Genomic DNA, 69,065 nt, shown 5'->3' on the forward strand with positions numbered 1-69,065 from the left:
ATGTTTCATTTCCTGCCTCAATTTCACACAGAGACACAATTTCCTTTGCACAGATCCATGAACAGCAAAATCTTCCTGTGTCTCTGGTCTGAGCCAGGGCATTTGATTTCAGTGAACCCTTCACTCCTGCACTGGCGATAGTCAGACAGCGGGATCATGGCACCTGCATCCCTGCCAGGGAGATATTGGCTCGGCTCTTTCTTTCTGCTGCTGTTGTTAGTCCATGAAACATCAAGGGTGGAATGCAAGGCTAAGTTCATGCACCAGCCCCCTGAAAAAATTTCAGTGCCCCAGAGAAATCCTGCCCCCAGCTATTGGAATGATGTGCTGGAGATTTGACTAGGAAAGGGACTGTCTGAATTGTCAGAGTGGGGAATGAACAACAATCTTCAGCAATGTCATTCACACAAACACACTCTCGTCCTGCTCCAGCTGGAAGGGAAATGGGCAGGAATTCTCGCTGTTCACCCAAGGACACAAGTACACTAATGCACAGCCGTGAGTGTGCTGGGGAAGCTGGTCTGAGCAATTTGAAGTGACAATTCAGTGAGAACAGAATCATCATGTAATAGAACAGCTACATATCAAGTAGTTGTGGCCAAGTCATTAAGGGACTGGGTTAGGCATCTATTGGGGTCACCCTGCACAAGTTCAAATCCTGCCAACTATGCAGGCACTGCACTGTTGTTATTATTACTCTAGTCTTAGTGCCTGAGCATCCAGAGTGCAAAGTTGAACCAGATCTACTTTCACTCTGTCTACACTTAAATCGCTGCTGTGGCACTGCTATAGCACTTTGGAGTAGACAGTGACTGGAGGGGTTTTCCCATCCCTGTAAGAGCTCCATGGGCAGAACAATTCTTCCTTTTATTTAGCACTATTGTTAGGTAAAAAGCAAGTCCTTACTCACCTCTCCAGCACCCGAGTTCGTGCGGAGTTGGTATGGGGCTCACAAGTCTGTCAGAGACCAGACAACAATTCGTTGATCAACGGGCTCACACCATCCTTAGCTTACAGAAAAGCTTCGGAGTAAGTGTGGCAAGTTTATTAGGGTTGAGCATTAATATTTATACACAGAAGTAAACAAAGTGATTAACAGATTATAATGGTCATGCATAATCAATCAAGATTCTACAGGATAAAACAGGTTAAAATGTAAATTAGAAAAAACAAAGGGGAGATGGCTACTTAAGGGGAGGGGGGTGTCATGAGTAGTTCGCAGGTCAGAGCTTTGATTAAAAGTTTCAGACAGAGACATCAAGTCTGAGTTAAGTTTCAGTTCATCAAAAGTTCAGACCCAACATTCCTCCATTTGTAGCTTTGGGATAACTATTTACCAAAAGCTACACCCCATTTTAAGGAGCCAAGGGCCGCTTGGCAATTTCAGCCTGGGCCAACTCGAAGAGAGTAAGGCCTTTGGCTGAAGTAGAAAAAGAATAAACTGACCCACATGAGTTTATGAGGGAGGGGACACACTGAATACAGCAACACAGTATTATAAGGATTACTATGGCCCCAACAATACCCACCAAGAGTTTTTTAACCCACCCAAATCCAGGCAGCCAATTCCATAAGGCTCCCCACCAATCATAAGGTGGCTGGCCAGAGGAGTAGTTCTTAGCCATTTCCCTTAGATGTTTGGTACGTTGAAAAGTGTCAGGGTAGGTGTCGTTTACAAAAACACAGCATTCTTCATGTATGAGGGCGCAAGTTCCTTCTTGGGCTGCTAACATTATGTCTAAAGTCATTCGGTTTTGCAAAGCTAACTGGCGCAGCTGGGACATTTTCCCAAATCCAGGTGCTCCCTCCAGGAACACTGCAGTCTGGGTTGTTAAAAGAACCTGGTGGGGTCCAGTAAACCTCGGCTGGAGGGCGTCGCCACGAACGAACTTTTTGGCCCAGACGAAGTCCCCTGGTTGGAACGGGTGGATCTGTTCTTCTAGTGGCACGGTCTGGGAAAACTGTGAGGCTTTCCAAAGGGTATGGAGGCGAGCCTGTAGGGAGAGAAACTGGCACGCAGTCATATGATCCCCTCCCAATAGTGAAACATCAGCACGTGGTAGCGCCCCGCCTTTGAAAGGGGGGTGTCCATAGAGCAGTTCAAAGGGGGATAATCCCAATACACGGGTTGGGCGAGTACGAAGGTGAAACAGGACCAAGGGAAGTACCTGAGGCCACTTTAACCCTGTTTCCTGACAGTATTTAGCCAATGTAAGCTTAAGCTCCCTATTCATACGCTCAACTTTCCCGCTAGACTGGGGTTGGTAGGGTGTATGAAAGGAGTGTGAAATGCCCAGTCCTTGTTCTAAACGGCCAAGGACATTACCAGTAAAGTGGGGTCCGCGATCTGAATCAAGTATGAGAGGGATGCCAAAACGGGGTACAATGTCTCTAAGGAGGATCTTCGCCACTGTGGCAGCAGTACAATTAGCAGTAGGAAAAGCTTCGACCCATGAAGTCAGAGGGCAAACCAAAACAAGGAGGTGCTTTTTCCCAAAAGCCTTTGGCATATCTGCAAAGTCAATTTGAAGATGTTGAAATGGAGCAGCAGGCGGAGGTCTTTTACCCTTAATTTTGTTAAGAGGCGGAGCAGGCCCATTACGCTGACATGTGCTGCATGCTTTCACTATTGACAGGCAGTAGGGTTGAATGCCTGGAGCATACCAAAAGCGAGCGATGGTGTCCACAAGGGCGTGCGTGCCGTAGTGACCCCCCTTATCATGGTGCCAGCGAACTGCCACGGGGTATGTGGAGCGAGGGAGGCAGGCTCGGCCATCCGGCATAAGCCAGGTCCCTTTGACCAGAGTGGCTCCGAGGCTCTCCCACGACTGTAGTTCAGCAGCGGGTACTGGTACGGGGTAAAAGCATACTTGCTATCAGTAAAAATGGTAACGGTCTTACCAGCGGCCAACTGGCAAGCTCGGGCCAGGGCGTAGAGTTCGGCGGCTTGGGCTCCCCAGTTGCCTGGCAGTGAGGCGGCCTCTTGAATGTCCCATTCAGAGGTGACTGCATAACCGGTGAAACGCTTGCCATCAACATAGAAGGAGCTTCCGTCCGAGAAGAGGATGCAATCAGGGTTGTCCAGTGGCACGTCAAACAGGTTGTTCCTTATCTGTAAGATGCTATGAACTACTTCCACACAGTCGTGCTGATCCTGGAGGACTGGCAGGTCAGGAAGCAAGGTAGCTGGATTAAGGGGCCCACACCTTTTAAAAATTAGGTTAGTGTCTTCTAAGAGTTCGGCCTTTAGCTGCTGCTGACGATGGGCCGAAAAGACTTGGGTCGTGCCCTTACGCAGAAGGGCTGACAAGGCATGAGAGGTCCAGACCGTGGTAAAATGACCCAGGGTCAGGCTCTTTGCCTTTGTGATCAGCAGGGCAGCTGCTGCCAGAGTCCGGGTGCAGGATGGGGTTCCCTGAGCGACAGGGTCGATCTGCTGGGAGTAAAAAGCAAGCGGGAAATGGTGGGGCCCGCTCAGCTGGGTAAGGACGCCACTAGCAATTCCGCCCCTCTCGTGGACAAAAAGGTGAAAGGGTTTGCTATAATTGGGGGGGCGGAGAGACATGGAGGAGGCCACACTGTCCTTGAGTAACTGAAAGGCTTGGATCGTGTCTGGGGACCACTGCAAAGGGTCAGGAGCAAGGTTAGCAGTGAGTCGGTGGAGCGGTTCGCTTAACTCCCCGCAGGACGTCAACCAGGGGTGACAGAAGCCAATTAATCCTAAGAAACCTCGAAGTTGTTTCTTGGTGTTTGGCAGAGGGCAGTTTTGGATAGTCTTTATGCGGACTGGGTCCATTTGTCTCCCCTCTGCGGTTAACAGGAAGCCCAGATATCGGACCTTCTGTGAGACCCACTGAATCTTGTTAGGGTCTACCTTGTGGCCTCTGGTGTGTAGGTATAATAAAAGTGCCTTACCATCGATGCGGAGGGCGGCTTCTTCGTGGTTACCTAGTAGGATGTCATCTACGTATAGGACTAACGTGGATCCCTGCGGACTGGTGAAGCCTTCCAAGTCGTGGCGGAGGCATTGGCTGAAAATCATGGGGCTGTCTCTGTAGCCTTGAGGAAGTCGTTGCCAGACATAACTTTGTCCCTCCCAGGTGAAACCAAAGAGATATTGAGAGTCTGGGTGCACAGGAATGCTGAAAAAGGCTGATTTTAAGTCAATAACAGTGAACCACTCAGCATCCCAGGGGATTTGGCTGATGATAGTAGCTGGATCAGGAACTACTGCATGAAGAGGGACCACATAGTTATTAATAACCCGTAGATCCTGTACAAAGCACCAACGAATAGGGTCTCCGTCCTTTTTAGGAGGCTTTTTGACAGGCAGTATAGGGGTATTACAGGGAGTGCACTGAGGGCGGACTAGCTTTTGTGCAATGAATCCCTCGACAATGGGGCGGATGCCTTCCCGGGCTTCCAGCGACAGGGGGTATTGGGGGACTGACGGGGGGGCTAAGGAGGGCTTCACTTGAATCCTTACTGGCTCTGCCGAAAGGAGCAGGCCAACATCAGTGTCAGAAATTCCCCAGAGGGTTGAAGGCAAGTCAGTGAGGTCAGGGGAGAGAGGGGGGGGGGTTCCCAATTACCCTGAGCTGGGGCCGAATCTCCTAACACTGTCATCAATAATCCTACCCCTTCAGGAGTGCAGGTTAAAGTAGCCTCAAGCTTACAGAGTAAATCCCGGCCCATCAAAGGGATCGGACAAGCTGGGGAAAAAAGAAAACGGTGAGAAAAACATTTATCAGCATAAATAACATTTAGAGGCAAAGTGAGTCCCAGAGACTGTGGGTTGCCTTCCACCCCAGTTGCAGTTTTAACCTCAGAGGATAGCCAGGGAGAGGGGGCATGATTTAAAAGAGAGAAAGTAGCTCCAGTATCAATGAGGAAAGAGACAGGCAGTCCCTGGACTGAAAGGGTTAGATGAGGCTCTTTGCTGGGAGGGGAGAAAGTGAGGAAGGAGCCAGCTAAAGACATTAAGGACATAAGACCATCACATTGTTTGCCTTCGCCCCCGGGGTACCGTCATTGAGAAGGCTGAGCTTGCTGCAGCTGCTGCTGTTGCCCGTAGTTGATCCAGGCCTGAGGAACGGGCTGGGCTGGTGGTGCAGGGGTGTATTCGTCCCTGGTGTAAGTATCTGCGGATGCGACCGGACCCTCTGGGCGTCCCCAGGGGCATTCACGTTTAAAGTGACCGGGCTGTCCGCACTGAAAACAATTTCCTGGTGGCTGGGGTTGCCAGGACCCTCTTCCCCGAGCACCCTGAAATCCCCGGCCACGGCTTCTGCCTCGAATACCACCGCGAAAAGCTAAAGCCATCAACTTATATTCTTCCTTTTTCTTCCCATGCAAAATCAGCTACGTCCAACACTGAAGTGACTGAATCACCTCCCCAAGCAGGGCGAAACTTTAAGAAATAATCCCTTACAGGGGGTACTGACTGATTCACAAAAAACGAAATAAGAGTAGTATGCATCCTGCTGCATCTGCTTGATCTTTTGCCTAGTAATTACTCCTCCCGAGGTGTGTCCCTCCATTTCCTCCTTATCACTCTGCAGAGATTCCAATTTGGAGTCCTGCAGATTCCCCTCTGCACTCTGGAGAGAGTCCCCTTGCGGAGGAATAGGGGCAGGTGCAGTGGGGACCAACTGACGAGTTAAAACACGCCGTGGTTTACACCCTTCATCGAAATAACATGGAGGGGGTTCACTCTCGGAAGAATACCTGACTGCCATAATTTTTAAAGATTTCCACAGCTCTGCTGCTGTGTCCCAACAAAACCAGTAACATAACTGTCCCGGATGGTCTTTTTCGATCTGGCTCCTTACTCCTCTTAAGGCAGCCTGTTCGAAAGAGCCATACGAAGGCCACCTCATCTCCGGGTCGGCCAATACCGCGGTATACCCAGTCCAATTCCTTACACACAGTGTGTACAACTTCCTCCTAGACATTCCTGTCTGTACTGGGAGTTTCCCTTCATTCCATAACTTATTTACAATCCCCAGCGAACTCTCAAGAGGCACGCTAGTCCCTTGACCCATGGTGTCTGACAGGAGCCCTCCAACTGGCGTTTATCCTGCTGTCCAGTACACGACCCCTCAATATTGAATTGGCTGGGAGAAATCTCCCGTGGCGCCTGCCAATTCGTATATGAGTGGTCTGACCACTGGACAGAGGCACCGCACCAGAAGGAATCCCGGACGAGCCCCCAAATTGTTAGGTAAAAAGCAAGTCCTTACTCACCTCTCCAGCACCCGAGTTCGTGCGGAGTTGGTATGGGGCTCACAAGTCTGTCAGAGACCAGACAACAATTCGTTGATCAATGGGCTCACACCATCCTTAGCTTACAGAAAAGCTTCGGAGTAAGTGTGGCAAGTTTATTAGGGTTGAGCATTAATATTTATACACAGAAGTAAACAAAGTGATTAACAGATTATAATGGTCATGCATAATCAATCAAGATTCTACAGGATAAAACAGGTTAAAATGCAAATTAGAAAAAACAAAGGGGAGATGGCTACTTAAGGGGAGGGGGGTGTCATGAGTAGTTCGCAGGTCAGAGCTTTGATTAAAAGTTTCAGACAGAGACATCAAGTCTGAGTTAAGTTTCAGTTCATCAAAAGTTCAGACCCAACACTATCTAACCAGGGCTTAGGTCACCTTAACTATATGGGTTGGGGGGGTCACACCCTGAGAGACGTCGCTCTGCCAGTTCAGTGCCCAGCGTACACCAGCCCTTAGATCCCTCTGGGTATTTCAATGCAGGCACTGACCTGTGAGAGGAAAACATCAGCTCACAAACACAGAGACTGAATTCCCCACATTTAATTTCGCTGCACTTTCCAGAAAGTCACAAAATTCAATTCATTCTTGCTAGGCCAGAGAAAAAATAAGGGGTCATTCAGTCCTTTGTAGAGAGCTTCAGTTTGTAGCAAAGTCCATCCAGAGGTATGAAGCAGGACTGAAGACAAGATGGAGGCGAGGCATCAGCCTTTTATAGTCTCTTGCCATGTAGTCTTTGTCCCAAGGACACTCTATACAGCACCTGGCATAGAAAACCTTAAAGTTCTGTCCATAGGCAGGTCCCTGCAGACCTTGCTGAGTCACAAGGCATATCTGCCTTCTCTCAATGGGTCGATTGTACAGCTGATGGTCCTTAATGAGCCATCAAACAGGCTAGACAGAACTGACACCAACTTGTCTGGGGTGTTCCCCGGAAGCAGAGCACAAGTTTGAAATATGGGCAGCATAGAGCCAATATTCATAACATCAACTACAAAAATGATACACATCTAGAGACAGCATCATTATAATCAGCCAATCAGAACCTCTCCATAGACCCCTTACACAACAACCTTTCTACCATATTGGCTGAAAATATAGAACAGTGGTCGCAACAATGATCTATACAGTTATAGATTATGTCAATAACGTCACAGGAAGTGACACGGCATCAGTGAGACTGATACTGTAATGCTGCCTCCAGTTCTGGTGTCCTCATTTGAAAAATATGTTGTGAAATTGGAGCTGGGGCAGCAAAGAGCCACCAAATGTTCTGAGGGCTGGAGAAAAATGCCTTCTAGTGAGCTATTGAATGAGCTCAACCTGTTTAGCTTATCAAAAGAAGATTGAAAGGTGACTTCATGGAAGTGTTGAAGTGCCTTAATGGAGAGAAAATATTGGGTATTAAAGGGCTCTTTAATCGAGCAGAGAAAGGCATAACAAGACCCAATGGCTGGAAGGTGAAAAGAGACAAATTCATATTACAACTAAGGCACAAATATTCAACGGAGAGGATGATTCACCACAGGAACAAGCTACCAAGGAATGTGGTGGATTCTCCATCTCTTGATGTCAGTCAATGAAGACTAGATGCCTTTCTGGAATGTGTTGCCCCCAAAAGTAGCTCTTGTATCATACAGGAGGCCTGTGATATGCAGGGGGTCAGATTAGATGCTCTAATGGTCTCTTCTGGCCATAAAGTCGACTAATTTCTGAAAAACTTGAGTGTAGCATTGGGAGCAGCATCTGATGTTTTCCTGTCTAGCCGGCTTGCTTCCTAGAACGAACGCTCCTTGAGTGGGGTGATCCACAGGGAGTAGCTCAAACCTCCAAAGTGCCTGGCCAGGGGCAGGACATTAGCACAGCAAGGGAGGGGTGTGGCAGTGACATCACAAAGGCTTTTGCAGGACCTCAGACTATTGGTCAAAGGTGGTGGGGAGGTGGTGACCTCACAGAGAGATGCTGACATCAGCCAGGCAGGACAGGGGCGAGGGGCCAGGGAAACCTCAGAGACCCCTGTGGCTTTGCTTCAGCAAGTCTCCTTCTCCAGGTCTCTCTTTGAGGACTGAGAGAGTATTCGGCTTCACGGACGTGAGCGCCAGGAGGAACCTCTTTCGAGTTTTCTCCTTCCCTTTCAGTAATTTTACAAGAAAACAGCCAACCTTGTTTAGAAGGTAAGAGCCTCCTCGAGGGAAGGGGTGTCATGGTGGCGTCACAGTTCGGATGCCAGTGCCCCCCCCAATGTATGGAAGTTCCCGCCACCCTGCTCTGTGTTCGCAGGGCGGGAGAGAGCAGCATCCATGGCAGTGATTTGCTCCTGGCTGCCGCAGCAGAGCTGCAGGCTCAGCTGTGAGAACTTCCCGGAGCTATGAAAGGGGAGGGGCCCATGGCTCTGTAGCAGGAATGCAGGGCAGGCGAGTTCACGGCAGGCATTGTGGGATACTGGAGGAGGCCAGTTATGGTGCTATAATGAACAGCAGCGTCTACTCTGTCACTTTAAGTTTGCTGCAAAAAGCTCTAGACCTCTCATCAAAGTCATTTTATTTTGTCAGCAAAACAGGGCAGTTTTGTCACCAGACGTGGCATTGCAGTGTGTACACCAGCCACAAGCTGCTGACTGAGGGAGCTTAGTGTGTTTTTCACACACCTGAGCAATATAATTCTGCTGAAACAACTTTGTAGTGCAGACCTGGCCAAAGATTGACTCACACACAGCTTGCAAGGAAAACCTCACCTGCTCCTCTGCTTTGCAGAATCCAAACACAAGCAAAGCTTGTCAGGTCCCGGTAGAGATGGCAGGGAGTCAGGTGTGGGCAGGGCCGGCTCTGGCTTTTTTGCCGCCCCAAGCAACAAAACAGTGGGGGAAAAAACGGCACGGCTGGAGCGGCAAAGCGGGGGTGTGGGGGGGCGGATACGGTGCAGCTGGAGCGGCAAAGTTGGGGGACAACACAAAAATGGGGGCTGGAGCAACAAAGCAGGGGTGGGGAAAAACAACGGCGCGGCCGGCAAAGCAGGGGAAAAACAAAACAAAAAACCCTCCATGGCGGCCAGAGCCAGTGGACTCCTGTGCTGCACAGTGCGCACCCGGTCTAGCGGGGGGGAAGGGGAGGGAGTGGGGGGAGAGAGAAGGGGGGCGGCCAGCGCTTCAGCGGGGCACTCACCACGTGGCCCCGACCGCCACACTGCCTTGTACCCTCACTCCTTCTCTAGACTAACCAGTCCTAATATACTGTAACATGGTTATATTCCACCTCCTTCACTGGTCACACCCAACAAAATTAATTATACAGCAGACAGAAACAATCACAGAACCAGACAGAGACCATGCAAATAAACATACAAAACAATACAGAAGGGAGGATTTCACAACTACATCTATACAGACATAAGGGTTTTCCAGCTGTGTCTATTGATAAGTGAGTTCTTGCCAGACAGGATGCTACCAAACTAAGTTTCCCTTTCTCTGGAGGTGATAGGAATATCAGGACAGGATTGTATTCCTCACAGCCCAATAGCACCTTATTTCAATGTGACTAGTTGGGAATGTGTGAATGTGACCAGACACTTCCCAGCTTATGGCTGCCTTTGCTGCTTAGCCGAAGAACCAGGCCTCAGACTGTCACAGTAAGAGAAGGCCATTACACAGACAGACAGTGATTTTTTATTCTCTCTTTTATATCTTTATAACTAGCTAAGTGATAAAAATACACCTAAATTCTTAAAGTACAGGCCTCTGCAGACAGGCCTGAATATCTGTATCCTAACAGTCCTCGAGGTCAGGCAGCCTCTGGGTAAGGGGGTGGGGACTCAGATCCTTCCACAGGCCAATTCCACCAGGGTCATGTATAAACCAGGGAAGTTTGCCACAATAGCCAGACCAGATGCCCCCTTTACACTTGTGCTCTGTTCTCATTGCTTCTCTGTCTCTCTTCCCCTCATCTCTGCTGCTCCCCCTCTGGGCTTTCTCAGCACCTGGCCCCACAGCACTTCCTGGCAGCCAGAGACTGTGCTTTCTACAGCTGCGGATTTGGCCTCTCTCCTGCTTGCTAAGGAAAGGAACCTTTCCAGGAAATGGCCACAGCTTCTGGGAATCCCTGTGTGGCTGTGAACAGCGTTTGGCTCCTGGCACACAAGGCAACTTAAAAGCTGAGCACCCAGACAGGGGCTTGAACCCTGGACCCTCAGATTAAGAGCCTGATGCTCTACCACCTGAGCTACCTGGGCTTGTTAGGAAAGAGCTTCACCATTCACCACAACAGTGATTATCCCAGTGTGCAGGCAAGAGTGAGCACGCAGGCAAAAGAGAGGCAAAAAAAGTCCCAGGAACCCCTCCTCTTTTTCTGCACAGCCACTGCCTGTCAGAAGGATTCCTCCTCCTCCTCAGGGAGACTAAATCTCTGTGCCTAGACAGCCGGTCCATCCGCTGCACCTCAATCCCCGATGCCCGAGCCTCCCTGCCAAAGCCCTGCACCTGGCCCCATACAGTTAAGTCTCACGTGTCGCTGGGAACTTAACTTCTTGTGCCCAGAGAGTCTCGGCCCCCTCAGCAGATGACCTGAGAAACACAGTGTCCGGCTTTTCCAAAGAAGTGTTTAGACCCCCTCATCATGTGGCCTAAAGGATAAGGCATCTCCCTGTGGATCGGATGATTCAGGATTTGAGTCCCCTCGTGGTTGTGCTCACTTTGTGCTGCAAGTCCTGCTCCCTTCAGGGCTGGAACCTCTTCTTGGCCGCTCAGGCCAATGCTCCGGCTTCAGCTAGAGCCCCAGGAAGGAGTTGGGGGGTGGGCGTCACAAAGGCTGGGGCATGAGCCCCATGTGCTTCCAGTCTCACCTTTGCCCTTCCTGACTTGCCAAAGAAAATGGGCGGCTGCCCGGGCTAGCGTGTGGAGCAGTTTCCCTCTTCCAAGTGTGCGCCTGTCCCTGTGTTTGAGGGGGGTTGCTACATAGCACCTTGGGAGCCTGGGTGTTTCTCTGCTTCTCACCACCTGGGGAAAAGCCTCTTGGGGTAAAATCTCCTGCCCCACTGCAAAAGTGAGCACCTGGAGTGGGAACGGTAAGAGGCCCCACCATGGGGGCTGGCCCTGCTTTCCTACCGTCTTCTGGTGTTGGCCACAGAGCATCAGCAGCCGCCCCACATGCTGGTGACCTTCAGTGGGTGTTTGGCATGGCAGGGAGCAGCCTGGCTGGGTGTTTTTGTGCCTGTCTGAAGGCCACACGTAGGCATGGTCCTGCCCTCCTCTAGCGCTGACCTCAGTTGCTCTGTGGCTTTTAACCCTTCCCTTGGAGCTGTCAGCACCAGCTGCCTCTGCTCTAGGTGCCCAGAGGAGGAGAGGTGTTGCTGGGTCACTTTTACAGATGCCCCTTCCCTGGTACTGCCCTTGCTCAGCTGCACAGAGGAGCTTCCATCCCCAATCACTGCCTGTCACTGCCCAGCAGCCCTCTGGTGCCACTCCTGAGGGTCACCCTGCCTCACTCTCTTCCTGCTGTGTTGGGAAAGACAGCTCCCATCTCGCCTTGTTAAAGGTCAGGTGGGCCAACTAGGGGCAGAAGCCCCTTCTATGTTTTCCTACTGCAGAGCCCAAGCTCAGGGACTCACCTTGGGTGCAGGCACTGCTGTGCTCCCACAAAACAAGCCACCCCTGCACAAAGAGAGAGGAAAGGACCTGCCAAAGCCTGGGATTGAAACAGGGCCCTTTAGATCTTCAATCTAATGCTCTCCCAACTGAGCTACTCTGGCACCATCAAAATAGTATTTTCGCCTGTTGCTTCTCTATCTGGGATGTTTTTGTCAGATGTTGCACACAAAAAGGACAGGAAAACAAACGGCTGCTCCACACCCCCACCGGAGGAACCCGGCGCCCTTAGCTGTGGGGAGTAAGAAGTGGCTGTTGGCTGACAGGGCCTGTCCCCGAGGAGCTGGAACAGCAGCTGCCGCCTCCCCCTCGGCTCCAGGCTGTGGGAAATGCTCATTGCCTGGCTGCATGGGCGGCTGCTGCTCCCTGCTCTGGAGAGCGTCTGTATTGCTCTGCCAACCCCCCATCTTCACTGAGCCAGTCTGGTAAGGTCCCAAGTGCCCTCTCCGGCCTGGCAGCTGAGAGTCTGTGCAGACATCAGCCCCCCTGCCAGCCCCACAGGCAGCAGCAGCGCCAGCCCCCCAGCACCACAGGGGCACTCAATGCACTTCCTGAGGGGAAATGGCTCCTTGGTGTCCAGCTGCTAGAGTGAGAGCCAGGGGCAGGGGCGGCCGTTCCCGGGGGGGCGGCATTTGGCTCCGGTTGAGCTCCCGCCGGCATGCCTGCGGCAGGTCCACCGGAGCCCGGAACGAGCGGACCTGCCGCAGGCATGACTGCGGCAGGTCCGTCTTCCGCGGCTCGGTTGAGCTCCGCAGGCATGACTGGCAGGTCCGCTCGTCCCGGGCTCCGGTGGACCTGCCGCAGGCATGCCAGCAGGAGCTCAACCGGAGCCGCGGGAAGAGGGGACCCGCCGCGGGACCGGGGAAGGGCGGCGCAGCGCTCCGCGCTGCTTGGGGCAGCCTACTTTCTAGAGCTGCCCCTGGCCAGGAGAGCAGTGTCTGGCTCACCGTGGGGAGAGAAGAGACCTGGTGAGTGCAGATCTCCCTCAGCCACCCCCGCAATGCTGGTCAGTTGTATTGTCACTGTGAGAGTTGGTGCTTCCCTGCAGGGCCGGCCCTAGAGGGGTGCAGGGCCCAGGACAAACCCCCCCCCCTTTCTGTACCAGGCCCTGCACTCACTCCACCCCTTCCCCCAAGCCCCCACCCCTGTCCCATCTCTTCCTGGCCTGCACCTTCCTGCCCCATTCCTCTCCCTCCCCCACCTCTTACTGTCCCTTCTCCTCCCCCTCCCCGCCCAGCGCGTCCTGCACCCCACTGAACAGCTGATCACTGGCAGGTGGGAGGGGCTGAAGGGGAAGAGGAGGAGCTTGTCAGCAAGGCCTGTAGTGTGGGGCGGGAGCTGGCTGCCAGTGGGCGCTGAGCACCTATTTTTTCTCTGCTGGTTCTGCAGCCCCGTAGCTCCCATGGAGTCGCTGACTCAGCTCCTTTCACAAGCTAGAGAGAGGAGCCAGAACCAGGGCTAATCTTTGGGGCACCAGGTGAGTGGCAGAGGCTTCAGGTGCTGAGAGTTTGCCTGACCCCTCAGGGACACAGGGTGAGGGGGTGTCCCAGGGATCTCTATGAAAGGAGCAGAACAGGATTTCCTTGGGGTGGGGAGAGAATTGAGAGTGTCTCAGGGGGTTGGACAGAATTGCCCGGGTGAGGGACTGGCTAAAACACAGACCTCGCTGTGAGCAGGATTTGAACCTGCGCAGGGGAACCCTATTGGATTTCGACTCCAATGCCTTAACCACTCGGCCATCACAGCTCTGAGCCTAAAACTGCCCCAATGCCAGAGAAACTGGTAAAGAATCCCAATGCCCAGGTGTGAAGTTATCTAACTACAGAATTCCCACCACAAACCTGGCCCCCAAAGCACAGGTGGGATTGGGGGTTTGTTCTCTTTGCTTAGCCACGTGCAGTCGCACAGAGAGCGCATTTAAAAGTCTCCCCTCCCACAGAGCGGGAAGAGGAAATGATTCTCAACTTGGAGCCTGATGTAGGGTGACCAGACGTCCTGATTGTATCGGGACTGTCCCGATATTTGCTTGTTTGTCCCACGTCCCGACTGATGTTTGGTCGGGACACTGGACAAACAAATAATTTTGCCCTCTGCTCCGGCACACAGGCAGATCCTGGAGGGACACTCACCCCCCGACCCCGACCCCTCCTTCCCCCATTGGATCCCTCCCCAAATCCTCACCCTGGCCCTGCCCCCAGCCCCTCACTGCCCCATTGGATCCCACCCCAAATCCTCGCCCTGGCCCTGCCTCTTCCCCAAGCAGGCAGCATCCTCCTCCCTCCCAGGTTTGCACACGGGCCATGGCCTGGCCGGGAGCGCAGCATGGAGGCTGCTCCAGCCCTGGAGCCTGGAGGGCAGCGCAGTGGGGCTATGGGCTGTGCTGAGCAGGCAGGACCCATGTGGGTGGGGGGCGGGGAGACACGTGAGGCAGACACACTCCTCAGACCTGTCTGTCCTCAGCTCTGCAGGCAGAGGGGAAGGGGCATGATGGGAACACACACGCCCCATTCCAGACACCACGCAGCATCCACAGGGCTACCAAAGCACGTCACCTTCGGCCAAAACCACCCCCCACCCCGAGGGAGCAAAAACCCTTTGTGAGCTCAGCACACACAAGACAGGAAAAGATTAACACCCACACCCAGCCCAGCCACAGTGGGAGCTTCCCCCACTTCCCGGCCACAGGCCCACGGGGCTCATGGATGGAGGAGTTTGGGGGGCTGTGGGGGCCCCTGAAGGACTAGCTCAGCGTGTGACGAGTGACTGGGATGTATGTGGGGGCCGGACTGTGGGTTGGGGTGTCCAGGGGGACCCCAGGGAAGGGACTAGGGGGATTAGGGATAGAGGAAGGTGGGGTTACCAAGGGGCATTGTGGGAATGTGGGATTTAGAGCCCAGAGTGGATGGGTGGGGGCGGGTTGGAGGACCCCACGGTGGCTGAAAAGGGGAACCCGGCAGGTTGGGGGGCAGCAGAGATTGGAGATGAGGAACCCCCCACCCTGGGGATGGACTGGGGCAGTGGGGGGATGGGAAAGTGGGGCCCAGCCATGGGGAAATGGGCTGGATGCAATTAGGGGGCAGGGCGCTGAGGACAGGGATGGGGAGGAGGAGGAGGAAGGGGGCAGGGTGCTGAGGAGGATGTCGGGGTGGGGCTAGAGGAGGAGTATGGGGTCGGGGCACTGAGGACGGGGAGGAGGAGGAGGAGGAGGGCAGGGGGGTGAAGGGAAAGGCCGGGCCGATCGGACAGGGTGGGGGAGGGGACGCTGGGGGCCGAGGGATCCCCACAGATGGGGGTGGGGCTGGCGTGAGGGTCACAACAGAGGACGGAGGGACATGGGGGGGCAGGTTGGGGGGGCTTGAAGGGGCTGTTGGGGCCCTACAGAGGGGGAGGAGGAGGGCGGGGCTGAGCCCTCTCCCCCGCTGCTGCCCCCCAGGCCCAGCTGGGGGGGGGGGGTGAAGCCCTTTCACTCTGCGCTGCCTCTGCCCTGTGCCCCCCCCAGCCCGGATCCCACGCGGGATTCGAATCCCAACGGCCGCAGCGCGCGCCCGGAGGGGGGGGGCAGCGAAGCATGGGGGGGGGGGGAACCGGGGCCTCTCCCCACGCGCCGAGTCTCTGTCCCGCGCTCTCTCCGCCAATCAGGGAGGGGCGCGGCGAAGTGACGAGTTACGGCCCCTCCTCCAATAGAGGCCGCGTGTGTGAAAGGGAGAACTACGCTTCCCAGAGTGCACCGGGAGGGGGCGTTGTCTGAGCAACTTTCCGTCACTTCCGCTCTGAGACGAGCCAGGAACTACAACTCCCAGCCTGCCCTGGGGCGCCTCCGTCTCCCCAGCCCAGGTGAGGGCGGGTCCCTGGGTCAACCTGACACCTCCCCCAACGCAACTCATCATCCCCGCCCCGCCCCAGAGACCCGGCCCCGCCCCCCCGTGCAGGGTGTGACGCTGCCCCGCGCAGGAACGTGCTGCGCCGCTTCGCCCCTTCCCCCCCGGCACACAGCAGCGGGGGCGGGAGCGCGCAGGGGGGGCGACGCTCCCGCCGTCGAAACGCCTCCCCAGGCGGGCGGGGCGGGGCCGGGTCCGGCTCTGTGCGGGGCTGGATCCACGTGTCCGCCCGCGGGATGTTCCCGGCGCCCCTTGTAACCCCCTCCCGGCTGGGTGTGAGCGGGTCTGGGTGGGTCCGCTGGGCCCAGGCACCGGCGCGTGTCACCCCGACTCCCGCTGCCCCCGGCCCCGCCCCTCCCGGGAGCCCGGCTCCAAACACCCGCTGCAGGGACAGCGTCACCCCGGACAGACCCGCCCCTGGCCGGAATGAGTCCTTCCCCAGCCCCCGCCCGCTGTGCCCGCCCCAAAGCCCCGCCCCCGCTGTGCCCCTTTCCCCAAAGCCCCGCCCCTGCCCCCGCTGTGCCCGCCCCCAAAGCCCCGCCCCTGCACCCCCGCTGTGCCCGCCCCCAAAGCCCTGCCCCGGACCCCCTTTCCCCAAAGCCCCGCCCCCGCTGGTCCTGCCCTCACATCGCCTGTTCCCCTAATCCCCGCCCCTTTCCTGAAGTCCTGCCCGCCCCACCCCGTCCCGCAAGGCACCACCCTCGCATTGCCCCTTTTCCCCAGCACCCCACCCTCACTCTGCCCCTTCCCCGAGTCCCCACTCCCACATTGCCCCCAATATACCCCTCCCTGCACCTTTTCCCCAAGGACCCACCCCACATGGCCCCTTCCCCGAGTTCCCACCCTTGAGCTTCCCTTCCCCTGAGACCCCGCCCCTTCCCCTGAAACCCCGCCCTGCCCCACCCCTGAGACCCCGCCCTGCACTGCCCCTTCCCCTGGGACCCCGCCCCTGCACCGCCCCTTCCCCTGAGACCCCGACCCTGCACCGCCCCTTCCCCTGGGACCCCGCCCCTGCACCGCCCCTTCCCCTGAGACCCCGCCCCTGCCCCTGGGACCCCGCCCCTGCACCGCCCCTTCCCCTGGGACCCCGCCCCTGCACCGCCCCTTCCCCTGAGACCTCGCCCCTGCACCGCCCCTTCCCCTGAGATCCCGCCCCTGCCCCTGGGACCCCGCCCCTGCACCGCCCCTTCCCCTGAGACCCGACCCTGCCCCTTCCCCTGGGACCCCGCCCCTGCACCGCCCCTTCCCCTGGGACCCCGCCCCTGCATCGCCCCTGGGACCCCGCCCCTGCACCGCCCCTTCCCCTGGGACCCCGCCCTGCCCTGCCCCTTCCCCTGGAACCCCGCCCCTGCCCGCCCCTTCCCCTGGGACCCCGCCCCTGCCTCAAACCTTCCCCTGGGACCCCGCCCCTGCACCGCCCCTTCCCCTGAGACCCCGCCCCTGCCCCTGGGACCCCGCCCCTGCACCGCCCCTTCCCCTGGGACCTCGCCCCTGCACCGCCCCTTCCCCTGAGATCCCGCCCCTGCCCCTGGGACCCCGCCCCTGCACCGCCCCTTCCCCTGGGACCCCGCCCCTTCCCCTGGGACCCCGCCCCTGCCCCGCCCCTTCCCCTGGAACCCCGCCCCTGCCCGCCCCTTCCCCTGGGACCCCGCCCCTGCCCCAAACCTTCCCCTGGGACCCCGCCCCTGCACCGCCCCTTCCCCTGGGACCCCGCCCCTTCTCCCTGGGACCCCGCCCCTGCACCGCCCCTTCCCCTGGGACCCCGCCCCTTCCCCTGGGACCCCGCCCCTGCCCCGCACCTTCCCCTGGGACCCCGCCCCTGCACCGCCCCTTCCCCTGAGACCCGCCCCTGCCCCGCCCCTTCCCCTGGGACCCCGCCCTGCCCGCCGCTTCCCCTGGGACCCCGCCCCTGCCCCGCACCTTCCCCTGGGACCCCGCCCCTGCACCGCCCCTTCCCCTGAGACCCCGCCCCTGCACCGCCCCTTCCCCTGGGACCCCGCCCCTGCTCCGCCCCCCCCCCCTGTGACCCCGCCCCCGCACCGCCCCTTCCCCCCGGGACCCCGCCCCTGCACCGCCCCTTCCCACGGGGACCCCGCCCCTGCACCGCCCCTTCCCCCTGGGACCCCGCCCCTTCCCCCTGGGACCCCGCCCCTGCACCGCCCCTTCCCCCTGGGACCCTGCCCCTGCCCCGCCCCTTCCCCGTGGGGCCCTCAAGATTGCCCCAAGACCCCACCCCTGCACCACCTGTTCCCTCTAATCCCTGCCCCTGCACGCCCCTTCCCCCAAGACCCCGCCCCCCCGCAGCGCCACACCGCGCCCCCAGCGCCCCCTCCCCGCCTGCTTCTCCCTTGGCCTCCTCTCTCCCGACTAGGGGGTAGGGGGGGCTGTTGGATTGAGCCATATGGAAATACGGGGGAGGGGCAGGGCTGGGAGCCAGGACTCCTGGGTTCTCCCCCAGCTCTGGGAGGGGAGTGGGGGAGGTGCGGGGCTGGGAGCCAGGACTCCTGGGTTCTCCCCCGCTCTGGGAGGGGAGTGGGGCGAGGGGGGTGGAGTGGGGGAGGTGCGGGGCTGGGAGCCAGGACTCCTGGATTCTCCCCCAGCTCTGGGAGGGGAGTGGGGCGAGGGGGGTAGAGTGGGGGAGGGGCTGGGATGCCTGCTGCCCTAGTGGTGACCAGCAGAGCCCCCTGCAGCTTGCCCCCCAACCAGGCACTGGGTGTGCTGGTGCCTGGAGCCGCCCCTGGTTCTAGCCCCTCTGCCCAGGCAGCTCCCCCAGCCTGACACACACACACCCAGCCCCTGCACCCGTCCCACTCCAGGTCTCCTCAGCCCAGAGGGGAGCCCCCCTGCTGAGTGGAGAATCAGAACCCCCCGAAATTACCCTGGGACCAGCATGATCTGCCTCCGCCCTGCCCTGCTCCGCATGTATTTGGAGTGAGTCAGTTTCCCTGTCCCAACATGTGTCCTGCCCTGTGTCTCTTCTCCTCCCCAGTTCCCTCCAAACCACCCCATTTCCCCTGCACCCCGGGCTGGGTCTCTGCCAACCCCCCTTCTCCCCTCCTGCCCCCGCCCCTACAGGTCTATAGGGCTGGATCCTCCCTCTCCCCCTCTCCCCTCATTTCCGGCCTCGGGGGGTCTATGGAGATGGGTATCTCCTCTGCCATCCCCTCTCCTACCCCCCATCCGCTGCCTCTAGGGGTCTATGGGGCTGGGTCTCTCCCCCTCCATCCTCCCCTGCCCCAATATCCCTCTGGGGCTCTGTGGGGCTGGGGCTCTCTCCTGCCCCTGTGCTCCCCTGCACACGATGTCCTGGGAGTGACTCAGTTTCCCTGGACCAACATTTCACACCCCACACCCACCCGACATGTCTCCCTCCACCCCACCCCATTTCCCCTGCACCCCGGGCTGGGTCTCTGCCAATCCCCCTTCTCCCCTCCTGACCCCAAGATCCCCTGTCCCTGCAGGTCTATGGGGCTGGGTCTCTCTCTCCCCCCTTCTCCCCCCATCCCCTCATCCCTTCCCCCAATGTCTCCCGGCCCCAGGCTGTCTATGGGGCTGGGTCTCTCCCTGAAGCCCCGCCCCCAGCGCGGGGCTCACAGACAATCCCCGCCCGGCGGCTGTGACGTGCGCTGGGGCTGTGACGTGCGCTGACGGGCTCACTCTCTGCAGGCGACTCGTTCACTGGGGAGCAAAACGACAGAAGGTGTCACGTGTCCATGGGCGGGGCTATGCAGATGAGCAGTGTCTGGCGGCAGGACGGGGAGCAGCGAGAGGAACCGAAGGAGCCCGGCGGAGAGAATTCTCTGCGTGTGGACAGAATCCGGTGTGGGGAGTTCGTGCTGTGGGTGCCTGCGCCGGAGTCACTTCGGGGCAGTGATTGCCACTGAGCTGCATAGTGACCAAAGGGGTGTGAATGGGGTGTGGTGCCTGGCCGGGAGCAGCTCCTGGTGAAAAGAAAGCAGCAGATCCTGTCCTAGCGGTGGTTTGTGGGTGTGGGGTTTCTTTGCAACCATGAGTGGGATTGTTGTGGGTGCAACTAGACCCCCCCCTTCTCTGGGGGGGCGGGGCTTCTACTGTCTGCCTTGGGGAGGGAGGGGTCCATGATGTCACAGCCCATGGTGGAGGGGAGGTTGAATCATGTGGGGGAGTAACTTCCCCGGCTCCCACTCACTCTCCACTAGGGGGCGGGGCTGGGATCTCTAGGGAGGGAAGTACAGAAAAAAACAGTTTCCCCTATGGAACCCAGGAGTCCTGGCTCCCAGTCCCCCTGCTCTAGACCCCCTCCACTCCCTGGGCCAGGGATAGAACCCAGGGGTCCTGGTGCCCAGCCCCCTCCCTGCTCTGACCACTCGACCCCACTCCCCTCCCAGGGTGGTGCAGGGGTCACTGGGTCCGTGTCCCAGCTCTGCTAAGGGCCGTGACTGATTTTCCCAAAGTGCTTCCTTCTGAATCCAGCACATCTGCCCCCCCCCCGCCCGGTCGCTGCCCACCCCCGTGTGGGGGCACCAGCACTGTGCCGGGTCGTGATGGGAAATTGTCCAAGCTGGCCCAGGAGAGACGTGTGTGTCCCTGCTGCCCCCTGCTGGTGGGGCTGAGCCCCGCTCTGTGTGTGTGTGGGGTGGCTTTGCAGGATTTTGTATCCAGCAGCAAGTGACACACACACACACATTGACGCACAAAGGGACTCAGACAATCCCAAAAACACTCACACACAACACACCCAGAGAGGCATGCTAGCCCAACCCGCAAAGAGAGAAACGATCACACCCCCAGCCACACTCATAATCACACACACACCAGAATATTCACAACTGTGCTCAGAGACACAACCACACACAGTTCACGCCCACTGCTCCCAACACAAGGACTTCCTGCCCCACACAGCGTGTGCCGAGGCCTGTGGAACTCACTGCCACTGGACAGTTACCAAGGAGAATGGACCTTTCCAGGAGACCAATAGACATGGCCGTGGTGACAGAGGGGGCTGGCTCCCAGGGTCTGACCCGGGCTGAGACTGGTTCTGACCTAGAGGGGTCTATCTAGCAGGGGGCAGCATGACCCACACACAAACCCACCAGAAGTGCCTTTCTTAGTGGGTCTCCCAGGCCGTCCCCCACCCTGCCCCGGGTTGGGTAACAAAGGGGCAGTATGGGACTCTGGGCTGTGTCACAACCGGCCCCAGCCCCTCGCTCCCACACGCTGGTGAGTTGGGTAACTGCCGAGGGATTGCACAAGAGAGTCAGAGCCAGGGAGAGAACCCAGGAGTCCTGGCTCTCCCCCTGACACACTCTAACCACTGGACCCCACTCCCCTCCCAGGGCTGGAGATAGAACCCAGGAATTCTGACCACCAAACCCGCCCCCCCCCGCTCTGACCACCAGACCCCACACTCCCCTTTTAGATTTTAGTCTCGCTGCCTCTTCTATCCACCCACCCCACCTGTCCATCCCTTTGCTGCAGGTTTCTGGGGTGTCACCCCTGCTCTGCGCTCCCCCAGTGCAGCCCAAGGCTTTTCCTCCCCCCAGCCACATATCCTCTCCCCCCTCGTGCTGGATTGTCTGGCACAGGCTCCTTCAAGGGTTTGCATTTCTTGGTAGTTTTCACCTCATCACCACTTCCTGCCCAGCTCCCTCCTGCTGTGCAAGATGGTTTGGGGGTGTTAGCCAAAAGGGCTCGTTTTCCCCCCGGAGCTTACCTAATTACACCAAGGAGGCACGGAGACAGGAAGACGAGTACCACACCCTTTATTGATCGGTCAGCTGAGCGGGTGTTCCTCTCGGCTAGTGCCAGAGAAAGAGACACACCTTACATGGCCAGATGGGCCTACCTTTATACCCCGAAACAAACAACTTAGCCTACGTTTGTCTACGTCATTTGGTTGACCTATAGACCCTGTACATGTATCTATTAGGGGATAATTGGGTACGCAGGATACATATATCATTTTGTGGGGGCTACAAGATACATCTGTTGAGGATACATTTGTCATTCAGAAGGGGACACAAGATACATCCGTTGACCCTTTGTACTAGATACTTTGGATGCATACATGTGAACGCAGCTGCATACACTTGGGGAGCCAAACAAAACTGATAAGCGAAATAGCTGACTTAGGTAGATACACGGCCTTCAGTCTAATGAGTTCTGTAAGCTTTCCAACACAGTTTGGACAAGCATAACATAACTTTGGTTTACTCAGGCCTAATACGGAAAGGCTTCATTAGCACTATAATTTTCCAACAGTCCCAGGGTGTGAAAGCAGAATTAGGGGGCAGGGAAAGAAGGACTGTTTGGAAAGGTGGGTTTTTTGCGAGGGGGGAGGGTGATCCAGGGGGAGTCAGAAGAAGTTGGGCAGCAGAGGCTCAGAGAAATTGCGGGGAACCCCCTGGGTGTCCCAGTGTTGGCCAGGGTTTGTACAGCACCTAGCGCAATATGGGGTCCCGATCTCAGTCATGGTCTGTGAAGCACCTGGGAGCCCTGATGTCTGTTTCCTGATCACAGGCACTGGGAATGGAGAGAGGGAAACCTCAGCACCTGAAGGGTTAATCCATCCCTGTGTGCAACCCCCACTGGGTGGCGCTGCTGCTCTTCTGAGGGGTTGTTTTAACAGACAAACATCCCAATCCCAGTCCCATAGGGTCTAGTGGTCAGGATTCCTGGTTTTCACCAAAGCAGCCTGGGTTTAATTCCCAGTGTGGGAATAATGCAGAGTTTTTGCTCAGAGGGGAGGAAGGGAATGGAGAGGGATCCTGGAAACAGGGCATTAGACAGTCTTGGGAGGGGATCCCAGAAGTGGGAGTGGGGAGCAGAGCTCTGAGGGAAGGATCCCAGCAGTGTGGGAAGTGGGCAGCATGGAGAGTCCAGGCCTGGTATGCGGAGTGGGAAGAGGGAATGTGTCCCTCTAAACTCACCAAGGGCAGACTCGGCAGGACTGGAAGAATTACGTGTTTGTTGGTAAATGTCAATTTCTGTGGAAACACACAACCCAATGGCAAAATATTTCCATCAATAATAATCAAAATTTACAGATGGGAAAAGTAAGAAACATGCTGCTTGAGAACGTGTCCTGTTCTAATCCTATAGGGGTCCCTTCTGCCTTAGGCACCACCATGTGGGTGTTTCATTTCCCTCCCCATTTTCACACAGAGACACAATTTCCTTTGCATGGATCCATGAACAGCAAAACCTCCCTGTGTCTCTTGTCTGAGCCAGGGCATTCGATTCCATTGAAACCTTCTCTCCTGCAATGGCAATGGTCAAACAGAGGGGATGCGTCCACCTTCCTCACCCAGCAGTGAGATATTCCCTCTCCTCTTCATGCTGCTGTTGTTATTCCATGAGTCATCAAGGATGGAATAAAAAGCTGAGTTTACTCCAGGATGAGGAAAGAAAGGAGCCACCAACTCCCTGAAAAATCTCAGTGCCCAGAGAAAACCTGCCCTGCTATTGGACTCTCAGAGGTGCTGGCGATATGACGGGAAAAGGGACTGTCTGAATTGCCAAGGCAGGGAATGAACAATCTACAGCAGCATCATTAACCACAAACACACTCTAGCCATGCTCCAGCCAGTAGGGAAAAGGGCAGGAATTCTTGCTGTTCAGCCATGGCCACACGTACAGAGCTGCACAGCAGTGAGTGTGCTGGGGAAGCTGGTCTGAGCAATTGGAAATGACCCTTCAGTGAGAACAGAGCCATAGTGTAGAAAGGCCCCTGTGTTAAGTGGTGGTGACTGAGGGCTTAGGGAGCTGGGCTGACACCATAGGGGGTTTTCTGTGGAGGTTTGATTCTTGCCAGCTAGGCAAGGCTGATGTGTGGTTTCTTCATGGCTGTACTTTCAGTGATGCAGGTTTCTCTATCCCATTGTTCCATAATTATAATCAGCCAATCAGAACCTCTCCATAGACCCCTTACACGACAACCTTTCTACCATATTGGCTGCAAATATAGAACAGTGGTCGCAACGGTGATCTATACAGTTACAGATTATGTCAATAACGTCACAGGAGGTGACACAGCATCAGTGAGACTGACACTGGAATACTGCCTCCAGTTCTGGTGTCCTCATTTGAAAAAGATGTTGTGAAATTGGAGCTGGGGCAGCAAAGAGCCACCAAATGTTCTGAGGGCTGGAGAAAAATGCCTTCTAGTGAGCTATTGAAAGAGCTCAACCTGTTTAGCTTATCAAAAGAAGATTGGCAGGTGACTTCAATGAAGTGTTGAAGGGCCTTAATGGAGAGAAAAGATTGAGTATTAAAGGGCTCTTTAATCCAGCGGAAAAAGGCCTAACAAGACCCAATGGCTGGAAGGTGAAAAGAGACAAATTCATATTACAACTAAGGCACAAATATTCAACAGCGAGGATGATTCACCACAGGAACAAGCTACCAAGGAAAGTGGTGGATTCTCCATCTCCTGATGTCATTTTATGAAGGCTAGATGCCTTTCTGGAATGTGTTTGCCCCAAAAGTAGCTCTTGTGTCATACAGGAGGCCTGTGATATGCAGGGGGGCAGATTAGATGCTCTAATGGTCTCTTATGGCCATAAAGGCGACTAATTTCTAAAATATTGAGTGTAGCATTGGGAGCAGCAGCGTCTGATGTTTTCCTGTCTGGCCGGCTTGCTTCCTAGAACGAACGCTCCTTGAGTGGGGTGACCACAGGGAGTAGCTCAAACCTCCAAAGTGCCTGGCCAGGGGCAGGACATTAGCACAGCAAGGGAGGGGTGTGGCAGTGACATCACAAAGGCCTTTTGCAGGACCTCAGACTATTGGTCAAAGGTGGTGGGGAGGTGGTCACCTCACAGAGAGATGCTGACATCAGCCAGGCAGGACAGGGGCGAGGGGCCAGGGAAACCTCAGAGACCCCTGTGGCTTTGCTTCAGCAAGTCTCCTTCTCCAGGTCTCTCTTTGAGGACTGAGAGAGTATTCGGGTTCACGGACGTGAGCGCCAGGAGGAACCTCTTTCAAGTTTTCTCCTCCCCTTTTCCTGATTTTACTAGAAAACAGCCGTCCCTGTTTAGAAGGTAAGAGCCTCCTCGAGGTTTGAAACCTGTTCAGTCTGATCCATCTGGTGACCGTTGAATTCTAGGCATGGAAACCACGAACTTAAGGAGGCAGAATTTTATTCTGCACCTGGGATTTTGTCCCTTAGAATCACTGGGGACATTAGGGTTTGTCCTTTTTCTTTCACCTTTTCCTCCATCCATCCGTTCCTCCTTTCTCTTTGTCTCTTGCTTCTTTTGTCCTTTCACCTGTTCCCCTCCCAACACCAGGAGGGTGTGTGTGTGTGTGTGTGTGTGTGTGTGTGTGTGTGTTGCTGGGGAGCAGTGTGGTTTTTCCCCATGTAGCCAGCACCAGACCTGGCACCACCCGGCTCTGCCCCTTCCTGCCACTGCGATCCCATCTCACCTCCTGACCCTGGCTGGGCGCCCCTGGCCCCTCATAGCAGGGGGCTGTGCAGGAGGGTGCAGGGGGGTCTCCTTGCAACCATGAGTGGGTGTCTGGTGGGTGCTGTCACTTCTGCCAGAGACCCCCAAGAAACTCACTAGTTTCCTCCGCATGCGAGGAGGGGCTCCTACTTTCTGACTTGGGGGGGAGGAGGAGATTCTGTGATGTCAGAGCCCATGGGGGGAGGGGTTCAAATCACGAGTCTGGAGTGGCAGGGCATCCCCCCCCCCAGTCAAATTCCGGTAGGGGACTGGGCTGGGATCTGTAGGGAGGGAGACACAGGAAAAATCAGCCGCCACTATGGAACCCAGGAGTCCTGGCTCCCAGTCCCCTGCTCTCACCTCTAGACCCCCCTCCACTCCCAGAGCCAGGGATAGAACCCAGAGCTCCTGGCACCCAGCCCCCTCCCTGCTCTGACCACTAGACTCCACTGCCCTTTTAGGCTCACTGCCTCGTCTATCCACCCACCCCACCTGTCCATCCCTTTGCTGCAGGTTTCTGGGATGTCACCCCTGCTCTGCGCTCCCCCAGTGCAGCCCAAGGCCTTTCCTCCCCCCAACCACACATCCTCTCCCCCGTCGTGCTGGATCGTCTGCTTGGCCCCCTGCCCCCTCTCGGGGTGCGCTGTGCGGCGTGGCTGGGGATTGTGCACTGGCCCAGCACCAGGCAACCCAGAACGTAAACCACAGGCCCTGCCCTGCCCCACCGCACTGGAGCTGCCTTCCAAGTACATTGGAGCCCAACGCCCTGCACCTGTGCCCTCCTGCCCCACAAGGGGTGAGCTGCAGCCCCACCATGCTCTGCAGAGGGGAGAAGGGTCAAGCCAACCAGCCCATTTAGGATGGGGGAATCAACACCCTTTTTTCTGCACAGCCACTGACCATCAGCAGGATTCCTCCTCCCTCCTGTGCCTCAGTGTGACTAAATCTCCACACCTAGACAGCTGGTCCATCCGCTGCACCTCAATCCCCCATGCCTGAGCCTCCCTGGCAAAGCCCTGCACCTGGCTCCAGAGAATTAAGTCTCACGTCTCGCTGGGAACTCAACTTCTTGTGCCTAGAGAGTCTCGGCCCCCTCAGCAGATGACCTGAGAAACACAGTGTCGCCTTTTCCAAAGAAGAGCTTAGACCCCCTCATCATGTGGCCTAAAGGATGAGGCATCTCCCTGTGGATCGGATGATTCAGGATTTGAGTCCCCTCGTGGTTGTGCTCACTTTGTGCTGCAAGTCCTGCTCCCTTCAGGGCTGGAACCTCTTCTTGGCCGCTCAGGCCAATGCTCCGGCTTCAGCTCGAGCCCTGGGAAGGAGTTGGGGGTTGGGTGTTACAAAGGCTGGGGCATGAGCCCCAGGTGCTTCCAGTCTCGCCTTTGCCCTTCCTGACTTGCCAAAGAAAATGGGCGGCTGCCCGGGCTAGTGTGTGGAGCAGTTTCCCTCTTCCAAGTGTGCACCTGTCCCTGTGCTGGAGGGTACTTGCTACATAGCGTCTTCAGAGCCTGGGTGTTTCTCTGCTTCTCGCCAGCTGGGGAAAAGCCTCTTGGGGTAAAATCTCCTGCCCCACGGCCAAAGTGAGCACCTGGAGTGGGAACAGTAAGAGGCCACACCAGGGGGGCTGGCCCTGCTTTCCTACCATCTTCTGATGCTGGCCACAGAGTATCAGCAGCCGCCCCACATGCTGGGTGGCTGTTGGCCTTCACTGGGGATTCAGCATGCCAGGGAGCAGGCTAGCCCAGTGTCTTTCTGGCTGTCTGCTGGCCACGCATAGGCATGGTTCTCCCCTCCTCTTGCCCTGCGGCTTATAAGCCTTCCCTTGGAGCTGTCAGCACCAGCTGCTTCTGCTCTAAAGGTGCCCAGAGGAGGAGAGGTGCTGGGCTCCAGCCTGGGACTCTTCCCCCTCCTAACTATGAAGCCTGGCCCTGGCACTGCTTTCTTCAAGTGCCAGGCAGGCAAGAGGAACAGCACAGTGGCAAGTGCCAAACTTGTGAACATCAGGTGAAGCTGTGAGAATCCCAACCCTCAGGTGTCAGTAGCCAGTTCTAGAGCCCTGATCCACTGCAGCCGTCCCACCCAGAGCCTGGTTCTAGGAGGTGAGAGTCACCCAACAGGAGGGGAAAGACTGGTTCCTGCACAGCTGGAGACAGGGGAGTTGAGCACTGTGAACTCCAGGGCTTTACCACAAGCCAACACAAGGTCCCACTGAGATTTGAACTCAGATTGCTGTAGTCAGAGTCCTGAGTGCTGCCCATTACACCATGGGACCAGCTTGTGCTGTTTTCTCTGCACATCGGTGACTCTCACAGGGCTGGCTCGAGTAAGGGACTGTTGGCCCCTTACTAAAACTTAGTGGGGTTTTTGGTTGGCTAGTTCCCAGCACCAATAGAAGGGGGAAGGGCCAATGGGAAATCAGGACCCTGAGACTGACAGTCCCCTGGGGCAATGGGGAGAGGCCAAAGCTCCAAGTTAGCCGCACTGACAGGCCAGGCAGTGTAATGAGGGAGTCACCAGGCCAGGGGGTCCCATCCTCCGTGGGAGCTGGAACTGCCTGGGCCAGAGTGGGGCGGAGCTAAGGAGAGAGCAGGAGCCCAAGAAGAGCCGGGGAGTAGAGCTGCACAGGTGTAGTGCCAGAAACTGCTCCCTGTAGGACTTTGCTACCTGCAGCAGTTACTGAGCCCTGAGGTTGTTCTTATTTGCTGACTTGTCCAAATTGGCTCAAACTTGACAGTGGTGGGGGATGGAAGCATAAAGGCTTCGTCCTCCAAACGACCCTGCCTGGTGTCCATCTGTATCTATTACCTCTTAACACAGGATTGTAAACAATAGAGTGAGGTCATTTAAACATCATTTATTTTGCAGCTTCATTTACTGTGCTAACAATGTAGCATCCTGACACTGATACTTCTGCCCATGTGACCTGTGGGTTGGATTCATTTTAGTGGGACGTGGGACATGTGGAGGATAATTTAAACTCTTAATTTCCTTATGGTTTCCCTGCAATATCCTTCTCTGCTGGTGCGATTTCTGACCATTGCACGTCTATTGTATTTATTACAATAGCACAAGTAAGTCACACAAGTGACATAGTCTAGGGGCTTGGCTACACTTGCAAGTTAGAGCCCATTAAAGCAGCCCCGGGAGCCCTAACTCCTGAGGTGTCCACACTGGCAAGGCACATGGAGCACCTGGGCTCTGCAGCTGGAGCACTCTTGGTAATCCACCTCCATGAGAAGCATAAAGCTCGCTCAGCCCTGCTGAAATACCCGGGCATCAGTGTGGATGATGTGTTGCATCACTGCACTGTGTTTGGCCTCAGGAAATGTCCCATAATCCCCTGAAGTTAAGTGCCCACTCTGGTCATTGTTTTGAAATCGGCTGCAGGCATGCGGATATCCCCTTTCAAAGCTCCGTTTCTGACAGCCGGCTGCTTTTCTGCTCTGGGACAAAGCAACCATTAGTGTGGAATGCTGCCGCTGTTGTGAGTGTATGTGTGAGAGAGGGGGGTCTGCTGCTGTCTGAACACACAAGACAGCATGCTGACACACTCTCAGCCTCCCAAACACACTGTCACTCCTCCCACGTACACACAACACACTCCCTGTCACATTCCACCCTCACCCCCCATTTGAAAAGCACGTTGCAGCCACTTGCACACTGGGATAGCTACCACAGTGCACTGCTCTCTGTGGCATTGCCAGAGCTGCTAATGTGGCCACTCCAGTGCGCTTGCAGCTGTCAGTGTGAACACACGGCAGCGGTTTCCCTGCTGTGGTTTAACTCCCAGAGCTCTACCTCTCCAAGTGTAGCCAAGCCCTAAATTTCCCAAACCAACCGAACTCAGTAACTGCCCTCCACCACCACATGCAGGGAGTAGGGGCACCATGGAGCACACACCACACTTACTGGCTCAGCCTTGTGCATGCTGGGGTGGCCACTTCCCAATATTCCATAACATAGTTAAGGAAAATATTTCTCAATGAATTCTCAGTAAAAGATCAGAATCAGCCAGTGTCTGCATCAGTCTACGAGCATTGGTATTTTCTTGAAATTTGTCAGACCAACCTAACTAACACCTAACACACATTTGAACCTCTTTTCACACTGTTGCTCATTCTCAGGTTCTGCTTTGTCTCTAGACAGATCCAGTCTCTTTCAGAACGGCCTTGCTCTTTCTGTCTCTTTCGCTCATGGATGTTTTGGAGTTAACACTCCCCTTCCCTCTATTCTCAGCCAAACACTAGTATTAACTGTTTGCTGCTGATGGGTTTAGAAAGCATTTGTGGAGTGGAAGATGCCATTTCTGGGGGCTTGTTCCCAAGCTGCAGTACTTTGTGTTCCAACATCTCCCAGCTTCCTTGGTGAAAATAAGACCAAGATTTCTTTGCAATATACAAGAAGAAAGGAATTTTTCACCCTAGATGGGACTTGAACCCACAATCTCTGGCTTACGAAGCCAATGCCTTATCCATTAGGCCACTGGGTCCCTGAAGAGCAGTAGAAAGAAGGATGGAAATTCCCTCTCAGGATTGCACATTCCTCACATTCACTCAGAAGCCAAATACCCATTTAATGGCCTTACAGAAACGTCTGCATCCCCTGGCAGCGAGGCACCTGGGCAGGTGGCTGACAGAGCTGAGCACCACCTTTCTGCCAGCCACCTTTAGAGAAGAACCCCACCCTGGAGTCACCCCTCCCTCCTTCAGCACCTCCACGGCTGTGGCTCTGAGTGGCAGTAGGATGATTAGGGGTGAATCCGGGGCTGGAAGGGGGGTGAGGTCAGCCTGTAAGGAGTAACCAGGTGGGGCTGACCCAGGGGGAGGCTGTGGGCTGCTGGTCGGTTGTTGGGATCCGAGCTCTAGATCAAAGCTGCACAGCGACCTGACACCCAGGGTTATAAGGCCGACATAGTGACCCCCTTACTGGCCTCTGTGACCCCCAAACCCTTGTCACTAAGGGCATTGAGGAGTCTCTGTCCCTTAATAACTTCTGGGAGCTCCCAGCAGGCTGCGGGCGTCAGCCGCCTCCTGCCTGACAGGTTAGACTCTTGGCGCTGTGCCAGCCGCCCCCTCGCTTGCCTGCCCAGTGTAAGAAGCAGGAGGCCTGGTGCTGGCAGAAGAGGGTTTTGATTAATCGACCTCTGTGTGCTGGGCACAGGACGCTTCCACTCAGTAGCGTAGCTGCGGGGGAGCAGCTAAGGGCGTCGGGTTCCTCCGGTGGGGGTGTGGAGCAGCCGTTCGTTTTCCTGTTCGCACTCCTCTGCGGTGTGAAAATCGGGGAGGGGAGGCAGAAGCCCCACGTCCCTCCCGAAATGGCGCCCAGTGGGGGAAGCCAGGACAACAGGGTGGGGTGGCAAGTGGTGGCCAGACTCTCACTGCCAGGGTCTAGTCTAGTTCAGGGTCCAGCTCAACTTCCTCCCCGTGCCACTGGCCCCCAGTCCCCTTCCACCACCAGGTCATCCCGGGCACTAGGGCAGGAACAGGGTGAGGCAGCAAGTCAAGCTGAGCAAGGCAGGCAAAAGCGAGTCTTGTCTTCATGGGCACCTCCCAATGACGTCCTTTTTGTATGCAACTGCTGCAAAAACATCCCGGGCAGAGAAGCAACAGGCCAAAACACTGGCATACAGCTGCCAAAGTAGCTCAGTTGGGAGAGCGTTAGACTGAAGATCTAAAGGTCCCTGGTTCAATCCCAGGCTTTGGCAGGTACTTTCATCCTCTTTGTGCAGGGGCAGCTTGTTTTCTAGAAGCCCAGTGGTGCCTGCACCCAAGGTGAGTCCCTGAGCTTGGGCTCTCCAGTAGGAAAAGATATTGTGGGCTTCTGCCCCTAATGGGCTGGCCTGACATTTAACAATGAGGGACAGGAGCTGTCTCTCCTAAGTGAGTTATTGGTGGACCCAATATGGCAGGAAGGGGGTGCTGGGCAGTGACAGGCAGGTATAGGGGATGAAAACTCTTCTGTGCAGCTGAGGGAGGGCAGTACCAGGGAAGGGGCATGTGTGAAAGTGGCCATGTGGAAGGGAGTTGGGGGCCCAGGAGGAGGCACTTGATGTTCAGTGACTTGGAGCAGCTGGGCTTGGCCATGGTGGGTGTTCAGGAAATGCACATTAACAACTCTAGGGTAGCTTGATGGGCAGAGGGTGATTGGAGGAAGGGCCCATCTCTCTGGTCCTCCAGGCCAGGGAAGAATGATGGGGTTGGAGTCTTGTTCTTCACATTCATGGTGCGAGTACAGAAGGTGGTGGAGCTCGGACCAGGGAGGGCATTATTGGTGGCTTTGTGCTCCATGGCACTGGTTACTGCTATATTAGTGTGTATGGTCCCCAATTAAGGCATGAAAGGGAAGTTCTATGAAGGAACTGGCTCCCTTCTTCTAGACTGCACGGTGTTTGGTGTTGGGGGGGATTTCAATTGTCGCACCGGCCTGAGGACTGCTGGTCCTGTTTTCCCAACCGTCAGATGAAACTCTTCTACGATGAGCACTACCTGGTGCAGGTCTATAGCGAGGTCGGCTTAGAGGACGTGTTTCTCCACAGTGGAACCAGTGGAGGGTGGGCAGTAACCTCCTATTCCTCTGACCCGAGCTCACACCAGCCGCAGAGGGGATACACCTTTCTGCGGGGACAGGCCAGGAGTCGCACTGACCGGATTTCCGTGAAGGAGAGCACGTCGACAGCCCAGTGCAGGGTGGTGCCAATGGACAGTTCAGATCACGCAGCTCTCACCGTGTGCTCAATGTGGGCAATTCCCTGACCCAGGGCAGAGGATATTGGAAGCTGAACATCCAGAGCTTGCAAGATAAAGGAGCAGGGGGGCGAGGCCTGGTGGTGTTGGCAGAACGGGAAAGCATCAGAGGGTTCTATGGCAACCAGGGGGATTGGTGGGAGTCGGTGAGGGAGGAGTTGGCGGCTTTGTTCCGGCGGCTGGGGAAATACCACAACATTAAAGAAACCAACAGTGCAAAGTCCTGCAGTGTCATCTGTGGGATTTCCACAAGAGCATCCAGGCAGGGGAGCCAGTCAGCCTGTGACTGTATGACCGGATCAAGCGACAGCTGGCTGAGTTCCAGGAGATGAGGCTGCAGTTGGCTGATATGAGCGGGAGCATCGAGTGAAGGGAGGAGCAGACTCCCCTGACATTTTTGCAGCCTGCAGGGAATGGAGACAAAGCAGGGGGATGCAGGGACTCAGGGCAGGACCCACGGATCCGGTAGTGCAGGACCACAGTTGCTGGAGGAGGAGAGAGAGTCCCGCGAGAGGAAGCTGATGGTGGGAAGCAATAAGTGCAGAGTGCAAAGCAGCCAAGAGTCACAGGGGTCTAGAAAATGAAATAGCAGCAGGTCCCATGGTGTAATGGGCAGCACTCAGGACTTTGAATCCTGGAATCTGAGTTCAAATCTCAGTGGGACCTTGTGGCGATATGCTGCTTTGCTACAAAGTACTGGAGCCCCATGTGTTTCTCTCAGGGTGAACTGGACTGAGTATTCTTTCCCTCCTGCTGGGTGACTGATGCCCACTGGAGATAGGTCTTTGGTCTGGCTGGTGGCTATAAGCTGGGGTCCTAGAACTTAACAGTCTGGCTAGAGATTCCTGTGGTTTGACCATATGGTTGTTTCTCTCTGCTTCACCTGATGTCCATAACTTTGGTCCCTGCAGCTGCCACACTCTTCCTCTTGCCCACATGGCATTTAAAGGAAGCAGGGCCAGGGCCAGGCTTCATAGTCAGGGCTAGGCAGGAGGGCAGCAGAGTCCCAGGCTGGAGCCCAACACACCTCTCCTGCTCTGGGCACCTGGGGTGTTGTTCCCCCCTGTTCAGGCACCCCTGGGGCCCTGCACTTCACACAGCTCTCCCTGATTTCAGCTGTTAGTGAGGGAGCCTCACTGCTAGCGCAGACTGGGCAGTTCCTTGCATGAGAGACACTGTCCCAAAGCAGGACTAATGCTTAGAGCTGGTTACCAGTGATTTCAGACCAGTTGGTCTGCAGCAAGACTCTCCATTGAGTCTTAACCAGCTCTGTTATTACACAGGGAAGAACAAAAGGGTCAAATGGGGCCTGGAAGCCTTAAGAAGAATCCACCCCACCAAGTACAACACTTGTCGCTACCTGCTCTCAGCTCCACTGAGAATGTTTTGGGGTCACCCGTCGCCTGTATCAACCTAGGGGTCTCAGAGAATCCTAATTAACAGGTGCTCCAGTGGCGCAATTGGTTAGCGCGCAGTACTTATAGGGCAGTGCTGAGAGGAGCTATGCTGAGGTTGTGAGTTCAAACCTCACCTGGAGCTCTGGTTTTCATTAACCAAGTAGTGTCACCCCCTCATTTGGCCTGTGGAATGTAGAATTTAAGCCCTGGGGACCCTCAGGAGGGGGCTAATAAAAAATGCCCCCTTCACTTATTACCTCCTCTCCAGGTGAGAATCTACCATCCTTTCTCCCCCCCAGCCCCTGTGCCAGGATCCCTCAAGCAGAGCCTGGAGTCCTGCCCCTGGCGTCTGTACTATTGACACAGACTAAGTGACAGGGACAAAACACTCAAATCCCGCCTGGTGCGGGGAGCCAGGTTTGCTCTTCAAATTCTGTCGTTGGTACATTTCCAGGCCTGGGAATGTCCCACAACAGCATTGAATGGGAAGCTGCCTGCAGAACAGTGACACTGCACAGAGCTCCTGTGGAGGAGGGGTGGGAATTAGTAACATTTTGAGGATCGTTTGGGAAATGAGCCTTTGCTGACAAGGTTTGTCTCTGTTCATATTTCACCTTCAGGTGTTATGTTGAGGGATCTTTAGTATATTTTTGTGAGGTTAATAACTATCTCCTCAACTTTATTTACTCAACTTAAAAATTGGTCACTTGATTTTTGCATCTCCCTGTGAAAATACAACTGACACATGTGGCTTTCTACAGGGGGTCATGATGTTAAAGTTGGGGAATTCAGTCTCTGTACTTCTGGGGGGAGTGTTGCTTTTTTACAGCTGCCTCAGGGCCAGGCACACTGGGCTGTTAGCTGCACCCACGGTCCTTGCCAGGGGCCCCTGCTGAACCCTGGGCGGCTGCACTGCAGTGCTGGGGTGACTCTGCAGGTGGAGAAGCTGCTGTGGAGCAATGTAGAGCAGGTGCAGGAAGGAGACGGGGTCACTATTCACATTCTGAACTGCACAGTTTTCCAAATTTGGGACTAGATTCATAGATTCATAGACTTAAGGTCAGAAGGGACCATTATGATCATCTAGTCTGACCTCCTGCACAATACAGGCCACAGAATCTCACCCACCCACTCCTGTAACAAACCCCTAACCTATGTCTGAGTTATTGAAGTCCTCAAATTGTGGCTTAAAGCCCTCAAGGTGCAGGGAATCCTCCAGCAAGTGACCCAGCCCCATGCCGCAGAGGAAGTCAAATGTCCAAGAACAATTCTGGTGAACGCAGAGCAATGACACTGGAGATGCCCAGACCTCCAATAGGGGCAATGTGGAAATTAATAATGGGAAGATCATTTGTGAAATTAGTCGTCACTGACAAGATTTGTCTCTGTTCCTATTTCACGCTATGGTGTTAGTTAGAGGAATCAGGACAGATTTTTACTATATCAATTAAACACTTAATTTTATTTAATCAAGCCAAAAACTTAGTATCACTTATTTTTTCTCTGTCCTAGCAAGAATGAATTGAATTTTGTGACTTTCTGGAAAGTGCAGCGAGATTAAATGTGGGAAATTCAGTCTCTGTGTTTGTGAGCTGATGTTTTCCTCTCACAGGTCAGTGCCTGCATTGAAATACCCAGAGGGATCTAAGGGCTGGTGTACGCTGGGCACTGAACTGGCAAAGCGATGTCTCCCAGGATGTGACCCCCCCCAAACCCATATAGTTAAGGTGACCTAAGCCTGCGTTAGATAGTGCTAAAGAAAAGGAAGAATTGTTCTGTCCATGCAGCTATTACAGGGATGGGAAAATCCCTCCACTCACTGTCTACTCCAAAGTGCTATAGCAGGTGCCACAGCAGCATTTTAAGTGTAGACAGAGTGAAAGTAGATTTATCTCCAGTTTGCACTATGGATGCTCAGGCACTAAGACTGCAATAATAATAATAACAACAACAGTGCAGTGCTTGCGCAGTTGGCAGGATTCGAACCTGCGCAGGGAGACCCCAATGGATTTCTAGTCCATCGCCTTAACCACTCGGCCACAACTACTTGACATACAGCTGTTTTACTACATGATGATTTTGTTCTCACTGAATTGTCACTTTAAATTGTTTGCCCAGACCAGCTTCCCCAGCACACTCACGGCTGCGCATCAGTGTAAGTGTGTCCTGGGCTGAACAGCGAGAATTCCTGCCCATTTCCCTTCCGGCTGGAGCATGATGGGAGTGAGTTTGTGTTAATGACATTGCTGTAGATTGTTGTTCATTCCCCACTCTGACAATTCAGACAGTCCCTTTCCTAGTCAAATCTCCAGCACATCGTTCCAATAGCAGGGGGCAGGATTTCTCTGGGGCACTGAAATTTTTCAGAGGGCTGGTGCGTGTACTCAGCCTTGCATTCTATCCCTGATGTTTCATGGACTAACAACAGCAGCAGAAAGAAAAAGCGGAGCCAATATCTCCCTGGCAGGGATGCAGGTGCCATGACCCCTCTGTCTGACCATCGCCATTGCAGGAGAAAAAGGTTCACTGGCATCGAATGCCCTGGCTCAGACCAGAGACACAGGGAGGTTTTCCTGTTCATGGATCTGTGCAAAGGAAATTTTGTCTCTGTGTGAAACTGAGGTCAGAAATGAAACGTCCACATGGTGGCCCAATGCGCTAGGGAATGTGGGTGAAGGACTCGGGCTGAGAAATGATTTAACAGGGGTTTGTATTTATTGCCCTGATTAAAATCTATGGCTAAAAGGCAGCCACTGTTGTTAGTACTTGTACCTGTGTAGGGACACCCCAGTGGGTGTCAAGTCCATTGTCTTCACCAGGGGCAGTCGATTATTTTAGCAAAGTACAAATTTCTTGGTCAAGGCCTAGGCTCCAGAGAAAACAATACACGGCTGATAAGAAGAAGTACGTCAAAAGATTTTGCAGCCACCATGGGCATAACTATGATGTGTCGTGTTTCACTCTTTATACCTGGCGCCACCTTCTTTCCCTTTAGCCTTGTAGTTGACCAAGGGCAAAGCTGAACATCTCCTCAGATACCAGGGAGTGTTTATGTCCATTCCTGTGAGCTACACAGGGGTTTGATGTTGCTGCTTTCAGTCCTCTGGCTCTGGCGGGATAAGGAACAATTCAGGCTGTCACTGAACTGAAGGAGGAAGATCAGTTTTTGACAGGCAGAGGGACGCCTCCTCTTAAAGGTGTTTGTCTGGCTGGCAGTCCTGGTTCCCAGGTCTCGCCCGTGGGGCTCCAGCAGTTTTGGGACCAGGTCACTCCCTTGGCCCCACTGGCCACCCCCAGGCGCCACCCCCCACCCCCCCAGGGGCCCTGTCAGTGCAGCGGAGCTGAGCAGCGTCTGCCTGCTCGCTCCAGTGGCTGCCGGCCCCTCCCAGAGTCTGCACGCCCTCCTTCCCCACCCCACCCCCAAACTCCCTCCCAGAGCCTGCACCCCCACCCCACCACCGGTTCCCCCAGCCCCACCCCCGAGCCAGCACCCAGCACCCAAACTCCCAGAGGCAGAACAAGGAATTTTTGTGCCCGAGGCAAGGGCCGGCTCCAGGCTCTTTGGCAGCAGGTCCCTGAGTCCCTGTCGGAGGGAAGGACCTGCCGCCCAGTTGCTGCCAAAGAAGCAGCAGCAGTAGAGCTGCCGCCGAAGCGCCGCTGATCGGGGTAGAGCTGCGCCCCTCCACTTTGCACGCCCGAGGCAAGTGCCTCACTCGCCTCACCCTTGTTACAGCGCTGCAAACTCCATCCCAGAGCCTGCCCCCCAGAACCCCTCCCCCACCCAAACTCCCTCCCAGAGACCAGCCTCTCACCCCTTCTGCACCCAAGCTCCCCCAGAGCCTGCACCCCAGAACCCCTCCCCCACCCAAACTCCCTCCCAGAGACCAGCCTCTCACCCCTTCTGCACCCAAGCTCCCCCAGAGCCTGCACCCCAGAACCCCTCCCCCACCCAAACTCCCTCCCAGAGACCAGCCTCTCACCCCTTCTGCACCCAAACTCCCCCCAGAGCCTGCCCCCCAGAACCCCTCCCCCACCCAAACTCCCTCCCAGAGACCAGCCTCTCACCCCTTCTGCACCCAAACTCCCCCCAGAGCCTGCACCCCTCCTGCACCCCAATCCCCAGCAGGGGGGCAGGGGTTTGAAATGAATTTAAACACTCAGCATTTTCCTGTGCAAATGAATAAAGACCTAGCAGAGCTGTCCAGCAGCTGAAATCAGTTCCAGTCCTCGGCGTCTCTAAGAGGGACACTCAGTAGCTGAGGCATGTGGGACACCTCTGTGGTGAGGACAGGTGAAAAAATGCTGGATTCAATGAAAGCTGAGACCATAGGAGGGGAAGGTGAATGGCAGCACCACACAGGGCCATAACACTCAGACACGGGGCTCCACTGTCACTGCCCCTGTGTTTTCCATTATTTCTATCCTAAGGAACACACCCTCCCCCTCCCCCACACACAACCTTCTCCCCTTGAGCCCAATCCAACCCTCCCCCTCTCCCCCACACACGCCATGGGACACAGCCTCTCGGTGACTCACCCCGATGGGGGCTTGTCTCTGCATCTCCCCAACAGGGGAGCAGAGAGCCGAAAGGGCCACAGGAGACCAATGGAGCTAGGCAGGGATAGAAAAGACTTCCCCTCCCTTCTCTTCTCTTCTCAAGAGTCCCGTTAATCTCACCCATGGGACGTTCCAGCACCGGGTGGGCTCAAAGCACCAACCTTCCCCTCAGCAACGGAAGGGGGGAACCAGCTCTATCACATGGAAGGAGGCTCCCACCTCTGCTGCTGCCATCCTGCAGCCTTTAATATGGATTTGTTTTAGCTAATGCAACCCCCCTCAACCCCTAATCCATCCATGAATCAAGGAGAAAAGACACTCACTCAGGCACCAGAGGTGCAATGGGTTAGTGCCCAGTACTTACAGAGCAGTACTGAGTGGAGTCATGCTGAGGTTGTGAGTTCAAACCTCCCCTACAGCGCTAGTTTCCTTTAAGCAAATGGCTTCTGCCAATCATTTTGTCCTGCAGAAAATACAATTGCAGCTCAGAAGACACCGGGGTCCCCTTGTTTTACAGAGAGCAGGGCAGAGCAGAGTCCACAGATCTACCAGGCTCTGCTCTCCACCAGCCGCCTGTGTCAGGAGGGGTCAGGCAGAGCCCAGAGCACTGCCCCCGACCCCCCCTCAGTCTTTGCTCCCCAAACCACCTGTGTGCTCACCCTCTTCGCTGTGAGACTCAAACCCTGCCTGGCTTTCTCTATGTTGGGGGGGGTTTCATCTGCCGTGTTGATGTGCATGTGGGTCCTGTGTGATTTTGGTGGATGCCTGGCATAGTTTTGTGTGCGTGGGTGTGTGTATGATTTTTGCATGCAGATTGTTTTTTGCTTAGTATTCTTTTGGTATGTGGGTTTTGTGTTTCCTGTTGTGGGCTTTTGCTGTATTTTTGGTGTGGATTTGTTCTTTCTATGTTTTGTGTGGCTTTCCCTTATGGGTATATGCCTCTGTGTGCTGTGTGGGTTCAGTTTTTGTTTATGTCTGTGTGGGCCTGTGCAGTCTGTGATTTTCTCATTCTCTCTGTGTGTGTTTGTCTCTCTGTTTGTATCTTCATGTGTAAATTCACTGGAACTTTTCAAACTCTCCACAGCTTTGCCAATTTTCACCAGGAATTTTACTCATTAACAAATTCTCACTTGTTCCCTACCAGTCGGTGACCATTGCCCCAGGGGCCTGTCAGTCTCTGGGTCCTGATTTCCCATTGACCCTTCCCCCTTCTATTGGGACTGGGAACTAGCCAACCAAAAAAACCCACTCAGTTTTAGTAAAGGGCCAACAGTCCCTTACACAAGCCAGTCTTGTGAGCGTCACCAATGTCCAGAGATGGCAGCACAAGCTGCTCCCATGGTGTAATACACAGGACTCTGAATCCTGTAATCTGAATTCAAATGTCAGTAGGACCTTGTGTTAGTGGGTGGTAAAGATCTGGTGCTCAAAGTGCTTTCCTAGCTCCACCTATATAAGAGTGAATCATTTCCCTCCTGCTGGGTGACTCCTTCCCCACTGGAGCCAGGTCTTTGGTTGGGGTCCAGAAGTGGCTGTGGCTGTCTGGTGGGTGGGATTCTCACTGCTTCACCTGATGCCCCCAAGTTTGGTGCTTGTGGCCACACCTTTCCTCTTGCCCACATGGCACTTGAAGAAAGCAGTGCCAGGGCCAGGCTTGATAGGGAGGCAGAGTCCCAGGCTGGAGCCCAGCACCTCTCCTCCTCTGGGCACCTGGAGCAGAGGCGGCTGGTGCTGACTGCTCCAAGGGAAGGCTTAAAAGCCACAGAGCAACTGAGGGCGGGGCTAGATGAGGGCAGGCCCATGCCTATGTGTGGCCAGCAGACAGGCAACAAGACTCCCGGCCAGCCTGCTCCCTGCTCCCTGCCATGCCAAACCCCCACTGAAGGCCACCCGCAGACCACCATGCGGGGCGGCTGCTGATGCTCTGTGGCCAACATCAGAAGACGGTAGGAAAGCAGGGCCAGCCCCCCTGGTGGAGCCTCTGACTGTTCCCACTCATGGTCCTCACTTTGGCAGTGGGGCAGGAGATTTTTACCCCAAGAGGCTTTTCCCCAGCTGGTGAGAAGCAGAGAAACACCCAGGCTCCCAAGGTGCTATGTAGCAACCCCCCTCCAGCACAGGGACAGGCGCACACTTGGAAGAGGGAAACTGCTCCACACGCTAGCCCGGGCAGCCGCCCATTTTCTTTGGCAAGTCAGGAAGGGCAAAGGCGAGACTGGAAGCACCTGGGGCTCATGCCCCAGCCTTTGTGACACCCAACCCCCAACTCCTTCCCGGGGCTCTAGCTGAAGCCGGAGCATTGGCCTGAGTGGCCAAGAAGAGGTTCCAGCCCCGAAGGGAGCAGGACTTTCAGCACAATGGTAAAACTGCAGCAATACAACCGTAAAGTGACTTGAACTTTCAATCACTTGAGCCAAAGTCAGATATCTTAGTCATTAGACCACGTAGACACGGGAGCAAAGCTACTTCACACACTTCTTTGGAAAAGGTGGACACTGTGTTTCTTGGGTCATCTACTGAGGGGGGGAGGGAGACTCTCTGGGCACAAGAAGTCGAGTTCCCAGCAAGATGTGAGATGTAATTCTATGGAGCCAGGTGAAGGACTTTGGTAGGGAGGCTCAGGCATGGGGAATTGGGGTGCAGCAGACGGACTTGCTGTCTAGGTGCTTAGATTTAGTCTCCCTGAGGAGGAGGAGGAATCCTGCTGACAGGCAGTGGCTGAACAGAAAGAGGAGGGGTTCCTGGGACTTTTTTTGCCTCTCTTTTGCCTGCCTGCTCACTCTTGTGCTGAACGGTGAAAATGTTTCTCAACAAGCCCAGGTAGCTCAGTTGGTAGAGCATCAGGATCTTAATCTGAGGGTCCAGGGTTCAAGCCCCTGTCTGGGCGCTCAGCTTTTAAGTAGCCTTGTGTGCCAGGACCCAAATTCTGTTCACAGCCACAGCTGGATTCCCAGAAGCTGTGGCCATTTCCTGGAAAGGTTCCTTTCCTTAGCAATCGGGAGAGAGGCCACATTCGCAGGAGCAGGCCTAGAACATGCAGTCTCTGGCTGGCAGGAAGCGCTGTGGGGCCAGGTGCTGAGAAAGCCCAGAGGGGGAGGGAAGGGAGAGAGAGAAGCAATGAGGACAGACCATAAGTGTAAGGAGAGTCTGTTCTGGCTATTGTTGGGAACTTCCCTGGATTTTACAAGACCCCAGTGGAATTGGCTGGCGGAAGGATCTGAGTCCCCACCCCCTGACCCAGAGGCTGCCTGACCCCAAGGATGCTCTTTCTACTCTGGTGTGTGGTAGAGTCCTCGTAACCCCAACAAGCTGGGCCCAGGAATCCTGGGGGGTTTGATGACTCCCAATCTTGTCATGATCACTTGAACAGGGCTACAGTGTCTCCACTCTGGGCACTTCCCTGACCCACTCCTCATTGCATGTGCTTCAAGCGAACACCATTTACTACCCAGCAATCAATGTAAAACACAAGGAAAGATGGGAAAGGAAAACACGTCACCCTGTTCTGTGGCGCAGGGAGATCACAACCAGCGTCTCTGGAGGGTCAGGGCAGGTCACAGTCTCTCCCTCACATGTCCCAGGCCTCCTCCCCAGGTCCTGGCTGTGCTGCAGGGACACCACGGGCTGGACACTTGCTCTGGCAGTGGCCACATGCTCTAGGGACAGGCCCCTTGTTCCCAATGTCTGCCACCCACATAGAGCTGGTCCCATGGTGTAATGGGCAGCACTCAGGACTTTCAATCCTGCAATCTGAGTTCAAATGTCAGTGGGACCTCCTGGAGATATGTGATTTTGCTGCAAACCCCTGGAGCTCAATGTGCTTGGCTACCCTCTCTCAGGATGAACTAGAGTGAGGTTTTCCCTCCTGCTGGGTGACTGATGCCCACTGGAGATAGGTCTTTGGTCTGGCTGGTTCAATGAGCTTAACAGTCTGGCTAGAGAGTCCTGTGGGTTGATCATATGGTTGTTTCTCACTGCTTCACCTGATGCCCACAACTTTGGTCCCTGTACCTGCAGCTGCCACACTCTTCCTCTTGCCCATATGGCATTTAAAGGAAGGAGGGCCAGGGCCAGGCTTCATAGTCAGGGCTAGGCAGGAGGGAGGCAGAGTCCCAGGCTGGAGCCCAACACACCTCTCCTCCTCTGGGCACCTAGAGCAGAGGCAGCTGGTGCTGACAGATCCAAGGGAAGGTTTAAAAGCCACAGAGCAACCAAGGGCAGGGCAAGAGGAGGGGAGAACCATGCCTATGCGTGGCCAGCAGACAGCCACAGAGACACCCAGCCAGGCTGCTCCCTGCTCCCTGGCATGCCAAACCCCCAGTGAAAACCACCCACAGACCAGCATGTGGGGCGGCTGCTGATGCTCTGTGGCCAACATCAGAAGATGGTAGGAAAGCAGGGCCAGCCCCCCTGGTGGGGCCTCTTACCGTTCCCACTCACGGTGCTCACTTGGGCAGTGGGGCAGGAGATTTTACCCCAAGAGGCTTTTCCCCAGCTGGCGAGAAGCAGAGAAACACCCAGGCTCCCAAGGTGCTATGTAGCAACCCCCTCAAGCACAGGGACAGGCGCACACTTGGAAGAGGGAAACTGCTCCACACTCTAGCCCGGGCAGCCTCCCATTTTCTTTGGCAAGTCAGGAAGGGCAAAGGCAAGACTGGAAGCACCTGGGGCTCATGCCCCAGCCTTTGTGACACCCACCCCCCAACTCCTTCCTGGGGCTCTAGCTGAAGGCAGAGCATTGGCCTGAGCGGCCAAGAAGAGGTTCCAGCCCTGAAGGGAGCAGGACTTTCAGCACAAAGGTAAAACTGCACAAGCACAACCACGAAGGGACTCGAACCCTCAATCTCCTGATCCGAAGTCAGACATTAGGCCATGTGGTCACAGGAACAAAACCTTTCCTCTACTGAATGGGGCCGAGACTCTCTGGGCACAAGAAGTCGAGTTCCCAGCGAGATGTGAGACAATTCTCTGGAGCCAGGTACAGGACTTTGGCAGGGAGGCTCAGGCATGAGGGATTGGGATGCAGCGGACAGACCAGCTGTCTAGGTGCTTAGATTTGGTCTCACTGAGGAGAAGGAGGAATCCTGCTGATAGGCAGTGGCTGTGGAGAAAAAGTGGGATGTCCAGGCTGCTCCGGTCTCCTTCTTCCAGCTCCTCATCTGGCTGAGCTGCTCCACCAGCCTGGACAAGTCCTCTGCATGCTCAGCAAATAGCCCAAGAGCCATTTCTGCCCAAACCTGTGCTGGGGGGTGAGCTTCTGTCTTCCCTGTCCCATGTGCCCTAGAACAGACCTCTAGATTGAGAGAGACAGTCAAGAACTATTAAGGCTAAGATTATATAAATGGCGTCACAGAAACTGTGACTTTCAGAGATCTCAGTGACATTTTCCACCTCAGCCCTGGGGCAGCAAGACTGGAGCTGTCGGCCGGTGGGGGCCTCACAGCTATCAGCCACCAGTGGCGGAAGGGGCTCCCACAGGCCCATGCCACCACGGATGGACCCCACAGCTCCCAGCTACTGTGAGTGGATCCCAGAGCTCCCAGCCACCACATGGGACAGGGGGACCCTGGAGCTCCCAGTGGGGTGACTGGGTTATAAAGTCCGGTCAGCGGTGCTGCGGGGCTCAGGCAGGCTGGTCCCTACGTGTCCTAGGGCACCGCGCTGTGCCCTGGAAGTGGCCAGTAGGTCCCCCCTGCTGCACCGCTGACCAGGAGCCACCTGAGGTAAGTCTGCACCCCAACCCCTTGCCCCAGCCCTGAACCCCCCGAAACCCAGAGCCCCCTCTTGCACCCCAGAGCCCTCACCCCTCTGCACTTCAACCTCTTGCCCCAGCCCAGAGCTTCCTCCCACACCTGGAACCCCTCATCTCTGTCCTCACCCCAGAGCCATCACCACATCCTGGACCCCAACCCCCTGTCTCAACTCACAGCCCCCTCCTGCACTCTGAATCCCTCGTCCCCACCCTGCAGCCTGGAGCCCCCTCCTCCACCCCAAACCCCTCATCTCCCCACAGCTCCCACAGGCAGACCCTGGAGCTCCCAGCAGCCATGGGTGGCCGGGGAGCCCCCCCAGCCCCACCCCACTGCGTACGGACCCTGCAGCTCCTACGAGTGACCCCAGAGCTCCCAGCCGCTGTGGATGGACCCAGGGTTTCCCAACAGGCCTTGATGGCGGGAGGACCCCGCAGCCCCACGTCATCGCTCACAGACCCTGCAGCGCCGCAGCCCCGGGAGCTCCCGGCCGCCCCGGGCAGGAGAGGAGCCCCCGGCGCTCAGACATCGCAGGCAGAGCCGGGAGCTCCCAGTCACCGGGGGGGTGAGGAGAAGCCGCAGCCCCGGGAGCTCCCGGCCGCCCCGGGCAGGAGAGGAGCCCCCGGCGCTCAGACACCGCAGGCAGAGCCCGGAGCTCCCAGTCACCGGGGGGGGGGGGTGAGGAGAAGCCGCAGCCCCGGGAGCTCCCGGCCGCCCCAGGCAGGAGAGGAGCCCCCGGCGCTCAGACACCGCAGGCAGAGCCCGGAGCTCCCAGTCACCGGGGGTGGGGGTGGTGAGGAGAAGCCGCAGCCCCGGGAGCTCCCGGCCGCCCCAGGCAGGAGAGGAGCCCCGGCGCTCAGACACCGCAGGCAGAGCCCGGAGCTCCCAGTCACCGGGGTGAGGAGAAGCCGCAGCCCGGAGCTCCCGGCCGCCCGGGCAGGAGAGGAGCCCCAGCGCTCAGACACCGCAGGCAGAGCCCGGAGCTCCCAGTCACCGGGGTGAGGAGAAGCCGCAGCCCGGGAGCTCCCGGCCGCCCGGGCAGGAGAGGAGCCCCGGCGCTCAGACACCGCAGGCAGAGCCCGGAGCTCCCAGTCACCGCGGGGGTGAGGAGGAGCCGCAGCCCGGGACCTCCCGGCCGCCCCAGGCAGGAGAGGAGCCCCCGGCGCTCAGACACCGCAGGCTGTGCCGGGAGCTCCCAGTCACCGGGCGGGGGGGGGGGTGAGGAGGAGCCGCAGCCCCGGGACCCCCCGGCCGCCCCGGGCAGGAGAGGAGCCCCCGGCGCTCAGACACCGCAGGCAGAGCCCGGAGCTCCCAGTCACCGGGGGGGGGGGGGGTGAGGAGGAGCCGCAGCCCCGGGGCCCCCCGGCCGGCCCGGGCAGGAGTGGAGCCCCCGGCGCGCCGACGCCGCAGGCCGAGCCGGGAGCTCCCAGTCACCGGGGTGAGGAGAAGCCGCAGCCCCGGGCGCTCCCGGCCGCCCCGGGCCGGAGAGGAGCCCGCGGCGCTCTGACACCGCAGGCCGAGCCCGGAGCTCCCAGTCACCGGGGGGGGGGGGGCGGGGGGGGGAGGAGAAGCCGCAGCCCCGGGAGCTCCCGGCCGCCCCGGGCAGGAGAGGAGCCCCCGGCGCTCAGACACCGCAGGCAGAGCCGGGAGCTCCCAGTCACCGGGGGTGGGGGGGGTGAGGAGAAGCCGCAGCCCCGGGAGCTTTCCCCAGAGTGTTTCTCTGCTTCTCGCCAGCTGGGGAAAAGCCTCTTGGGGTAAAATCTCCTGCCCCACTGCCAAAGTGAGCACCTTGAGTGGGAACGGTAAGAGGCCCCACCAGGGGGGCTGGCCCTGATTTCCGACCATCTTCTGATGTTGGCCACAAAGCATCAGCAGCTGGTTGTGGGTGGTTTTCAGTGGGGGTTCGGCATGCCAGGGAGCAGGGAGCAGCCTGGCTGGGTGTCTCTGTGGCCGTCTGCTGGCCACGCATAGGCATGGTTCTCCCCTCCTCTTGCCCTGCCCTTGGTTGCTCTGTGGCTTTTAAACCTTCCCTTGGATCTGTCAGCACCAGCTGCCTCTGCTCCAGGTGCCCAGAGGAGGAGAGGTGTGTTGGGCTCCAGCCTGGGACTCTGCCTCCCTCCTGCCTTTCCCTGACTATGAAACCTGGCCCTGACACTCCTTTCTTCAAGCGCCATGTGGGCAAGAGGAAAAGTGTGGTAGAAAGCACAAGGGCCAAACTTGTGGGCATCAGAAATCCCAAACACCCAGTCAAACCATAGCCACTTCTAGACCCCATTCCAACCAAAGACCTGGCTCCAGTGGGTATGAGTCACTCAGCACAAGGTAAACAACTCATTTTTATACAGCTGGAGATAGGAAAGCGCTTGGATCTCCAGGGATTTACCACAAGGTCCCACTGAGATTTGAACTCAGATTTCAGCATGCCAACCATTACACCATGGGACCAGCTTGTGCTAGTTTCTCTGAACATTGGTGACCCTATCATAGAATACCAGGGTTGGAAGGGACCTCAGGAGGTATCTAGTCCAACCCCCTGCTCAAAGCAGGGCCAATCCACAGACAGATTTTTCTCCCAGATCCCTAAATGGCCCCCTCAAGGACTAAGCTCACAACCCTGGGTTTAGCTGGCCAATAGTCAAACCACTGAGATCTTCCTTTCTCACAGGGCCGGCTTGTGTAAGGGGACTGTTGGCCCTTTACTAAAACTGAGTGGGGTTTTTTTTGTTGGCTAGTTCCCAGTCCCACTAGAAGGGGGAAGGGTCAATGGGAAATCAGGACCCTGAGACTGACAGGCCCCTGGGGCAATGGTCACCAACTGGTAGGGAACAAGTGAGAATTTGTTAATGAGTAAAATTCCTGGTGAAAATTGGCAAAGCTGTGGAGAGTTTGAAAAGTTCCAGTGAATTTACACATGAAGATACAAACAGAGAGACAAATAGAGAGAAAAAGAACATCACAGACTGCACAGGCCCACACAGACATAAACAAAACCAAACCCACACAGCACACAGAGCCATATACACATAAGGGAAAGCCACACAAAACATAGAACAAATCCACACCAAAAAGTACAGTGTCTTCTGAGCTGCAATTGTATTTTCTGCAGGGCAAAATGATTGGCAGAAGCCATTTGCTTAAAGGAAACTAGGGCTGTAGGTGAGGTTTGAACTCACAAGCTCAGCATCACTCCACTCAGCACTGCTCTGTAAGTACTGGGCACTAACCCATTGCACCCCTGGACCCTGTTTTCAGGAGCTTGTCTCCATTTTTCATGGATGTATTGGGGGTTGCATTAGCTAAAACAAATCCATATTAAAGGCTGCAGGATGGCAGCAGCAGAGGTGGGGAGTCTCCTTCCATGTGATAGAGCTGGTTCCCCCTTCCGTTGCTGAGGGGAAGGTTGGTGCTTTGAGCCCACCCGGTGCTGTAACGTCCCATGGGTGAGATTAACGGGACTCTTGGGAAGGGAAGGGAAGGGAGGGGAAGTCTTTTCTATCCCTGCCTAGCTCCATTGGTCTCCTGTGGCCCTTTCGGCTCTCTGCTCCCCTGCTGGGGAGATGCAGAGACAAGCCCCCATCTGGGTGAGTCACCGAGAGGCTGTGTCCCATGGCGTGTGTGGGGGAGGGGGAGGATGGGGCTCAAGGGGAGAAGGTTGTGTGTGACAATGGGGAGGGGGAGGGTGTGTTCCTTAGGATAGAAATGATGGAAAACACAGGGGCAGTGACAGTGAAGCCCCGTGTCTGAGTGTTATGACCCTGTGTGGTGCTGCCGTTCACCTTCCCCTCCTATGGGCTCAGCTTTCATTGAATCCAGCATTTTTTCACCTGTCCTCACCACAGAGGTGTCCCACACGCCTCAGCTACGGAGTGTCCCTCTTAGAGACGCTGAGACTGGAACTGATTTCAGCTGCTGGGCAGCTCTGCTAGGTCTTTATTCATTTGCACAGGAAAATGCTGAGTGTTTAAATTCATTTCAAGCCCCCTGCCCCCATTCAGCGAATTCCTGAGCATACTGGAGATGGGTCTGGAAATCGATTTTCATTCAAAAAAGTTTTTAAAGGGAATCACTTGGATTGGAACTAGGAAGCACTTACCCTGCAGGGAAACATTCACCCACTGACCTACCCTCACAACAGAGAGTGTCCTGTATAGGCCAGAGCAGGAACAGTTTTTAACCTGGGGGTTAGTAAACTTTCTCTCTGTACAAACACCACAGCTTACAAACTCCCCACCCCCGCTCTGTCTCACCAGAGCACAACAACAACTCTCCTTGGGGCACACACAGCTCCCCAGCTCCCTGCCCGTCAGTCTCTCCAGCATTGCTCCAATCCCTTAAAGCAGGGTCTCAACCTCAATTTACCTTAGGGCCAGGGCCAGTCCTCCAGTCCTCCCAGTGGGCCAATAATGTCACTCACACCGCCCAGACCCCGCCCCCCAAAACTCCGCCCCTCACCTGCCTAAGGCTCTGGGAGGGAGTTTGGGTGGGGGGAGGAGGTCTAGGGTTCAGGCCCTGGGTTGGGGCTGGGGATTGGGGTTCAGGAGGGGTGCAGGCTCTGGGGGGAGTTTGGGTGGGGGGAGGAGATCTAGGGTGCAGGCCCTGGGTTGGGGATTGGGGTGCAGGAGGGGTGTAGGCTCTGGGAGGGAGTTTGGGGAGAGGAGGGGGTATGTGGGGAGGGGGTGGTGGTGCAGGCTCAGGAAGGGGGTCAGAGGTGTGGCGCTGACCTGGGGCTCCAAGGCAGGGCAGGCTGGGGGGCCTCCGTGTGCTGCTGCCCCCAGGCATCACCCCCACAGCGTCCCATTGGCCACAGGGGTGAAAAGGCAGGGGAAGCGTGCGGAGGCACAGACTCCCTGCCATGGGGAGGGGCCGGCAGCCACTGGAGCGAGCAGGCAGACACTGCTCAGCTCCGCTGCACTGACGGGGCCCCTGGGGGGAGCCCCTGTGGGCGGCAGGTGGGGCCAAGGGAGTGACCTGGTCCCAAAACTGCTGGAGCCCCACGGGCGAGACCTGGGAACCAGGGCTGCCAGCCAGACAAACACCTTTAAGAGGAGGCGTCCCTCTCCCTGTCACAAACTGATCTTCCTCCTTCCGTTCAGTGACAGCCTGAATTGTTCCTTATCCCGGCAGAGCCAGAGGACTGAAAGCAGCAACATCAAACCCCTGTGTAGCTCGCAGGAATGGACATAAACACTCCCTGGTATCTGAGGAGAGGTTTAGCTTTGCCCTTGGTCAACTACAAGGCAAAAGGGAAAGGAGGTGGTGCCAGGTATAAAGAGTGAAACACGACACATCATAGTTATGCCCACGGTGGCTGCAAAATCTTTTGATGTACTTCTTCTTATCAGCAGTGTATTGTTTTCTCTGGAGCCTAGGCCTTGACCAAGACGTTTGTACCTTGATAAAATAATCGACTGCCCCTGGTGAAGGCAATGGACTTGCACTCACTGGGGTGTCCCTACACAGGTACAAGTACTAACAACAGTGGCTGCCTTTTAGCCATAGATTTTAATCAGGGCAATAAATTGATACAAACCCCTGTTAAATAATTTCTCAGCCCGAGTCCTTCACCCACATTCCCTAGAGCATTGGGCCACCATGTGGACGTTACATTTCTGACCTCAGTTTCACACAAAGACAAAATTTCCTTTGCACAGATCCATGAACAGTGAAACCTCCCTGTGTCTCTGGTCTGAGCCAGGACATTCGATTCCAGTGAACCCTTCTCTCCTGCAATGGTGATGGTCAGACAGAGGGGACGTGGCACCTGCATCCCTGCCAGGGAGATATTGGCTCAGCTCTTTCTTTCTGCTGCTGTTGTTAGTCCATGAAACATCAAGGGTAGAATGCAAGGCTGAGTTCATGCACCAGCCCCCTGAAAAAATTTCAGTGCCCCAGAGAAATCCTGCCGGCTGCTATTGGAACGATGTGCTGGAGATTTGACTAGGAAAGGGACTGTCTGAATTGTCAGAGTGGGGAATGAACAACAATCTACAGCAATGTCATTCACACAAACACACTCTCATCCTGCTCCAGCCAGAAGGGAAATGGGCAGGAATTCTCGCTGTTCAGCCAAGGACACACTTACACTGATGCGCAGCCGTGAGTGTGCTGGGGAAGCTGGTCTGAGCAATTTGAAGTGACAATTCAGTGAGAACAGAATCATCATGTAGTGGAACAGATGTATACCAAGTAGTTGTGGCCGAGTGGTTAAGGCGATGGGCTAGAAATCCATTGGGGTTTCCCTGCGCACGTTCAAATCCTGCCAACTATGCTGTTGTTATTATTGTACTCTTAGTACCTGAGCATCCACAGTGTGAACTGGAGCCAGATCTACTTTCACTCTGTCTACACTTAAAACGCTGCTGTGGCACTGCTATAGCACTTTGGAGTAGACGGTGACTGGAGGGATTTTCCCATCCCTGTAATAGCTGCATGGACAGAACAATTCTTCCTTTTCTTTAGCACTATCTAACCCGGGCTTAGGTCACATTAACAATATGTGTTTGTGGGGGGGTCACACCCTGAGAGACGTCGCTCTGCCAGTTCAGTGCCCAGTGTACACCAGCCCTTAGATCCCTCTTGGTATTTCAATGCAGGCACTGACCTGTGAGAGGAAAACATCAGCTCACAAACACAGAGACTGAATTTCCCACATTTAATCTCGCTGCACTTTCCAGAAAGTCACAAAATTCAATTCATTCTTGCTAGGACAGAGAAAAAATAATTGATACTAAGTTTTTGGCTTGATTAAATAAAATTAAGTGTTTAATTAATATAGTAAAAATCTGTACTGATTCCTCTAACACCATAGCGTGAAATAGGAACAGAGACAAATCTTGTCAGTGATGACTAATTTCACAAATGATCTTCCCATTATTAATTTCCACATTGCCCCTATTGGAGGTCTGGGCATCTCCAGTGTCATTGCTCTGCGTTCACCTTCCCCTAGAATTGTTCTCGGACATTCGACTTCCTCTGCGGCATGGGGCTCGGGTCACTTGCTGGAGGATTCCCTGCACCTTGAGGTCTTTAAGCCACAATTTGAGGACTTCAATAACGCAGACATAGGTTAGGGGTTTGTTACAGGAGTGGGTGAGTGAGATTCTGTGGCCTGTATTGTGCAGGTGGTCAGACTAGATGATCATAATGGTCCCTTCTGACCTTAAGTCTATGAATCTAGTCCCAAATTTGGAAAACTGTGCAGTTCAGAATGTGAATAGTGACCCCGTCTCCTTCCTGCACCTGCTCTACATTGCTCCACAGCAGCTTCTCTACCTGCAGTCACCCCAGCACTGCAGTGCAGCCGCCCAGGGTTCAGCAGGGGCCCCTGGCAAGGACCATGAATGCAGCTAACAGCCCGGTGTGCCTGGCCCTGAGGCAGCTGTAAAAAAACAACACTCCCCCCAGAAGTACAGAGACTGAATTCCTTAACTTTAACATCATGACCCCCTGTAGAAAGCCACACGTGTCAATTGTATTTTCACAGGGAGATGCAAAAATCAAGTGACCAATTTTTAAGTTGAGTAAATAAAGTTGAGGAGATAGTTATTAACCTCACAAAAATATACTAAAGATCCCTCAACATAACACCTGAAGGTGAAATATGAACAGAGACAAACCTTGTCAGCAAAGGCTCATTTCCCAAACGATCCTCAAAATGTTACTAATTCCTACCCCTCCTCCACAGGAGCTCTGTGCAGTGTCACTCTTCTGCAGGCAGCTTCCCATTCAATGCTGTTGTGGGACATTCCCAGGCCTGGAAATGTACCAATGACAGAATTTGAAGAGCAAACCTGGCTCCCTGCACCAGGCGGGATTTGAGTGTTTCGTCCCTGTCACTTAGTCTTTGTCAATAGTACAGACGCCAGGGGCAGGACTCCAGGCTCTGCTTGAGGGATCCTGGCACAGGGGCTGGGGGGGGAGAAAGGATGGTAGATTCTGACCTGGAGAGGAGGTAATAAGTGAGGGTCCCCAGGGCTTGAATTCTACATTTCACAGGCCAAATGAGGGGGTGACACTACTTGGTTAATGAAAACCAGAGCTCCAGGTGAGGTTTGAACTCACAACCTCAGCATAGCTCCTCTCAGCACTGCTCTATAAGTACTGTGCGCTAACCAATTGTGCCACTGGAGCACCTCTTAATTTGGGTTCTCTGAGACTCCTAGGTTGATACAGGCGACGGGTGACCCCAAAACATTCTCAGTGGAGCTGAGAGCAGGTAGCGACAAGTGTTGTACTTGGTGGGGTGGATTCTTCTTAAGGCTTCCAGGCACCATTTGACCCTTTTGTTCTTCCCTGTGTAATAACAGAGCTGGTTAAGACTCAATGGAGAGTCTTGCTGCAGACCAACAGGTCTGAAATCACTGGTAACCAGCTCTAAGCATTAGTCCTGCTTTGGGACAGTGTCTCTCATGCAACAAACTGCCCAGTCTGCGCTAGCAGTGAGGCTCCCTCACTAACAGCTGAAATCAGGGAGAGCTGTGTGAAGTGCAGGGCCCCAGGGGTGCCTGAACAGGGGGGAACAACACCCCAGGTGCCCAGAGGAGGAGAGGGGCTGGGCTCCAGCCTGGGACTCTGCCTCCCTCCTGCCTTTCCCTGACTGTGAAGCCTGGCCCTGGCCCTCCTTCCTTTAAGTGCCAGGTGGGCAAGAGGAAGAGTGTGGCAGCTGCAGGGACCAAAGTTGTGGACATCAGGTGAAGCAGCAAGAAACCCAACGTCAAGTCATCCCGCAGGAATCTCTAGCCAGACTGTTAAGTTCCGGGACCCCCAACCGATAGCCGCCCATTGAACCAGCCAGACCAGAGACCTATCTCCAGTGGGCATCAGTCACCCAGCAGGAGAGAAAAACCTCACTCTAGTTGACCCTGAGAGAAGGTAGCCAAACACATTGAGCTCCAGGGCTTTGTAGCAAAGCAACATATCACCAGGAGGTCCCACTGAGATTTGAACTCAGATTCCAGGATTCAAAGTCCTAAGTGCTGCCCATTACACCATGGGACCTGCTGCTGTTTCATTTTTTAGACCCCTGTGACTCTCAGCTGGCTGGTTTGCACTCTGCACTTATTGCTTCCCACCAGCGGCTTCCTCTCGCAGGACTCTCTCTCCTCCTCCAGCGACTATAGTCCTGCACTACCGGATCCATGGGTCCTGCCCTGAGACCCCACATCCCCCTGCTTTGTCTCCGTTCCCTGCAGGCTGCAAAAATGTCAGGGGAGGCCGCCCCTCCCTTCACTCGGTGCTCCCGCTCATATCAGCCAACTGCAGCCTCATCTCCTGGATCTCGGCCAGCTGTCGCTTGGTCCGATCATACTGTCACACGTTGACTGTCTCCCCTGCCTGGATGGTCTTGTGGAAATCCCACAGGCGACGCTGCAGGACTTGGAACCACTGGTTTCTTAAATGTTGTGGTGTTTGCCCGACTGCCGGAACAAAGCCACCAACTCCTCCCTCACCGACTCCCACCAATCCCCCTGGTAACCACAGAACCCTCTGATGCTTTCCCGTTCTGCCAACACCTCCAGGCCTCGCCCCCCTGCTCCTTTATCTTGCAAGCTCTGGATGTTCAGCTTCCAATATCCTCTGCCCTGGGTCAAGGAATTGCCCACATTGAGCACACGGTGAGAGCTGCGTGATCCGAACTGTCCATTGGCACCACCCTGCACTGGGCTGTCGACGTGCTCTCCTTCACGGAAATCCGGTCCGTGCGACTCCTGGCCTGTCCCCGCAGAAAGGTGTATCCCCTCTGCGGCTGGTGTGAGCTCGGGTCAGAGGAATAGGATGTTACTGCCCACCCTCCACTGGTTCACTGTGGAGAAACACGTCCTCTAAGCTGACCTCGCTACAGACCTGCGCCAGGTAGTGCTCATCATAGAAGAGTTTCCTCTGACCATCAGGAAAACAGGACCAGCAGTCCTCAGGCCGGTGCAACAATTGAAATCCCCCCTGACACCAAACACCGTGCGGTCCAGAGGAAGGGAGCCAGTTCCTTCCATAGAACTTTCCTTTCACGCCTTAATTGGGGACCAAACACACTAATATAGCCAGAACCAGTGCTGCAGAGCACAAAGCCCACCAGTAATGCTCTCCCTGGTCAGAGCTCCAGCCCCTTCTGTACTCGCACCATGAATGTGAAGAACAAGACTCCAACCCCATCATTCTTCCCTGGCCTGGAGGACCAGAGAGATGGGCCCTTCCACCAATCACCATCAAGCTACCCTAGAGTTGTTAATGTGCATTTTATGAACACCCACCGTGTCCAAGTCACTGAACATCAAGTGCCTCCTCCTGGGCCCCCAAATCCCTTCCACCTTCCCATTTTCACAGATGCCCCTTCCAGGGTACTGCCCTTGCTCAGCTGCACAGAGGAGTTTTCATCCCCTATACCTGCCTGTCACTGCCCAGCAGCCCTCTGGCACCATTCCTGAGGGCCACCCTGCCTCACTCTCTTCCTGCCATATTGGGTCCACCAATAACTCATGTAGGAGAGACAGCTCCCGTCCCTCATTGTTAAAGGTCAGGTGGGCCAACTAGGGGCAGAATCCTAGTATCTTTTCCTACTGCAGAGCCCAAGCTCAGGGACTCACCTTGGGTGCAGGAACTGCTGTGCTCCCAGAAAACAAGCCACCACTGTGCAAAGAGAGATGAACGGGCCTGCCAAAGCCTGGGATTGAACCAGGGACCTTTAGATCTTCAGTCTAACGCTCTCCCAACTGAGCTACTTTAGCAGCTGTGTAGCAGTATTTTGGCCTGTTGCTTCTCTGTCTGGTAGTTGCACACAAAAAGGACGTCATTGTGAGCGGCCCATGAAGACAAGACTCGCTTTTGCCTGCCTTGCTCAGCTTGACTTGCTGCCTCACCCTGTTCCTGCCCTAGTGCCTGGGTTGACCTTGCGGTGGAAGGGGACTGGGGGCCAGTGGTGCGGGCAGGAGGTTGAGCTGGACCCTGAGCTAGACTAGACCCTGGCAGCCAGAGTCTGGCCACCACTTGCTGCCCCTCCCTGTTGTCCTGGCTTCCCCCACTGGGCGTCATTTCGGGAGGGAAATGGGGCTTCTGCCTCCCCTCCCTGATTTTCACACCGCAGAGGATTGTGAACAGGAAAACAAACAGCTGCTCCACACCCCCACCGGAGGAACCTGACATAACCTCAGGATTAAGACCCAAGGACTCAGGCTGAGAACTGATATAACACCACTCATTTGGGATTTATCAACTTGTCTTCCATGAAGCAGGGCCAGATCCAGTGCTTTTCCTGCCCCAAGCGGCAAAAAAAAAAAAATTAAAAAATCAAAAAAAATCCACAATCAATGGCAGCTCTACCATTTTTGGCAGCAAGTTCTTCCCTTTGAGAGGGACTGAGTGGGCCAAATTGCCGCTGAAGAACCGGACATGCCTCCCCTTTCCGTTGGCTGCCCCAGGCACCTCCTTGCTGTGCTGGTAGCACCACATGATGTAGTAGGCGATAGCTAACCCAGGTGGGGCACATGGCCCCACACACGCCCTCTGCAAGTGTTGCCTCTGAAATTAGGAAAACTGGTGAGTTGAAGGCACAGCTGCACACCCAGGAGAAAGCCCAGCATGACATGCTCAGGGTGAGGGGGGTGCTAAAACCTGGTATCAAACCAGAAACCTTCAGATCTTCAATCTAATATACTCCCACATGAGCTACTTTGGCAACAGCCAGGCCCACCAGGAAGGCTTAATACACGAGCCACAGCACATGCTGGGAAGATTTAAATCTGGATGTCACAACACAGGAGACAAACAGTGGACTTGGCCCAGAGGGGCAGGCTGGGTTCCCTATATCCCAGTCACTCAAGCCAGCATCTCCCAAGCCCCCTCCCAAGCTGTCACTGGCGCCCCCAGGTCTGCAAGACGAGAGCAGCAGTTCTCACTGGAACAACTCCACCCACAGCTCGCAGGCTCCTCCCAAGCCTAAACCGGAAAACCATCTTGCCGGAAAGCTGCCCACTAGGACTCACCACTGCTTCTTTTCCTTCCACCCAGAACCCCACTTCTTCTCCTGGGCTGCAAGTAGCCACCCCTGGGAAGCCAAGAGGCAGGCACAGGATTCTACCTCCCAGCAGCCAACCGCACCTCCCCAGGCTTTGCAGAACAAATGGTGGTGCTCTACTAACCCCACTTAGCCGCACTGAGGCGCTTAGCTTCTGCCCTGCCTTCCTCAGCTCGACTTTCCTCTTTTGCCCCATCCCTGCCTCACTTCCTCCTTTGGCAAGTCACGCAAAGGAGCCAGTCTCCGCAGGCCAACCTCCCAGGGCAGAGGAGGCCAAGCCACAAGCATTCAAAAGGTGACTGGTGTAACTCCTCTAGCTTCCCCAGGCTGACGCCAAGGTACTTTGTCCACTGATGTCACCACCCTCCATCGTGCGGGGGTTGGGGTTATCCCAGGGACAGGCCAGTGGCAGAAGGAGGAGCGCCTTGCTGGACAGCATGGGGAGCTGGGAAAAGGAAGCCAGCATGTTTCTGCCTGGTTTTGGGCTGAGGCCCTTTTGCATGTCAGGTTACCATGAGAACCGCTACACTACAGAAACTCCATCACCGTGCGCTGCCCTGCCCCACCCCTCAAATTCCATGCACTTTGGTGGTGCTCACCCTGGCACACACCGAGGCGAACCTGGAGAACATGGCCGCAGCTCTTCGATGGGTCAGCTGGAAGAGCAGAGGACTGGAGCTGGGACTCAGGAAGTCGTCCTTACATCACCCTTGTGACTCCAGCCTGAGGGAGAGCTTCTTTTCCTTCCCCTTGCTGAGAAAGAGCAAGAGGAGAAAGAACTGTCAGGTGGGCCTTTTCCTGCAGAGAAGCCCAAAGTGAGGGCCTTGCATTGGGTAAAGGAACTGCTGTGTTTCCAGGAAACAGCCCACTGCTGCAGAAAGAGTCTGCTAAAGCCTGAGATTGAACCAGGGACCTTTAGATCTTCAGTCTAATGCTCTTCCAACCAAGCTACTTCAGCACCAGCAGGGGGCCTTTTTGGGCTGCTGTTTCTCACCTTGAAGCTTATTCTCGATAAACCATCGTTCAAGTCAACAATGGCCAATGCAAGACGGCCATCGCTTGCTATTTTAGCACTCAGAAATGTCATCAACTAGCCTTTGGATCTCTCCACTGCTTTAGTTCAGGAGAGGAAAGGCGAGAAAAGTGACCTTTGAACTAAAGGCCTGGGGTTAACAGCCTAACGCTGTCTCCTACTGTAACACTATTTAATAGCGGCCCACCCAGTGCTGGTGACAGTTCCATTGCTAGGTGTTAGCACATTTTAGTTACTGTCAAAATTTAAAAGTTTCTATACGCTTAAAGGAAATGATTTTTTTTATTTGCTTATATATGGCATGAATAAATGGTTTACACATCCTAGCATGAAAATGTATTTTATATGACAGAGAAAATCATGCATCAAATTGTGCATCAAAATCATGCGATGAGCTACAAATGCAACAAAAATAAGGTATTCAATGGTTTAACATATGGAGCTGGGGTGGGGCTGGGGGGCACTGAAGACACTTCTTGCCTGGGACACCACTTGGTCTAGGGGAGGCCCTGTCAGGGAGAGCAGGAGTTAGTCTCACATGCCTATTTCCAGGCTGTTATCTGTGGGCACCCTGCTCTGGGGAAGGGATCGTGGCAGCCCAGACTCAGGGCTGGAACAGACCCCGGATTGAGGGGGTGGCCGCAGGGTTTGCAGCACTCTGATGTCTCAGACAATGTGTCTCCCCAAAGCCTCGGATCTGCATCCCCAGAAGGCTCCTGCGCTGCCTCCGCTCCTCTCACAGTCTATAGCAAGGAGCAGCAGCAAGGGTCAGGGATGAGCCATAGGGCACTAGGTGGGGGGCAGAGGCTTCAGGACTAAACCCAGCCCCCAGAGCAGAGGGGGTATGAGGCTTTTTCTCTCTCCTTAGCCACGTGCTATGGCCCTGAGAGCTCTGTGAAATGCCTCCCCGCCCACAGCCTGGGGAAGGGGAAGGAGTCTCAGGTTCTAGCGTGATTTGGCTGAGGATCACTGGACCCTAGAACCATTCACTGCCCTTTCCCGGAGAAACCTGTGATGCCCAGAACGGGGCTGAGATAAATGCTGACAGGAGCCAGGATTTGCTCCCCTGGAATAGCAGCAGGATTGGGCAGCTGGAAATCTCACCAAAGGAGCTGAAGCCTTGATGGGTCAGACACAGATGTCCCAGGTACTGCATGGGGGGCTTAGGTTTGTTTCTGGACAATTGCAGTGAGAGTCTTATTGTCTCAACGTTTCAGTAGAAAAATTCAGACCCAAACTGTCTGTGGCGGGGAGGTGGATAGCGGTTTCTTTGGGTTTGATTTAGTTTGTTTTCTCTTTCTCATTGTAAAAGCCTTTGATGATTTTGATGGGAACAATGTTTGCACAAGGCCAAGGAAAAATAAGAAAAGTTAAACATCTGCATTGGAGTGAGGAGGTCTCTGTGGGCCAGGGCAGGGGTGGAGATTTTCATGGGGAGGGGGTTAAGGGATGAATTAGACACTTTTGCGGGAACACGGGGATGTTTTGCAGTTTAATTTTTCCAAAGGGAAACCTCCCCACTCTCCCTGTGCTGCTGCCCAGCTCAGACCCCACTGACACCCCTGTGACGAAGTGGGAATTTTCAGAATGTTTTGCATATTGTGCATGCCTCAGTTTCCCCTATTTGTTGCATGATTATCTAGGACAGAGGTCCAAAATGCAGGGTGCATCCCGCCGGGTGGAATGAAGTAACACTCAGGGGAATGGAGCTGGGGCCCAGGCCAGCCCCCAGAGTGTGTGGGGAGGGAGCACCCTCCAGCTCCGCTCCTGGCTGTAGCCCCAGCTGCTGGCCCTGGCTGCTGGCCTGGCTCCCAGGGCTCCACTCCCAGCCCTACACCTGTGGCTCTGCTGCCGGTCTCTGCCCCCACCCCCAGCTCTGGCCCCTGCCTCAGCCCCCTTACCCCTGTCTGCATCCCTTCCCCCACAGCTGTGGCCTCATTCCCAGGTGTGGCTCATGGGGGCACGGACAAGGGTAAGGGGGGGCCTGACCCTCAAAAAGTTTTGGGACCACTGATCTCGGTGCTGGGACAAGGGTGTTTACTCTGCAGAGACCCCCAAAGGGCAGGTGTGGCTGCTGTCCAGCTGCCTGGGCCCAGACAATGGCCACAAATTCTGTCTCCTAGCAACCGCTGGCCGGGGCGCACCTGCTGCAAGACACCAGCTGGCTGGGACGAGTTGGAGAACAAAGAACGAGGTGGAGGCCAGGTGAGCAGGTTACCGGGGAAACAGAACAAAGGACAGAAGAGGGGAAAGGGCCTGGCTGAGTCGGGCTGTTGGGAGCAAGGAGTCTGCTGGGTTGGGGACTCGACGGGAGAGCCCAGGCTCTGAGTTCGGGGTCTCCCCAAGATGGACGTTGCTGAATCTTCCTGCTTCCTGTGCGAACACAGAACTTTCCCAGGCTGGATTCCAGACCCCTAATGAACCTTCTGTTTTACAGCGCTGGCTGAGAGTCACTGGTGATTGTGGAAGTTGGGGGATGCAGGACTCCTTTGCGGGCGGGGGGGGAGGGGGGTGTAAGGCTTTCCCCGGTGTCCTGCTAAGGTGACTCACTACAGGAAGCTCCTGGCATGGAACAGGGGGGTTGAAAGGTCCAAGGTCAGTCCCAGGCCGTGCTGCAGGCAAGGAGGTTTCCCCCAGTGACAGCGTCCCCTGGGCGGTGTCACACTGATGAGGGCTCTGCCTGGGTTTGGTTCAGAGCTGTTCCAGAGCACGGAGCCTGGGTCAGGCCCCAGCATGTGACCTGCAGGCTCCACTCTGGCAAAGCTCCCTGTCCCTGGGCTTTGGCATCACTAGCCCCTGCTTAGTGACTAGGGGTCAGTTTAGGGGAGTGATTCCCAAAATGTGGGACATGCCTCCTAGGGGGGCACAGAGGAATGTTCATGGGGGCACCTCAGGCTTGAGCCAGCCCCCATGGAGGGCAAGGAGGGAGCACCACTCAGCCCCACTCTGTCCCAGCTCTTCACCCACCCTACCCTGAGCCTGAGCCTGAGCCCCTGGCCCAGCTGTGACCCCCTTCCCTGTGTCTGCACCCCTCTCCCCAGCAAGCCACAGCCCCACTCCCAGCCCTGGTTCTCGACCGCAGCTTCCGGGGGGCCTTGGCCATGGCTAAGAGGGCACCGTGTGAAAAGTTTGGGGACCACTGGTTTAGGGTGACGTCCTCAATTGCTTCTATGCAGTCCAATAAAAGCTATTCCTCACCCACCTACCCCCTATCAGGACCGACTAGGTATGTTCTGCTGCCCTTCACTCATGCAGGAAGGATAATAACATTTCATTCCACTCAATCCTAAAGTGATTTGTAACCCACTATCAGCCAAAACTGCTCATCTTGGGAAAGTGGCTCCATCATGCTGCATAGCTAGGCAGAGTAGGTGTGTCTATGCAAACACCGTCTGTTCCTGAAGTCTTTCCCCCAGCTCCTCACTAGATGTGAGGGGGGAGCTCATTCAGCCCCTGCGTCCACTTAGTGTTTCAAAACTCCTTATTGTCCCTATCCCTGCTGGCCTTAGATTTCTCCTTCTGTCTACCTTTTAGCAGTTCTGATGAGGTGGCCGAGTGGTTAAGGTGATGGACTGCTAATCCATTGTGCTCTGCACGCATGGGTTCGAATCCCATCCTCATCGGACACATTTAGTCTTCATCCCTCCTTTATAGACAACCATCTCCCCCATTGGTACAATAACAAACCCAACAATGTTGCTTCTTGCAAACAAAAACCTTCTCAGGAACTCAGAACTCCCTTGCTTTAAATTAAATGTCTAAATCCCAGATTTCTTTAAAAAAAAAGAATTCTCTAGTCCTGTATTTCTTAGTTTTTATCTCAAAAGGGAACATCCTCATCATCTCCCCCAAACACCCTGGGACCTGCTGAAATAATTAAAATTCCCCCATCCTGAGCAAGGCCAGAACAGTGAACCAGAGCTAGTGTCTAGGCCAAGCTGTTCTGAAGGAGGCAACTCCAACATTTTCTCCCTGCTTCCCTTGGCAAGGTCTGACTGAGAAAACAAAATCCCCCAGACTGAAAATTTTCTGCTGAAACACCAATACTAGTCTGGTTGGGGACTTTGATATGAATGTATTATTATTATTATTATTATTATTATTATTATTCTCTTCTGATTTATCTCAGTTAAGTGTTTGTCCTCCGGATGTGTTTACAGATATTGAGTTGTGGGGGAGAGAGGCCAATTCATAATGTCTCTACCCCCCTTTCATAGTGTCTTCCAACTTGCTAGGAAGCTCCTTTGCTACGATGTGAGTCAAGCAGTGTCCATTGTCTCTGTGCTATCTCGGAGAAGTCTGCATTGTACACGGTTCCTGGGATAGTCCTTGGGAGTGTGGATCCCTTCAATGGGCCAGCAGCGAGTCTGGCTCCTCCCTTGTCGCACCTGAAAGGCTGGTGGGGGGCATTTCCCCACCTCATAACATATCTCAGTAACACACACAGAGCAAAACTTCATAACTTCCCAACCAATGCGAGCACACACAATCCAACACAATATTAATGTTCAACAGATCAAGACTTTTGAAATGACACCTCACCAGGCAGACTTTGTACAAACCATCTCATCATTATATGAGAGTGGTGAATATGGGGCTTCCAGGTGCTGCTTTGAGCACAGCGTGCCACACCTGAGCTTATATTGCAATGGAGACGTACCTTAGAGTCCATCTCTCCTGGGATAAAGATGGCAGCAGGGCTGGCCTGGGTCATCTGACTTGGGCTCATGGAGCTAAAGCTGAGGGGCTAAAAACTGTGGTGCAGATATTTGTGTTCACACTGAAGCCTGGGTGATCTCCAGGGCCTGCAGACATCAAACAATGAGGAATTCTGCACATAGAGAGGACCCTGCTAGTGGAAAATGCCTTTGGAAAAGCCCCTTCTGTCACCAGCTGTGGTCGTACAGTGCTCAGTGCTCTGCGTTGTGGCCTCAAGAGCCATGGATGCAAGTTGAGTTACGATGACCTTTTCCTTTTCTCCATGTTTCTTAGGTGCCTCCTTCCGACACTTTCAGAAAAAATGACTGGTTTCTTTTGGAAGCATCTGCACTGCAAGGCAAAGGCATCTTCTCTGTTTCCTCAAAAGATTGACCAAAAGGTGGGAAGAGCAAACACATTTGTTAAGGCACCACTGGGTGCTGCATCCCTAACCTCCACTTTACCTGGCAGGTGCCTGGCCCAGCTTAGCCACAGTGCTGCTCTCTGGGACTTTTCTCCCAGCTGCTCCATTTCTCATCACTGACAATCAAAAGGAAGGTGACATGACCTCTGTGTGTGGACATCCCCAGCAAATCACAAGGACGTGTGGCACAGGCTCTCGTGTTGCAGCAATTGCAGTCGAAGCAACCGCCATGCCAATGCCAGTCACAGCAGCCTTTTCATCAACTCCAGGCTTGTGATTTGATTCTTTCCAATGCTTCTCTCCAAAGAAGCCTTTTCCTTAGCAAGCAATTACTTGGATACCAAGGGAGGTCTCTTCTGTTTCCTAGAAAGACACAGGAAAATGTGAGCAGAGGAGACAAAAGCCATGCAACAAGGCACCACTGGGAGTTGAACCCAGGATCTCCTGTTTACTAGACAGGTGCTTTAGCCAGCTAAGCCATAGTGCCTGCCTTGCAAAAGGGTTTACAACTGTTCCATTTGATGGTTCAGGATAACACCTGCAAATTCCAAAGTACAGACGTTCCCCATTTCCCTCAAGACTTGCAGACCTTGAGGTGTCTGGCTCTCCGTGCACAGCAAGCCACAGCTGAGTTGACAGAGGGCTTCTAACATGTGCTTCTCCCACCAGCCACTGTGATCATATAGTGGTTAGTGATCTGTGTTTCAGTCGCAGCAACCTCGGCTCAGTTCTGAGTCATGGTAACCTTTCCTTCAGCTCTAGATTTCTCATTTGCCGCTTTCCAAGTGTGGTGGGGTGGCTGCCCCAAACAAGCAGAAGAAAGATTAAGGCAGCCTTGCAGAGGCTGTGCAGAACCCAGCCTATCAGGAAAGGGCTTATTGGGAGAGCCAATCAGGAGAAGGCTTGCTGGAGCAGCCCATATATAAAGGGCTGCTCAGCACAGCAAGAGTCAGTCACTCCTTGGAGTTTGAGGAAGGAGGATTGGCTGCCCTGAAGGAAGGAGAAGGGAGGGCACCATGATCAGAGTAGTGCTGGGTGGGTAAGGGGAGCGTGAGTGACCTCCTGGCCGACTACTGCCAGACTGAGGCCCTGATACAAAGGCGGAGGAAGGTGCTAGGTCTGTGGGGAAGTGGTCCAGGGAAACAGATGGCAGGGGTTGGAGGTGCACCCTTTTGCCTCAGTCGCCGCTGACACAGGTGGCTACACCCTGGACTGTAGCTGGCCACTGAGGCAAGTGTCTGGGTAGAGGACGGCTGCCCCCTGGAAGGGGGGAGAGACCTGAGTGGGGCACAGCCAGAGGGCTGTGTCCATAAGAGGACTTTGAAGTCCTGAGAGCGACATGGGTCCTAATGATAGAACAGATGGCAGCCAGACGCCACTAGATGAAGGCACACCAGGGGACCAGAGCTAACTGCCAGGATGGCCAACAGGAGGCACTGCAGTGATGAGACATGCCCCATGGCACCAAGACTTAGCCGCAAGGAAGGCTCTCTGTCTTGAACCACTACTTAGAAGGATTCTGCTGACAGGTCTTTTCTTTTTATGAAAAGAGATACAAAAAAGGAGCCAACAGAGACATTCGGTTCAGCAAGGAAGAACTGTCAAGCCAAGCCAGGATTTCCTGGTTACTAGGAAGGCTCTTCAGCCAGCTCTTCCCAAAGACCACTATCCAGAAGCCTTTTAACAGCCACTGCAGATGTTCATCGACAAAGAGATGCCAAAATAGAGTTCTCCACTGCCTGCAGCCATCACACTACCAGGAGTTATGTGCACAGAGAGGCCCCTGCTGGTGGAAAAAAGCTTTGGCAGAGACTCTTCTGACACCAGCCGTGGTCATATAGCGTTTAGCACTCTGTGTTGTGGCTTCAGCATCCACAGATGCAAGTTCAGTTAGGGGATGTTTTCTTGTCTCCACATTCGTCTAATGGCTCCTTTCAACACTTGTCACCAAAAAGACCTGTTTCTTTTGCAAGCAATGTACAGCTAGGCAGAGGCAGTCTTCTCCATTTCCTCAAAAGATCACCAAGCTGCGGGGAGAGGAGACGCATTCAGCCAGGCACCACTGGGTGCTGCATGCTGAATCTCCTCTTTATTCAGCAGATGTCTGTGAAGGACATAAATCTACACAGTGTAGAGGTCAAGAATAGGAGTTTATTACACACAGCGCTGGCAGAGTGTCACCTGGCTTATTAAGCTCAGAGACACTGTCAGTCAATTGATTACAATAGAATATATAGATTTTCCATGGGCGGGGGAAAGTGACGGGGAAGGCAGTTCCACACCCCGGGATAGGTTCTGCACCAAGACAAGATAAGACAGTAGCCAATGGTGAACAGGTTACATAATGTCTCCACCCATGGTCTCAAGTTAGCAAGTTAACATTTAATGAATACTTTGATAAAAGTATCCACAGGAATGGAGCAACTCTTTTGATTGTCCACCAGGTACATTCCTAGGGGTTAAAGCAAAGAAACAGTGAAAGTATATGGCAATAAAGATTGTTTTCTGTGTGTCTAAAGGCAGGCATTGGTCCCTGGGAGGGGAGGTGGAAGGATGCCATATCTTATACTGACATGTGCCAACTTCTCATAAACTCAAGGTTGGATCAGTGGGAAGAACGTCTCTCTACAGAAGAGACTAACACAATAGGAACAGGAATTCTTTATTCAATCTGCAACTCTGAATAAGACACAATTCTTTAGTTCTTAGCTCCAACACCTGGCAATTTGCTGACCAGGCCTATCTTAGCAAGCAAGTCTTTCTGTTTACCCAGCTTTCTCTTAGCTGATCACTATTTGCTAGGCCTCTCGTCCCTTGACCATACTCTGGACTTTGGCTCTGGAAAAGAGCTGGCACAATCCATAGACCAGGTTGTTATATAAAAGGCACATGGATTTTAACCCTTCACACCCAGTAATGGCAAAGCTCTTGGTTCAGATTTGTAGCAGTGAGGGGATAAACTGCAGGTTCAAATCAAGTCTCTGGAGTCCATCCACAGCGGGGATGGGTCATTCAGTCCTTTGTACAGAGCTTCAGTTTGTAGCAAAGTCCCTCCAGGGGTATTAAGCAGGATTGAAAACAAGATGGAGACGAGGCATCAGCCTTTTATAGTCTCTTGCCATGTGGTCTTTGCTTTCTTTGTCCCAAGGACACTCAATCCAGCATGTGGTATAGAAAAACCTTAGAGTTCTGTCCACAGGCAGGTCCCTGCAGACCTTGCTGAGTCACAAGGTGTATCTGCCTTCTCTCAATGGGTCGATTGTATAGCTGATGGTCCTTAATGGGCCATCAAGCAGGCTAGGCAGAACTGACACCAACTTGTCTGGCTGGAGTATTCCCCGGAAGCAAAGCACAAGTTTGAAATACGGGCAGCATAGAGCCAATATTCATAACGTCAACTACAAAAATGATACACATCTAGAGATAGCATCATTATAATCAGCCAATCAGAACCTCTCCATACACCCCTTAGACCAGGGGTCCCCAACCTTTTTAGGTCGAGGGACCGGTTTCGTTTGCCGGACCCTCCGCAGGCGTGCCTGCGGGAGATCCAGCTGAGCTGCGGGTATGAGCGCTCCCTCTGCAGTCGTGCCTGTGGTGGTGTCACAGTTTGGATGCCGGTGCCCCCCCCCCCCACACACACACACAATGTAAGGAAGTTCCCGCCACCCTGCTCTATGTTCGCAGGGTGGGAGAGAGCAGCATCCACGGCAGTGATTTGCTCCTGGCTGCCGGAGCAGAGCAGCAGGCTCAGCTGTCAGAACTTCCCAGAGTGATGAAAGGGGAGGGGCCCATGGCTCTGTAGCAGGAATGCAGGGCAGGCGAGTTCACAGAGGGCATTGTGGGATACTGGAGGAGGCCAGTTATGGTGATATAATGAACAGCAGCATCTACACTGACACTCTCACTTTAAGTTTGCTGCAAAAAGCTCTAGACCGTCATCAAAGTTGTTTTAGTTTGTCAGCAAAACAGGGCAGTTTTGTCGCCAGACGTGGCATTGCAGTGTGTACACCAGCCACAAGCTGCCGACCGAGGGAACGTTGTGTGTTTTTCACACACCTGAGCAATATAATTCTGCTGAAACAACTTTGTAGTGCAGACCTGGCCAAAGATTGACTGACACACACACACACACACACACACACACACACACCTTGCAAGGAAAACATCACCTGCTCCTCTGCTTTGCAGAATGCAAACACAAGTAAAGCTTGTCAAGCCCTGGTAGAGATGGCAGGGAGTCAGGTGTGGGCAGGGCCGGCTCTGGCTTTTTTGCCGCCCCAAGCAAAAAAAAATGGGGTGGGGCCACCGGAGCAACAAAACAGGGGAAAAAGCGGCACGGGTGGAGCAGCAAAGCAGAGGTGTGTGGGGGGATACGGCGTGGCTGGAGCGGCAAAGCGGGGGGGGGATACAGCGCGGCTGGAGCGGCAAAGCAGGGGGGGTCACGGTGCGGCTGGAGTGGCAAAGTTGGGGGGGACAACACAAAAACGGCGGGGCTGGAGCAGCAAAGCAGGGGCATGGGGGGAAAAACAACGGCGTGGCCGGCAAAGCAGGGGCAAAACAAAACAAAAAACCCCACAGGGCGGCCGGAGCCAGTGGACTCCCTGTGCTGCAGAGTGCGCGCCTGGTCTGGGGGGGGGAAGGGGAGGGAGCGGGGGGAGAGAGAAGGGGGGCGGCCAGCGCTTCAGTGGGACACTCACCACGCGGCCCCGGCCGCCACGCTGCCTGGTACCCTCACTCCTTCTCTAGACTAACCAGTCCTGATATACTGTAACATGGTTATATTCCACCTCCTTCACTGGTCACACCCAACAAAATTAATTATACAGCAGACAGAAACAATCACAGAACCAGACAGAGACCATGCAAATAAACATACAAAACAATACAGAAGGGAGGATTTCACAACTACATCTATACAGACATAAGGGTTTTCCAGCTGTGTCTATTGATAAGTGAGTTCTTGCCAGACAGGATGCTACCAAACTAAGTTTCCCTTTCTCTGGAGGTGATGGAATATCAGGGCAGGATTGTATTCCTAACAGCCCAATAGCACCTTATTTCAATGTGACTAGTTGGGAATGTGAGGATGTGACCAGACACTTCCCACCTTATGGCTGCCTTTGCTGCTTAGCCCAAGAACCAGGCCTCAGACTGTCACAGTAAGAGAAGGCCATTACACAGACAGACAGTGATTTTTTATTCTTTCTTTTATATCTTTATAACTAGCTAAGTGATAAAAATACACCTAAACTCTTAAAGTACAGGCCTCTGCAGACAGGCCTGAATCTCTGTATCCTAATAGTCCTCGAAGTCAGGCAGCCTCTGGGTAAGGGGGTGGGGACTCAGATCCTCCCGCTAGCCAATTCCACCAGGGTCGTGTATAAACCAGGGAAGTTCCCCACAATAGCCAGACCAGATGCCCCATTCACACTTGTGCTCTGTCCTCATTGCTTCTCTCTCTCCCTTCCCCCCATCTCTGCTGCTCCCCCTCTGGGCTTTCTCAGCACCTGGCCCCACAGCACTTCCTGCCAGCCAGAGACTGCATGTTCTAGGCCTGCTCCTGTGGATGTGGCCTCTCTCCTGATTGCTAAGGAAAGGAACCTTTCCAGGAAATGGCCACAGCTTCTGGGAATCCCTGTGTGGCTGTGAACAGAGTTTGGCTCCTGGCACACAAGGCAACTTAAAAGCTGAGCGCCCAGACAGGGGCTTGAACCCTGGACCTTCAGATTAAGAGCCTGATGCTCCAGCAACTGAGCTACCTGGGCGTGTTGAAAAACATCTTCACCATTCACCACAAGAGTGAGCAGGCCGGCAAAAGAGAGGCAAAAAAAGTCCCCAGAACCCCTCCTCTTTTTCTGCACAGCCACTGCCTGTCAGCAGGATTCCTCCTCCTCCTCCCTCCTGTGCCTCAGTGCGACTAAATCTCCACACCTAGACAGCCGGTCCGTCCGCTGCACCTCAATCCCCCATGCCTGAGCCTCCCTGCCAAAGCCCTGCACCTGGCTCCAGAGAATTAAGTCTGGTGTGTCGCTGGAAACTCGACTTCTTGTGCCCAGAGCATCTCGGCCCCCTCAGCAGATGACCTGAGAAACACAGTGTCCGGCTTTTCCAAAGAAGTGTTTAGATCCCCTCATCATGTGGCCTAAAGGATAAGGCATCTCCCTGTGGATCGGATGATTCAGGATTTGAGTCCCCTCGTGGTTGTGCTCACTTTGTGCTGAAAGTCCTGCTCCCTTCAGGGCTGGAACCTCTTCTTGGCCGCTCAGGCCAATGCTCCGGCTTCAGCTAGAGCCCCGGGAAGGAGTTGGGGGTTGCGTGTCACAAAGGCTGGGGCATGAGCCCCAGGTGCTTCCAGTCTCACCTTTGCCATTCCTGACTTGCCAAAGAAACTGGGCGGCTTCACTGCCAAAGTGAGCACCATGAGTGGGAACGGTCAGAGGCCCCACCAGGGGGGCTGGCCCTGCTTTCCTACCATCTTCTGATGTTGGCCACAGAGCATCAGCAGCCACCCTGCAGGCTGGCCTGAGGGTGACCTTCAGTGGGGGTTTGTCATGCCAGGGAGCAGCCTGGCTGGGTGTCTCTGTGGCTGTCTGCTGGCCACGCATAGGCATGGTCCTGCCCTCCTCTTGCCCTGCCTTCCATTGCTCTGTGGCTTTTAAACCTTCCCTTGGAGCTGTCAGCACCAGCCGCCTCTGCTCCAGGTGCCCAGAGGAGGAGAGGTGCTGGGCTCCAGCCTGGGACTCTTCCTCCCTCCTGCCCAGCCCTGACTATGAAGCCTGGCCCTGGCCCTCCTTCCTTCAAGCGCCAGGTGGGCAAGAGGAAAAGCACAGGGGCAAGTGCCAAACTTGTGGGCATCAGGTGAAGCTGTGAGAATCCCGACCCTCAGGTGTCAGTTCTAGAGCCCTGACCCACTGCAGCCTCCCACCCAGAGGCCTGAGTCACCCAACAGGAGGGGAAAGACTTGTTCTTGTACAACAGGAGACAGGGAAGTTGAGCCCTGTGAGCTCCAGGGCTTTACCAAAAGCCAACACAAGGTCCCACTGAGATTTGAACTCAGATTGCAGGATTCAGAGTCCTGAGTGCTGCCCATTACACCATGGGACCAGCTTGTGCTGCTTTCTCTGCACATCAGTGACCCTCACAGGGCTGGCTCATGTAAGGGACTGTTGGCCCCTTACTAAAACTTAGTGGGGGGTTGGTTGGCTAGTTCCCAGCACCAATAGAAGG

General features: G+C 54.8%; 14 non-coding genes across 14 annotated transcripts; 5 read left to right on the forward strand and 9 right to left on the reverse strand.

Moving 5' to 3' along the window:
* Positions 1-10,436: 10,436 nt before the first annotated feature.
* TRNAK-CUU lies at positions 10,437-10,509 on the reverse strand. The gene has a single exon. It is a non-coding gene; the product is annotated as a tRNA-Lys (tRNA).
* A 3,075-nt stretch (positions 10,510-13,584) lies between these two features.
* Positions 13,585-13,666, reverse strand: TRNAS-CGA. Its single transcript has one exon. It is a non-coding gene; the product is annotated as a tRNA-Ser (tRNA).
* A 17,191-nt stretch (positions 13,667-30,857) lies between these two features.
* On the forward strand, positions 30,858-30,930 carry TRNAF-GAA. Its single transcript has one exon. It is a non-coding gene; the product is annotated as a tRNA-Phe (tRNA).
* Positions 30,931-32,563: 1,633 nt separating this feature from the next.
* Positions 32,564-32,635, forward strand: TRNAQ-UUG. The gene has a single exon. It is a non-coding gene; the product is annotated as a tRNA-Gln (tRNA).
* Positions 32,636-33,414: 779 nt separating this feature from the next.
* On the forward strand, positions 33,415-33,508 carry TRNAI-UAU. Its single transcript has 2 exons — positions 33,415-33,452; positions 33,473-33,508. It is a non-coding gene; the product is annotated as a tRNA-Ile (tRNA).
* Positions 33,509-35,331: 1,823 nt separating this feature from the next.
* On the reverse strand, positions 35,332-35,413 carry TRNAS-AGA. Its single transcript has one exon. It is a non-coding gene; the product is annotated as a tRNA-Ser (tRNA).
* Positions 35,414-40,737: 5,324 nt separating this feature from the next.
* TRNAK-CUU lies at positions 40,738-40,810 on the forward strand. The gene has a single exon. It is a non-coding gene; the product is annotated as a tRNA-Lys (tRNA).
* A 10,899-nt stretch (positions 40,811-51,709) lies between these two features.
* Positions 51,710-51,803, reverse strand: TRNAI-UAU. Its single transcript has 2 exons — positions 51,766-51,803; positions 51,710-51,745 (listed from the first exon to the last, which is right to left on the reverse strand). It is a non-coding gene; the product is annotated as a tRNA-Ile (tRNA).
* A 795-nt stretch (positions 51,804-52,598) lies between these two features.
* On the reverse strand, positions 52,599-52,670 carry TRNAQ-UUG. The gene has a single exon. It is a non-coding gene; the product is annotated as a tRNA-Gln (tRNA).
* A 1,651-nt stretch (positions 52,671-54,321) lies between these two features.
* On the reverse strand, positions 54,322-54,394 carry TRNAF-GAA. The gene has a single exon. It is a non-coding gene; the product is annotated as a tRNA-Phe (tRNA).
* A 5,860-nt stretch (positions 54,395-60,254) lies between these two features.
* Positions 60,255-60,336, forward strand: TRNAS-GCU. The gene has a single exon. It is a non-coding gene; the product is annotated as a tRNA-Ser (tRNA).
* A 1,912-nt stretch (positions 60,337-62,248) lies between these two features.
* On the reverse strand, positions 62,249-62,322 carry TRNAT-AGU. The gene has a single exon. It is a non-coding gene; the product is annotated as a tRNA-Thr (tRNA).
* Positions 62,323-67,530: 5,208 nt separating this feature from the next.
* On the reverse strand, positions 67,531-67,603 carry TRNAK-CUU. Its single transcript has one exon. It is a non-coding gene; the product is annotated as a tRNA-Lys (tRNA).
* Positions 67,604-68,870: 1,267 nt separating this feature from the next.
* Positions 68,871-68,942, reverse strand: TRNAQ-CUG. Its single transcript has one exon. It is a non-coding gene; the product is annotated as a tRNA-Gln (tRNA).
* Between the last annotated feature and the right edge of the window lie 123 nt (positions 68,943-69,065).

The sequence above is a fragment of the Mauremys reevesii genome, unplaced genomic scaffold, assembly GCF_016161935.1.
Source record: "Mauremys reevesii isolate NIE-2019 unplaced genomic scaffold, ASM1616193v1 Contig77, whole genome shotgun sequence".
NCBI classification, from domain to species: Eukaryota; Metazoa; Chordata; order Testudines; family Geoemydidae; genus Mauremys; species Mauremys reevesii.